Genomic DNA, 72,089 nt, shown 5'->3' on the forward strand with positions numbered 1-72,089 from the left:
ACTTTTCAATTAATTACTTCTAGGTCTTAATCTTATTTTTTAAAATCAAATTTACTTTTTGTTCTTAAGGTCTACTTTTCGAAAACTGTCGAGCCTCCTACCTCATTTTTCATGTTTTTTGATTTTCTATCCGGTGCTCGGTATCTGCATTTGAGCTCGATTAATCCAGATAATTCGCATTGTGTAGCGCCTATTCTGGGAAAGCGCTCCCTCTAAAGATTTTTTTCATACCCAAGCTCGAACTCATGACCCCTAATTAAGGGATGAGCAGCCCCATCCCTGCACAAATTTTGTATTTATCTTAAAAGTTCATTAACTATGTATAGATTATTAATGAACAAAATAAGTAAATAATTTTATCAAAATGAAAGTTAAAATATTAAAGGAGTGAAATGAAAGTTTTTCTTTTATATATTAGAAATATACTTATATGAGATTTAAATATTATTAATGTATTTCTTTAATTAAAATATCTATTTTTATATATTAGGTGGCTCGGTATCCACAGAACTAGTAAAGTGAAAAAAGAAAGATGTTTTTTTGTTAAAATTTATATGGGGGTTTATTCTGTTTTTGACTTTAGGTTTTGGATTAGATTTAGAGATTGGATATAAAGACTAACCATACATGATTTTTTTCAAGGAAAAATAGTCAAATTCGTCGTTTGTCTATGCGAAAAAGATCGTTTTATCATTCGTTATGCTATATGTACGAAACAACCTTTGTCTTACCTAAACAATTTAATAAAATTCCTCCTCCTTTATGGTTGTCCAACTTCTCGCTTTTTTCCTTTTTTTAATGGAAAATAGGTAATTTTTTTGACACGAGTTTTGATTAGATGTTCAACTTGGATATCATTATTCATTAGGATATGGTTTAAACATATATTCCTGATTTATACAGCTTTCATTAATTTATTCTAATTTTTAAATTCAAATTGTAAAAAATTAAAATTAAAAGCATACATTCTACTAATATAATACTCTCTTTAGTGTGTATTATATTAATTCTTGTTATTTATTAATGTCTCTAAATATTTGTTTGACTCAAAATACTCGAATACTTAATATAATTTAATATAGATATTATTCTAACACTTAAATAACTCCCTAAATATTTTTGTTTTATAATTATTGATGGCAACATTAATATTTGAATATAGAAAATAAAATGTATAGCGTATAGTAGACCTGAAAGCATGGTTTGAGTGTGTTTCATATATATAACTAGATGATGAAAGCCCGAGCTAGCACGGGCCCAACACAAAAAATAGTATCACATTTATTTTTTTAGTCTGTCTTAAAAAGAATGATATATTTTATTGTTTAGAAATCGTTTAATTTGAAACTTTTCCTTTTACCTTTAATAAAATGATTTAAATCTACACAAATATCTATGACTTGTTTTAGACCACAAGTTTCAAAGGTTTTTTCTTTTTTTTTAAACTTCGTGCCTAGTCAAATTATGTCACATAAATTAGGACAGAGAAAGTATCTTTTAGTAATATAATTATGGAATTTTTATTATAGAAAGTATTATAATTCAATTAATTGAAAATATCAATAAATTATTTTACGTAGTCCGCTTCTCCCATTTATGACTTTCCTGGTTTGGTTCTCCAATTGAAAAAATTGAAATACACCTTCTCCTATCGAGTTTCATGCCATCATCTCTTTCTACTCAACAACACTGAAAAACGCTTTCATGTGTTAGCATCTGTTGTATTCTTAAATTTTTAAATCATTTTAAGAAAATATATGTATACATTTCTTAACTGTTTATATTTCGTCTTCTTGATGTTATTCCTCATTATTTGTGTGAGACGTATGTGTCTAAACTTATACCCAAAGGTATAAGTTTTAAATCTTTTGGTTTTATAACTTCTTTAGCGGTTTTTTTATTTAATTTAAATCGTTGTTTCTTTTTTCCTAAATTTCTCTTCTTTAAATTTTCTCTAAGCGTACCTTTACCATTTTTCGAACTTATTATCATTATTTAAATGTCTTTTTTGTTTGTTTTTGTTTTGCAATTGCCTCTTAATTCTTCACGTAGACCCTACCTTTTTTTTTAATTACTATTATAGAATAGTGGGTTGATGACCAAACCCACTCTTCTATAATAGTAGAAATTTATCTAATAATCGTTGTTATTGTTATATCTAATTTAACACTTGACAAGTGTAAATTTAATTTTTGTTTTTTGGGTGTATGAAGGGAATCCAGATAAATGTTTTCCATTTCATAGGTTGATTACGCAAATGTCCCTTTTTCTAGACCACCATTTAGATTTTCATTCTATTTTAAAAGTTGTGCATAGATTACTTTCAAACAACATTAGACTCATGTGTTTATATTTGCTTATATATTGCTCAATCTTATAGATAAATTATTAGATTATTATTTAACTTTTATAAAATTTTGGACCACGGTATAACATTTTTAGCTAAATTTTAAAAAAAAAATTATATGATGATTTAAAAGGTCCATAAATTACCAGAGAAATAAAATAGACAACCAACGAAAATCTACATTCCATATGATTCATGTGGTATTTATTTTACCCCCATCTCATATTAGTTGTCACATTTATCTTTTGTAAGCCCCTCAAGAAATAGCAAATAAAAAGTAATACTTTTTTAGTTTTTACTAATTTACCTTTATATCTCTTCAAAAAGTGTGCACTCTACTAAATAACAAGGCTAAGTTAATTTTATTGGTATCAGATAATCATAATATTAACCAATAATCACCTGGTTTAACTCTTCAAATTTATAATTTCTATGTTGTGTAATTAATATTGATTACTGGAAGAACACTTAATATTAAGGAAATAGGATAAAATTAATCACAAAATTAATCTTCTTAAATTTGTAAGATGACAAGTATTTTTAGTAATTGACAACTAATATAAGACGAAGGAAGTATTATTAGAATACTAGGTAAACTCGTAGTCACTATCTTGTGGGTGCGTACAGTATAACTTGCTCACTGTGTAATAGCTCATAAATCACATAGAAAATATGCTCATTAGACAAATTTAATACAACGAGCTCTGATTGAGAAAACTGCTAGTGAGGAGAACCAATCTCAAATCTTCCGTGTGAAAACACCTCACCCAACTCTTGCGGGTGAAGGAAATAGAAGTATTATTTATACATGTAAACTATTGGGCAATTAATTTATAATGGTCTTTTCAATCAAACAGGATAAGATGACGGCGAGTTGACGTGCATAATTAATGTCTTAACACTCCCGCCAAACCACACACACCAATTTCCTAGGTCAGACGTAAATTATCAAATCAAATTTTGAGTAAAAAAGTAGGAAACAAGTCCCATGTGTTGTTGACGGATTTGTACGTAATTAATTAATTAATCACAATTTATAATGTGAATGTATTCCGAGTTTGCATAAAATACGGCGAACACATGCATACCTTACATAAAAATTCCTCGTTTGTCATAAGATTAAGTTTTTAAGAAGTTGGTACTCCCTCCCGATAAAAAAAAGAGTCCACAGCCATTTATACATACTTAAAAAACAACTTACTCCAAAAAAAAAATATGTAAATTGACTAAGCTACCTCTAATTAAATAGACATTAAGATTTGATCACATAACACTTAATAGGGACAAATCTGAAAAGATAAAGTTATTTATTTCTTAATTTAATAAGTGGATAAAAAAGACTAAATAGATACTTTTTTTATCCGGAGGGAATATCATTTAAAATTTTAAGTAAAGAAGTCATCTCAAGAAAAGTTCCCTTGAAAATATAAAATTTATATTAATGTTTTTTTTACTAAAGCAAAAGCAAATATTTGTTCTTTTAAGGCTTTCTGTCCTGATTATAAGTTCGTATTCATCACTTCATCGTGACATATAGAAATCATACTATTTATCGCTTTTAACAATGAAGATTATGTTGTCATTAATAATGCAGACATGCAGTGGCAAAATCAGAATTTTCACTAACGGATTTAAAATTTATAGAAGTGAACACACGAAGAAGTCGAAGGGGGTTCTTTATCTACTAAATATACATAAAAAATAATTTTAACTACATAAATTATACATGAATTAATTACTTATCTTTAAATAGTTTAATCTCGCATTGCTAGTTTATGTGTTCTTATATTCACATTTTATTTTACATAAAATAATTTATAATTTTTTGCATAATTAACAGAGGTACTATTTAATACTGTCAACTAAGATGATGCATTAATTATGCAGAAAATATTTTTTTTCGTATACAACCAATTAAACACTTATCTCATGACGGGTTTATGTTGAGATTATTTACTCAAATACCACAACCAAACAACCCATAAAAGACAAATTGAAACTGTTCACATCATCTCATTGAAGTTGAAAGTTACTTTGCGTGACCCCATTCCTGTAAGTTGTACTACTAAACAGATGATTACAAGTAGAAGTGTATATAGATTGGGTTGGTTTGAATTTTTTAAACGTTAAATCAAATTGATTGTGTCAGATTTTTAAATTTATACAATAAACTAAACTAATAAAATTTGAATTTTTTAATCTCGAGTTTTCTCGGGTTTTTTGAATATTTTTTTTCGCAATAGTCTTGATACAAAACACATAACTTTTACTTCAAATATTTCTTTAGTCCTAATAAGATACAACTATATAATTAAGTTGTTTCATAAGAAAATAACATAAAATGTGAGAAGAGTGATGACATTGTATTAAAATATTCAACAAAAGATAATAAAATCGCTTAAAATAAATATTGCTAATTAATAAGCCATAAAGAAAATGACCATAATCTAAAAATACTAAATCATGCTAAAATAAGTACGACTAATAAGTATTAATTACATGACAAGAAAAAAAACTTAAGTTATGTATTTTCACTCTCTAAATCAATTATGCAAAAAATAAAGAATAGATATCCAACATTATTGTCATTCCTAGTGGTAAATTGAATTTCTTTTGTTAGTATTAGTGTTGAGTTGGCTTTGGTTTGGACTTTATATGAGTTACTAATATCCATAGGATATAAAACTTATTGCATTCAAAATTCTAAGTTCGAAATTGAATAATATGATAATAGATAAAAAAAAACTACGCAAAAATTTAAGAAATATTTATAAATTACATTACAAATAAATATTTTTATGTATAAAATATTTTTAAAATTGAAACATGTAATGTCGGGTTGGTTTGGTTCGGTTTGACTTTTTTTAGCTAAACCAAACCAAACCAATTATGGTCGATTTTTTTTTTCAACACCAAACCAAGTCAAACCAAACCACTAGTCTAATTTTTTTCTCGCTTTGACTCGATATATCGGTTTGGTGCGGTTTGTCGGTTTACTTTGTACACCTCTAATTACAAGTAATGTTATTCCGTCCGTCTCAAATTATTTATCGTGATCGCTAAAAATAATTGTATCAATTTTTTTATTAGTTTAGAATTTAAGGTAAAATCTTAACTACTGTTATATAAATGAAAGTAGATCATTCCGTGGATATTTATTTATTTGACGAATAAGAACAAAGTTTAGGGTGATAAGTACAGAAGAATATGCTTTTATGCTAACTGGAATCTTGGAACGGTACTAGTCTAGTTCATCAAATTGATGATGATGTCTGTTTTTTTTTTTTTTTAATTATTTAACCTTAAAATTTCACTATGTTTTGAAGCTGAAAAACAATGTGTATTGTCAACCCAATAATTCAAATTTTCGTGTCAAAATTTGAAAACTAGTTATTTTCCTAAAGAATACTAAGCAAATCCAGAGCTTTTTTATGATACTGACCCTAAAGTATAACTCAATCTCAACTCAATCATTTATTTTCCAAATGTGGCGTCTTAATCTATTCTAGTGTATCAACTATCAAAGATTATAATTATAGACAAACATTATATTAGTACTTATCCCTAGAGAATACAGAACGAAGATAAATGATTTGACGCAGAGAGAAAGTAATGACCCCATTTTTGGCATATATTATAAGCAGTTGCTACATTTCAATGATGAAACTTCCACTGTTTGGCTATCCAACTTGACTCATTATTTAAATGTCACTTCTAATTTTGGAAATGAGCTTTTACAAAACAAAAAAAGTTTAATCTGTGCTCGCTCTTCACGAAAGCCAAAAGAATATTCTAGTTTTTGCTAAAAAAAAAATTGTCTCAAACTTTTTGCAAGAACTGTAAAACTCCTTTTCTTTGTTAGCATTTTATTGAAATACTATTTCTATATTTCTTTTTATGCAAAAACTCTTTTCCAAAACTCATACTACTATTAAACAAAAAGTATTTTTTTTTTTCAAAACAAAAAAAGTTTAATCCGATGTCTCGTCCCGAAAGCCAAAGCCCGATTAAAAAAAAATTTCTCAAATTTTTTGCTGAATTCACGCCTTTGTTAGCATTTTAGGGCTATTTCTATATCGAGAAAAGCTCTTTTCCAAAACTCAACTAATTTTTTTTTTTTTTTATCATCCTCATAACTCGAACCCGAGACCTCTAGTTAAAAGACGAACAACCCATCCACTGCACCACAACCCACTATGCCGAATCAAACTAATAGGACATGAGAGAGTAGTACATGTCAACAAAGAGTATATATTTATGAGTCGTTGTTTTGCGGAAAAGGGATAATAATTTTGAAATGAAATATAAAATCATTTTAGTTTGCGTTTGGTTAAATTATGAGATTAGCAATCTAGATTTTCTTTTTTGAATGATAACTGTTAGGTTTGCCCGGAATTTCCTATAACTTATTTAGATTCTATCATAATTGTGTTTTACTTCAAAAATAATTTTTTGGTGGAAAAAAGTTTTCTTTATGGAAAAGAACTCTATTATATCCATTCTATTTCTTGGAAGAGAAGTCTGAACTTCTACAAATAAAATGTTTATTCTTCTCATAAACAATACAATAGCATCCACGATGTAGTCGTTTAAAGAGTCTAGTTTAGGAGAGATTATTCTCCCAATAGTTTTTATGTTTTCTTATTAGGCTTCGCATATGTGAGTCAATCGGCCAAACCATATAAGAATATTATGCTTATTAAAATTTAGTATAATTCTTTTTGTTGTCTGATTTATCGTCGTTAAAGATTTGCAATTACTAGCTACAGCATGACGCCCTGTTTATTTCGATCCCAACAAGTGGTATTATAGTCAATGATTCAATTAATGGTTCAACGAGTTTGAAGACGGGTTCAAGACAGATACAAATCAAGCTGCAGACCAAGTTCACGATAATGAAGTTTTTGTCCAGCTACATGTGCAGAAAAAATTCCAACCATATTTTCAACATTCCTGATGCTGCATCTTTAAAAATAAAGCAAAATATTTTAAAACCTATTATTAACCCATAATATTTTTAACCTTATTTTTAGTCATGACAAGCAATAGTGATAAAGATTATATGAATATGTAGAATCAAGATTATTTTGCAAAAAATTCAGACCAAGAGGAGATTTGTTAGGGTTTGCCCCGAATTTCCTTCATTATTTGGATTCTATCATACTTGTGTTTTACCTTAAAAGGAATTTATTCGTGGAAAAGAACTCTACCATATCTATCTTATTTCTTGGAGGAGAAGTTTTGAACTTCTATAAACATAATGTTTGTTATTGTCATAAACAACACAATAACATCCACATGTAGTCTTTTAAAGAGTCTAATTTAGGGGGAGATTATTCTCCCAATAGTTTTTATGTTTTCTTATTAATCTTCTCATATGTAGGTCAACCGGCCAAATCATATAAGAATATTAGATGGCGTATGCCCGTGCTGCGCACGGACCCAACACGTTAGATTATAGTGTATCTATGTGTATGTAGTTGTGTTTGGGTAGTGATAATATATATATTTTATATTGCTAATAAACATACATAAGTTTGCACTGTTTTTATGCATATATATATATATATACACACACTATGTTCAAAACACGATTAATATAACATTGTAGTTTGTGCTCCTTATTCAAAACTTTATTATATTAGTGTTTGCTACGAATACAAAGTTTGCAAAAATTTATTGATACTTTTTAAAAGAAAAGACTTGTTTAAAAGGAAACTATTTTCCTCTCTTTGGGATAAAAAAATAGCAATATTTAAGCATCAGTTGATACTTTGAATTTTAATTCGATTAATTTAAAGGTGTAAAATATTCTATTGTTAATATATGTAGATTAGACCTAAACAATACTTATTATTTTTTATCAAATTTTGATTTGGATAATTCTAATTCAAATTGTAGAATTAATTTTACATGTTTAAAACGAAATAAAGTAGAAATTTAATTTTCTATCTAAACGAAAAACTACTATTTTTTTAATTTTTGGTGAATATTCTTGATTTAACTCATTTTACTTGTTATGTTATCTTTTGTACCTTTTTTTTAAGGAAATGTCAATTAGAATTAGAATTTAACTAATTTACCTTATTTATTATTTGATCTCCATTTAATATTATTTTTTCTTTTACGACATTAATCTCTTTTCACATTTATTAGAGTAAGAATAAAAATGAAAAAGTAATTAAATTCTATCTTATTTTGAAATATAAATATTTTAAGTATATTTATTTTAGTAAACATAACAAATAAATGACATGGTGGAATAGCAAATACAATAGTTAAATATCTAGATTAGATCTCAGGATAATATAAGAAAAGAAAGGAAATTGTATGATTTGGCTATCTAACCTTTTGAAGAAAAGCAATAATATGGAGTCCGCATTTTTGCTGTACAATAATTTCATTTGCTCTCACTAATGGGTTGATACGCATTTGGCAATGAATCCATCATTATTGACCTAATGGGGATACTCTGAGAATTACATGAATATTGTTTGATTTTTTAATATGGGGTGCACTTTTTTGTTATTTTATATATTACTTGTTTTTTTAATATGGGATCCATTTTTTTTATTTTTTATTATTGCTTGATTTTTTTAGTATGGGGTCCTTTTTTTTTTACATGAGTTTGGAGGTCGTGGGGTCCACTTTTTATTTTTTATTTTTATATTGCTTGATTTTTTTAGTATGAGGTCCACTTTTTTTTTTTTTTACATGAGTTGGAGGTGGACGATGAAACCACCCCCAACTCATGCTTCTAATATAGTAAAAATAATGCTTATTTTATTATAGTTCTTTTTATTGTCTGATTTATCGTCGTTAAAAGTTTGCAATTACTAGCTTCTGCATGATAACCTGTTTATTTCGATCCCAATAATAACTATAGTAATACTTTATAACTCTCAATTTGGGATAATAATTTCGAGATTACTAATCTTTGGCTATAACATCAGATGATAAAGACGTCCTTCTCCGAAGCTCTTCTTGGGAAAATCAAAGGTTAAAATTGAACATAAAAAATTTATCCCAACTTATATACTGTAATAATAAATATAAACACGTGTTGTATATCCTATATTTAGTCCAATTCTCCTTTTAGCAGCAGTACTCAATTATCACGTAATCTCCTATGCTTTAATGTGTATTACTATCTTTTGTTGCAGTTATTTTGTATCTTGCTATCTTAATGTCTCATTTCTTATAATCAGGGGCGGATCCACCCTTTAGGGTGGGGTGACATGGCACCCCCTCGATTAATAATTTTTTTATATATTATATTGTAATTTGCTTAAATTAGGTTAAATATTTGATCCTGCCACCCCCAGTCGTAAATTAGACAAAGATGCTACAGCTGGTAGACACAAGTTTGAAGCTATCTTGAACATTTTCCGACTCCCATTTTTCTTTGCGCTTTTTACTTCCTTTGTAACAGTAATTCACTTTTCGGCCCTCCCAATTTTCTATTTTTCTATTTATTATTTATATTGTCTTTCCTTTTTTCTATTATTTTATCTGGGATCTCTAGCGAAAACACACAAATAGAAACTCTAAAATCCCTTAAATTAAGCATTTCTCTTAATCAAATCTATGAGTATTTAAATCAAAAACTTGGGTCTCAAGGGGAATTTGGATTGAGATCAAAATTCATTTTTAAAAAAAATAATTTCTTTTGTTTATTACTCCCTCCGTCCATGTTTACTTGTCTATATTTGATTTGGGACACTCTTAATAAGGAATAAATAAAATGAGAAATGAATTAGAGTACTTAATAACAAGGGTATAATAGGTATAAAATGGTAAATTATGTCTTAGTTTTTCAAACTATATAGCTTACAAGTAAAAGTAGACATATATTTTAGTATAATGGATAAATAAAAATGGATGGAGGGAGCGTATTATAAAAATTTATGTTATTCTATAATTGGTAAATTCAATTTAAATCACTTTACTACTTAAATTGTGATGAAAATTTCGTAAGCATTGCTTAAAAAAAACATGAAATTTATGATTTATTTTTGAGAACTTGTAGTTTATCTAATTTTACATTTACTTATGGGGAGTATTTACCTATTAAAGAGTTTTTCTCTTATTTTTCTTATTTTGATTGGTGTAATTTCCTTATTGAAGATGTTATTTTACTTGTGCAAATTCATTTTTTAATATACATAAGAGATGCAAGTCCCTTGGTGAAAATGTTGATTTTACTTCTGTTGTTAATAGGTGTTAATGAGTGTGATTCCTTGTTTAAAATACTAATTATGTTCATTTCTGGATTTTTGAGATGTAATTTTCATATTTGCAAATAAAAAAAACCTATTAAGTTGATTCGAATAAACTAAAAAGAGATGGATCGGACCTAAATATAAGTTTCTAATAAGATGTACATTGAAAAAAATTATGGCACCCGCCACCTTCAAATCCTAGATTCACCTCTGCTTATAATGTCGCAACGCTCACTTTCTCTTCTAAATCGAGGGTCTTTCAAAAACAACCTCTCTACCCAAAAAGGTAGGGATAAGGTCTGGGCTATTCTACTCTCCCAAATTTCACTTATGAGATTACACTTATATGTTGTTGTAGTCCAATAAACCAATTAAAATATATTCATTAAATAATTTCAATTGAATCATTAATAATGTCGATTTAAATTGTTTACCGATTTATGTTAAACTCTTGTCCAACCAAAAAATGTGTTTGCCACTTAAATTTCTTGAAGACATCATGACTAGTAGACTTGCAAATCCAAAACAAAAGAAAAATGCAGAAAGAACAAATTCATCAATCATCTTTGTGTCTTTTCAGGTGATCAAACTTCAAAAACACACTCAAGGGTGTAACTTAGTGATGGATGGAGTAAGTTGAGAGCACATACTATTTTGCACACATACGCGAATTAATTTCTTTTTATCTGTTTCAGCCTTAGCAGATAGAGTTAATTGTATTTGTGGAATGCCTGGACACCATGTTTATTAAAAAAAAAAAAAAAAAAACCTTCAAAGTATCTTTTAGTGGAATGCCCAATGGACAATCATATATTTAGTTGATGGGATAACCATGTTTATTTAAAAAAAAAAAAGAACTTCAAAGGCTGATCTTTTAGTTGTTTAAAGTTCTCTCTGTTTCCCATGTTGTTGTTACTAAAAGTTTAATAAAGACATGTACTCTCTGCAGAAAGTGTTGTACAAAGATTCTATCTTGCAGATTTTTCCCTATAGTTCTTTCTCATTCAAATTTTAATACACTCTTCTTTCTCCACTTGTGTTATCAGTGAAGGCAAGAAAACATGCAAGGCTGCTCTGCTCTGTCCTGTTCCTCAAACACTGTCTCTTCTCCAGTTGGTATTTGCTGTACTCAAAGACTAACACTTCCTTTTCGAAATCAAAGCAATGGTTTCTTGGAAAACTTATCTTCTTTTCCTGCTCAATCAAGATTCAAGATTTTCCATTTTCACCAAAGCACTCTCCCTTTGCTTCACTGCACTGGTAATTCTTGTTTTCATTAAAGTTTCAGTCTTTCTTGATTTTTGAGCTTCCACTAATGGTTTCTTTGATTTTTTTCTCACCTTTTATTGGGTTTCTGTTTATTTAGTATTATCAGCTGTTACTCACTTCTTTTCGACAGAATTCTGGAATAGTATAGTATCTTTTTTCGTTTGCCTATTCTTGGAATCTCTAGTACAACCTGATTGTTTCTTTCACTTCATTTATCTTATTATCTTGTTGCTGTTACTGCCTATTATTACTGCTGCCTTTTCATCTCTTCTTGAGCCGAGGGTCTATCTGAAACAGCTTCCTTACCTTCACAAGGTAGGGGTAAGGACTGCGTACACTCTACCCTCCCCAGACCCCACCTGGTGGGATTATACTTGGTATGTTGTTGTTTTTGTTTCAAGATGTTAGACATTGTTTTTATGGAATTTATGTTCCATTGAATTATCATCAGTATTAGTTTCTGGTAACGTGGTGTCCGGTCAGCTTGGCAAGATCCTTTTGGTTTGTTTAGAGATTGTATGTCAATACAGCAATAAGCCTGAGGTTTAGAGAATCCCTAATTTTGAGAGAACCCCTAATTTGTTCCAAAGATAAATTATTGAATATTGGAATGAACGGGTCCGTGATGGAATGGATGTTGAGGGTTAATATGGCTGACCCCAATTAGTTTATATTAACATGTAGTAACAACAATAATGTATCCAGTGTAATCCTACAAAGTTGGGTTTGGGGAGGGTAAGATGTACGGAGACCTTACCCCTACCTTTGAGAGGTAGAGAGGTTATCTCGATAGACCTTGCCTTCATGGGGTATTAACAAGTAGTAGTAGTAGTAGTTGTTGTATTCTCTGCTGAATACATGCTGCTTAATCTGAAATTTTAGGTACATAGTATGGCATTTGAAACTTAAAACATCGGACATGTCCTGAGTTTAGCTTATGTTCTACATTTCTCGTCTTCTTTGCTTTTCTTTTCATAAGTTTGTTTTGTTGTTTGTCTATTTGTTGGTTCTGGTTTGAAGCAGTAGGATCTTCAGATAATTTAACCTAAGTTATATGTAGTTAAGTTAATCGTAATTTCATGATTTGGCGAATTAAGGTGCCGCCTTATTCTTTTGTATGTAAAGATCACAACTCAGCTCCTTTCATAGCTGTTTACTGTTAATAAAAGTTGTTACCACTTTCAAAAAAAGTTAATGTTATCAACAGATTATCAGATTCAAGTAACATACATTTGTCTTTTATCAATTGATTTTTTGGGTCAGATATTTTTCTTTTTTAAGTTAGCTATTTATGTCGGGAAGTAAAGTGTCTTGCCAACTCGTGTATTATGCGGCTTTGTCCCTTGGGGACACACTCCTGGCTTCATTTTGGTACTTAATCTTGTATTTGCAATTGAGTTAGAATCCACACCCAAGAGCAAAAGTGAGAGTATCATTATCTAAGGCGAGGAGATGCAGAAGTACAGTAGGAGATGAATATTTTTTCTTTTGGTAGGTTGAGTATAGATGAGTGGTAACTCAAGACACATTCATGCTTTTAGCCTATCCCAAACAAGGTACAATGACCACGACCCATCTCAAGACACTAGGCTTAATAAAAGTTCTGGAATTGAGCAAAACCTTGAATTTTGTGTTGTTATTTATTTATCTATGAAGTTTCGCTTGTCTAACTTTATTTGTCTAACTTTCTCTTGAGCCGAGGGTCTTTCGGAAACAGCCTCTCTACCTTCCGAGGTAGAGTTAAGGTCTGCGTACACTTTACCCTCCCCAGACCCCACATGGTGGGATTTCACTAGGTATGTTGTTGTTGTTGTTGTTGTTGGTCTATTTCCTTCATATGACATACTAGTTAATCATTAGTTGTATCGCCTTTAAGTATATTTTGTATATTTGTGCTTATCTTAAGTATGATATGTTGTGATTGTTGTAATTCTACACCCTTAACCTTAAGCAAGTGCGAGGCAATCTTTGAATTTGTAAACTGTTCAAAAGTCCAATTAAAAGTTCCCTGGCTCCAGTCTAACACATAATGTGGAAATATTTATATATGACGTTCAGTTTCCAAGAACGATATCAGCTCATTGTAATGTATGCTATCTACTTAAATTCTGTTGCTCATCATGATATACGTATTCATGTGAAATTAGTTATCATTTCCAGAGTTCAGTGCCTGCATTGTCACGCATCTAAATTAGGCTAGAGTATCACAATAGTCCTCATTCACAGAAAGTGTTTTGAATAGTTTCTACAAAATCACTTGGTTCTCAAGTTAAGCACCCTTTTATGTTTGTTATATTTCAGCTACTGAGGAGATCTTAGAGGCTAGTGAGACAGATGGATTATTTGTTGAAACTGGGTACATATATAGTGTTCATGGGCTTCAAGGAGAGGTTCGGGTAAAAGCTACGACTGATTTCCCTGAATTGCGATTTTCCAAGGTAGAAAGCATCAGAAACTTAATAGCGGGTCTGGATTCTCCTTTTTGGGATGCATGAAAATATCCTTTTCATTAATTCACTCTTAATTCAGCCAGGAAGGCGATGGTTGAGACAGCAAGTTTCAGGGAGAGATATGGTTCAAGAAATCGAACTAATGGAGGGAAGAGGTCATCCAGGACAGAAGAGTTGGATACTTAAATTCCATGAGATTGACTCAATAGAGGAGGTGATCTAAGTGTAATTATGCAGTACATTGGGTTCCCACGACCCACACTATTTTGTTTTACCTCATATTACCTCATATACTATGGAAGCAGTAAATATGTCTTTTGATTATAATGGCCTTATCTTTCCTTTATGATGAATCAATTTAATCATGCATGTTACAATCACATACTTCATTACTACAAAGTGGCGGTGTCATGTACAAAGGTTGAAGAATTCTATATGACATTGTTATCGAGTTGAAAATATTTGGCTCATCTGTTGTAAACAAAAGGCCATTTTCACTTAGCCTATATAATATGGAACCTTTACTACAACTCTCATGCCAGTTTTATGTATTTTCTGAGGGATATTTTGGAAATGGACTTAGTCTTGATCCTAGGGCATGAAAGTTTGATATATCTTGTTTTCTCGATTTTCCTCAGGCTCAAAAGCTTGTGGGGTCGGCCTTACTGGTGAAGGATGAAGATAGACCAGTCCTGGAGGAAGGTGAATTTTACACCCGTGACCTTGTTGGGATGAGAGTTTTTCTAAAGGTTTGTGTTCCATGGCTTCTGAGTTTCATAAAAAGTACAGGTTTATTTAGTTTAATTTCTTTTGGAGCTGAGTGGTGCTTAAAGGGAATCTTCTAATATTTGTGTGCTCCAGGAAACCAGAGAACTGGTAGGAACTGTTATTAATGTTTTCGACAGCGGAGCTAGTGATCTCCTACATGTTGAGCTTCTACCAGATCGAAATGCAAAACCACGGTTGGAAGGAGGTGCATCTGGTCCTCTTGTATGGGTCCCCTTCGTTGAAGCAATTGTTCCAAATGTCGATTTGAGTAAAAGGGAAATGCTGATTACACCTCCAAAGGGTCTTTTAGAGTTAAACATCCGTGCTGATGAGAGGTCCAAGAAAGAGAGGCGACAGCTCGTGAGTTACTTTTCTTATTTCTCCCATTTTGCCAGAATTTATCATATAGGTCACACGCTGTTGCAGAGTGCTGTCACTGTGATGTCATAAATCACCATTTGTTTTAAAATAAATTCTATTTATCTTTTCTAGAGAAGTAACATCTCACAGAGTGCTGTCCCAATCATTTTAGAAATCACATTGTCATTTTCAAAGAAATTATAGTCAGCTTTTCTAAAGTACTCTGATCAGGGGCATATCCAGTTAGTAAGCTATGGGTTCATTTAGGTTTTGCCTTAGGTTATGTATATATGGTAAAAAGTTCACTAAACATGTACAAATAACAAATTCTGAACCCAGTAAGTTTGATGGAGATGGTAGAATTACGAGTCTGAACCCATAAATTTCAAATCCTAGATCCGCTTCTGACTCTCATTGGGTTCTTCCATATTCATTGTTGGTTGCAAGTTACTCTTGCGTGGTTTACATTATGAATTTGACCAATTACAGATGTGTGTGAAGCAGTCAAAAGTTTAACCTCAATCAACTTCATTTCTTTGTCTTCTTCTTGGCGCCTTGACCTTCTCTAGTATCCCTTTTGCCCGTTTGCCATCCTTGTCTTGCGACACACCTCTTCCAGGGGTAGACCACATACAATACCTTCAGTTTTGGAAGTAATTAACCAAAAGAATGACAATATGCCTTAGATTTCTGCAAGGAATTATAGCTGCCCTCAAAACACATTACGTTCCTCTCTTTCCATATTGTCCACCATGTGCAAACTGGTACTGCTACTACAGCTTCTCAAAGGATCAACAGTATTACCAGGCATGATGGATGATCCATGTGACACCCAAAAAAATATACAGTTGTCAAATTTGATCAATGACTGGACAGTGAAGAAACAGATGACTACAGTTGTTTCTGCCTTTGTTCCACAAAGATAACATCTACTGCAAAGTATGGATCCTCTTTTCTGTAAGTTGTCCTGAGCCAAGACTGCACTTTTAGCTACTATGTGAAGCTTACTACTTTATATGGAGCCTTTGACCTCCATATCTGATTCCATGGCCATGGCCAGATCTGTTGCTCCTCTCTTGTGAGCTCTGTAATGTTACCTGACACTCAGATAGTATAGAAGCCTCCACTTTGTTCATCCCGTTTTAATCTATCCACTTCATAGGGAAGTCCGTGGAAACTCACAGTTGTACTGTCAACTAAATGCAACTGTCACCAATTCCCAGTCATTGAAATGTCTTCTGAATCTGATGCTTCATACCTCACCGTCCCTGGATTCTGCCGCTTCAGGATACTGAACCAAGTTGAAAAACCGAGGGTATTGTATTTTTAGATGAGTGTGGCCTATGCGTATGTCTTGCCAGAAGAAAACTTTTCTTCCATTACACAGGATGATGCTTGTTTTTCACAAGAACTCAGACCAATCTTGCCAATAAGTGACCTCTTATTTTATGCGATTTGTGTTGCTTGCATCCTCTGTCAGATGTAATCATTTCAAATCTTGCCCAACATTTTTTGAAGGCACATTCACCTCAACATTTTCATTTCTACGGCACTCATCCTATGAATATTTAGACCTTGGCAGCCCAACATCTTTTGATCAAGACCATAGAGACCCAAGATTTATTCCAATATAACATTGCTGGCCTTACTGCCGTTTAATAAAACTTTGTTAGGTACTTTGTAGTTGCACGGAATTCCATATCTCTCCTTCATTTCAGTCATCCTATTTTAATTCATGTGTTACATTCTATCATGTCCTTTTCTTTTGAGGCGAAGCTTAAATATCTCAAATTTTCTGCATTTAGGCACCAATAATTACATTTAATTTCACTTCATCGTCATTCTTATTATGGAGGTTAAACTTGTGGTGCATATATCTAGTATTAGTTCTACTTATCCTAAAACTCTTACTTAATGGAGTATTTTTCCATTTTTTCAACTTTTTGTTGACTCACTTGCTCATTAATCAATTAACAATCGTCTGCAAATAACGCTATCCGTATAAAGGAAAGTTCGTAGCCACGTGTTAGAAGATGGTGGTTGCTTATTCACATCATGAATAGTCGTTGATGCCACAATGGTGAGATAACAACGAGGTGAATTTGATTTATGCACAATGATAAATTCTTTAACATCTTAAATAAATGGTTACCCACTTCTCCTCATAAGCAATGTAGTGCAGTTATTATAATTAATAGATTTCATAAGTTTTCTTATCGGAGCTCAATCATTAAGTAATTCTTGATGGAGAGTTCATACTTAACTGCTCCAGATGATTGCTGGTCATTATGTAATGCCTCTAAAATTGTTTTTCTCTCCGATGTTCCTCTGTGATTATCATAGGTGCTTCTTCTATAGTATTGAAGATCTAGCGTGTTTGGCCTACTCATCTTCTGCTTTTTCAGGAATGGAAAGAGAGAAAGAAATTTCAGAAACGCCTTATAGCAGCCAAGAAAATATTGCATGAAATGGAACAAGATCATATTTTTCACGGTTTCAGATTTGGAGAGAAAAACCAAAAGAGCTTCCTCGCAAACCAGATAGTTGATGTAAATTCCACGTTGCTTCAGCATGCATTGCAGAATAAAAAGATTCCATATAAGAGGTGCAGCTATTAGTTCATTTACTGTCTTTTGGCATTAATAGCTTTTTTGACCTGCCAAAGTGTATGTCATACACGCTACGCTTTAAGTAGGCTAACCGTTCTTTTACACTGATATCCCATATTCTAAATGTTAAGTACAAAGGCATTGGAAAAAGTTAGGATTCTTTTTGAGACCCTATCTTTTCCACAGTTTGTGGTAGCCGACCTAAAACTAGAAATAAATGAAACTGACATCCCATATTCCAAATGTTAAGTACAAAGGCATTGGGAAAAGTTAGGATTCTTTTTTAGCCCTTATCTTATTTACGGTTTGTGGTAGCCAGCATAAAACTAGAGATAAATGAATCCTGGATTATTTAATTTGATAGATCTTTTCAGAAATGTAATTAGCACTGTTTTGTAGTATTACGACTCGTGTTACGGATTATATCCAGTAAGGAAGAATAGGCAATAAAAAAGAAGAATAGGCAATAAATGATGGCGGATACAACTTGACCTCTTAGAAGGGGTTGTCAATGAGAAGGTTACGGCATGTTTGTGTTGACGTCACAGTACTGGTCCACATATTACTTGACTTTTATGATTTTCTAGTCAATTTGTGGATATTTTAATAATTTAACCCTGCCTGCCATGTAATGTGTAAACTAGGATATGCTATTATGTAGTTCTAGAAGTGAGCTCTCTCCCTTTTTTCCCCTAATGCTCACACCCTTTCCTCAATCAATCAATGTGTACTGACGATATTAAATGACTAAGTATGCCAGTAAAGATTTGTCCATTTGTTTACTGCAGTAATATTTTTCAGCCTTTTGGGTATAGTTTGTTCTTCCCCACTTGTGGGATTACACTGGTTGTTGTTGTTGTTGTTGGGCATAGTTTGTCCAATGCTCAGTGTAGTTGTAGCTACTGCCACTGGCATAAAACTCAAGATTGCTAAATTTTTAGTTCAAAATCAACACCAGTGGCTAATGGTTTTCAAGAAATTGGCTTTATCAACATGTCCTATTGTCTGGCTGGTTAAGTTTTGTTAATCAAGCAATTTTTCTTACAAATTTTGTCATGATCAAACTCATTCTTGTTCCTTTATTTTTGGGGATTGAGGGTGTTGGGGGTCGCGGGGGGGGGGGGGGGTGTCGGGTTGGTGAATTACTATTTGCCTTTTGACATTTTGAAACTTTTTTCCTTGCTGCAGATGGAGCTTTCCAGATTTTGTTAATGCTTTACAAGTAAACAATACATTAAAACTATCAAAAGAATTCTTTTCTAAAGACAATGCCGAACACTCTAGCATTGGTTCTAAAGTTCAAGAGCAGGGTCACTGCCTCATATCTTCTGGCAAGGTTGCCATTGTTTTAGCTTTGGGAGAAAGAAATTTGCTTCGAACGTCTTCTATTCCTGAACCTGCTGGCTCTCATAATAATGAGGATATTGCTTATCTGCATGTCAAGGCATTGTTAGATAACAGCCACAGACTACTCAAGGTAGTCCTTTCTTCAGTAGTAGAACTAGAGACGGCATTGTGTTTTGTAAATTGAACTGCTATTTCCTATATGCCCATCAGGATTGAAGTATATCTACCGTGTAGTTGTCACTTCATTCCCTGCAGCCAATTGCTTGAAAGAAGATTACTATTGTTATTAGATGACTCTGATAAAGTTTGGGGAATGTAATATTATGTATTTTTTCCTAGACTTACTTGTATACATGCCAATTTAATTCACATATTAGCTGATTGATTACAGGTCCATTTACTTTAGTTTTAGATATTCTCATGAAAAGGGAGATTACTTGTTTTGCTGGAGAGAGTTACTTTGCGTCATGTTTTGATAAATTTCTTGGCAATTGCAGATGGAGGACCGGCCCTCTCTACCTCTTATATTGGTGTGTTCTGCTGAATCTATTGAATATCTCAAACAGTTGTTCATGGATCATGACTACTTCTCTTTCGACTCTAAGAAGGTTAGATGCATGTAATTTGGCTATGTAATTAGTTACATGACAGATAGAAAGCTTGGTCATAATTATCTGTAAGGAGCTTAAATCATTCTACCATTGTATTAGGATAAATTTCTACTAATACACAATTTTAGCGGAGACAATTAGCACTTTGATTGCCTCAATCAATTTCTGAATGTTGAGATGAGCCACTTAATTGTTGTTTACTGAAACTTTTTCATTTATTGATGCGGCTATACTTCTTTAAAGGCATATGGATGAACCTCAGTTATTTCAAAAAAGTTTTGTTAATGGCCTAATGATGTTCTATATTCTGATTCTGGAAATTCCTACCCGGGGCCAAATAAAGCAAAGGTCAAAGCCTTCTCATTTATTCCGTTAAGGGAAGTTGAATTACATGCTTATAGCCAGACTTGAAACTATTATCTCTATGAAAAAGTGGACGGGCTTCTCCTATCGGGTATTTGTTCAACTTCTAGATATCGTTAATTATGGTTGGTCGGAACGATTTCTGAGATAAGAGTATTTAAAAACTGTTCTGCTACGATTTTTATTCGCATTACTTTTTTGTTGTTTGCTGTAAACTATGTCCATTTTCTCTTTCACAGGAAGAAAATTTTATAATCATTATTGACATGATAATAGGCCTAGCTGCGTGCAGTTTCTTAGTTTTCACATCATTTGAAACATTCATAGGTTTGGTTCTTGGAAGAAGAGAAGCTCCCTGTTGTCAGCGCTCCACAAGAGGAAGAAAACAAACATAAAATTTTGATGAAATCACCGTGGGAGATACTCCAAAGACCAGCTGGATCTGCAGGAATTGTTACTTTGCTCTCATCACAGAACCTAGTAGAGCATTTACATGTGATGGGCGTGGAGTATATTCAGGTGAGTGTTGACTTCTGCCTAACTGCAATTGGCGTGTTAAATAGCATGACTCCTTTTTCTTGTCCTTATAGATCTGTCTAAGTTTCTATTGTTTATTCGGCATGCATGAAAAAAGCATAGAGAATTGGTTGTACTCTTGTATTGCTCAGAAAAATCTATCTTGTGATTCTGGAAAAGGGCTGCAAATATACACTCCTTATATTCCTGTGTACTCCAGCTTTAAGTCAATTGATGAAACTGATAGCACTTTGTCCTGAAATATTTTTCATCTGCAGCAATTGAATTGATGTGTAGAAGCAATTCAAGCATCAGCCTTTATTTTTTAATTCCCTATCCCTTTGTTTTCTTGGGTCGTTGTGGGGAGTTATTGCAGTGACCTGGATTTTATTTAGCAGAAAATTTTCTGAAGGCGGCAATTATAACTTAGAATCTGTATTTCTTTACTCCACTGAATGTCTTTTTTGTTGAATCCAACATCATTTAAATAAAAATGTGAACCGGTAGGATATGTCTTTGAGCTATTATAAGGAAACCCTCTGTTAAGATCCACTTCCTCATCGTTAAGCACTTAGATTCACGTGCAACCAAAAGGCCTTTAGTTTGAAAAGGCAACACTTCATTTCTTTGAAAAATATCAAGTCCTCAGAGCAGTTACCTCATCCACTCACAGATATATTGTTGAATGTCATATAACAAAGCTAGCTCTTTGTGTCGGTGTTATAGATGACAAATGGTTATGGAGATTTAGTAGTATTTAGTTGTTAGGAGGGTGAGGAGAGTGGGTGGTGTAGTTGTGTGGATAGGATGCTATTATTGCCTAGGACAGAGGATGCCATACCTAACTAACTTAGTGATGGGACTAGTTAGTACTGTTGTACACATTTATTCGCGAAGAGGTTGGAAGTGATAAGATTAGGGTGGAACTAGCAATGACTTTGAATACGGAGGTTATTGTACTAGACAGTAGAGAGGAAGTGTGTCAAGGGAGAGGTGGGCCAGCAACTAGAGTTGTTGACTTGCTGTGGCTGGACAACTGAGTTATGGACATGAAAAGGGAAAAATTGGAGAAAAACCTGCATATGGTGTCATGATATTCGCCATTTGCTGCCATTTCCCCCGTATTTCGGCATTCTCTTTTTGGAACTTTGGCACTTTTCTTTGGAACTTTGGCACTTTTCTTTAAAATTTTCTTTCGTATAAAGATAAGAATTTTTGAAATAATGAAATCATATTCTGGTTCTAACGATAAGCTTCCTTCCTAAGTGCCATGTCTTGGGAGTTGGAACAGTGCTTCAAACAGGTCCAAGGCAGCACTATGATCGATCTGAAGATGCTCACCCCCCCCCCCCCCCCCCCCTCCCCCAACACACACATCCAAAAGTTTTTTTTTTTTTTAAAAAAAAAGAAATAGATGGAGATAGTACAAGGATTCTGATAAATCCATTGTCAGCGTCTTGTTTTAATTGGTGTTATCAGTGGCTTTTCGCTGCTATGAATCTGTGTTACTAGTTGACTTGCAATGCAATACAGGTCTGTTCTAGCAATCAAGAATTCATAAATGGGGAGATGCTACTTGGTTTTACTAATTCACGTGAAGCCAATGCGGGGATCCAAGTCTTCGGGAATGCTGGCTACTTGGAAGAACACTTCAACATCGTATTTTCCATTGAGTTTGCAAAGAAGTTGACTAAGAAGACAGACAAACTTCAGTTTGAAGCCATTTTAAAGCCAAATCAGTATGTGGAGATGGTAGAAAAAGAATGGGTTGATGTCATCCCCTCCTCACCCAACTCATATGAATTCCATTCTTCAATTTATAGTTGCTTGAATGCTTGTCCTCCTAGTAAGGTTTGTCTGGTAGATATTACTGCATGATATCGATATTTCTAAACATGTATATGACTCCAACTTAGCCCCAGAAACATAGATCTTTTAATAACACAAGTATCTTTGTTCTTAAAATAGCACACATGCTAAGGTAGCTGAGATTATTGCAAAGGAAGGTTGAAAGGGTCATGTTACTTGTTTCCAGATAATGAGGCTTTGTACTATGGGACTTGTCAGCACCATTAGTCATATGTTATTTAGCATCACTTTTTACCCAATTCTCCATCAACAAGCATTCAGTAGGCTTATCATCAATGGTGATGATGGCTAGTTTTTCTCATTTGCTGTTTATTGATTCTTTGTAATTGCATTAGTTTGTATGGTTGGACTTGAAGAACTGGTTGACAGGTTTGACAATTACTAGCAGAAGCGAAGGCGAAATCATAAAAGATATAATTAACACAAACAAATAGGGGAATGTATGGTAGCACAGCAAAATGGTGAAATCAATTAAGCGAGCTTTTTGTGGAAGACTCTCATTACTATGGGGGTTCATGGTTGGTTTGGTCGATTTTTCGTCGATTTGGTTTTGTTGGTTTTTGGCCGGTCGTTTTATAAAGGGAAAAGGACATAAAGGGCCATCCGGCCCAAACTATTCCCACCCGATGGCCCATGTTTTTCCAAACCCAAAGTGTAGCCAGCGTGACCTTTTGTGGCGACTTTAGTCGCCACTAAAAGTCCACTGCGAAAAAAAAAAAAAAAAAAAAAAAAAAAGGAGGACTATTATAAAGATCATTTTTTTTTTGGGTAAAAGCAACTGAAGATCAACTATGTATAGAAAATGTATCATACGTATAAAAGAAATATATCATTGTTATATAGAATATGTATCCTTATCGTATATGTATAGAAAATACATCATAGGTTTTTATAATTGTTGTGTAATTTGTGTATAATAAATGTATCATCAATGTATACTCACTAATCATACATATGTTATGCATTAGTATGTATATTATACATTGATTATACACTAATGATTCACATATTATACATATTCCATACATAATATGTATCATCAACGTATACTCACTAATCATACATATATTATACACTAGTATGTACATTATACATTGATTATACACTAACGATTCACATATGTATCGAAAATGATAGAAAATGTATCATAAGTATAAAAAACGTATCATACGTATACAAAATATTTCATTGTTGTATAGAATATGTATCCCTACTGTATATGTATAGAAAATGTATCATAAGTATATAAAATGTATCATTGTTGTATAGATTATGTATCCCTACTGTATATGTATAGAAAATGTATCATAAGTATTATTATACATGTTTTGAGATATTTCTTGAAGGCTCGATCAACGTATAAATATACACATATTATACATGTTTTGGAATATTTTTTGAAAGTTCAATTACTATATAAGTATACACATATTATACATGTTTTGGAATTTTTTTTAAAGTTCAATCACTATATAAGTATACACATATTATACATGTTTTGAAACATTTGTTGAAGGCTCAATATGAATTTTAACCTTTAGTGGAGGCTTTTTCAATTGCCATTTAAAAAAAAAAAATGAAGTTGATCTTTAGGTTGCCACAATAGTCCTTTTTTTTTTTTTTTTTTTTTTTGTGCAACGGACTTTTAGTTGCTACTAAAGTCGCCATAGAAATTCTGTTTTTTTTTTTTAAAAAGGCGTTTGGGCTGCTGGGCCGGTCAGCGCTTGGGAATAGTTTGGGCCGGTCGGCCGGCCAGGTCACTGTATTAGGCCAAAATGTGGGATTACTTTGGCCTGTTGGCCATTGTATGTCTTTTTCCCTTTTATAAATATGTGCATACATTGTTAAACAAATATTCTAACTACTATAGTCCGACATAACACTATCGAGATATCTTGATGATAATTGAATTGATTAACAACAACAACATACCCAGTGTAATCCCACAAGTGGGTCTCGGGAGGGTAGAGTGTGCGCAAAACTTACCCTACTTTGGGAGGTAAAGAGGCTATTTGCGATGGACCCTGAACTTACAAAAAGCAAACCAAAGCAGTCCAGAAAAGAAATAACGGAAGTAAAGAAGCCATGACAAAGTAGTTTGGAAAAAAAAAAAAAAAGGACTGCCACAAAATCATATGGAAATCGAATTTCAAGAAACAACAAATAATAATAGAAAATCAAAGGATTATGGATACAATTATTATCTTAACATGAAAAGAAAATTGGAGTTGTCAAAATAAAGTTATAAATCAAACTAAAGTACTTTAAAGGTCAAAAAACTAATTATTGTAAAGGCAAAGAACTAGACAACAAGAGTGCAAAAGATTAAAGATGTACCATAAAATTTTAAAAGTAGTATTATATAAAAATTGCATACATATGTGTAATTATAAGTGTTAAATAGTTATTTATATAGTTGGTTTGGTTTGACTTACCGGTTATTGTTTGTTCAAAACCAAAACAAAATCGATATTTGCTAGTTTTTAAAATTAAAAAAGAAAATCCAATCTAATTGAAAATATCTCGATTTTTCTTTGATTCAGTATAATTTTCGGTGTGATTCGATTTTCCGATTTCTCGTGGACACCCCTTAGTCATTAGAACTAAGATTGTTATGGCGAGAGGGATACTTCCAGCATGAATCACTTATCGACACCCTTGGACAATAATTTTACTACATATAAATGATTAGCGAAAAGTTGTAGAAATGAAACCTAAACAATAAAATGACCTCGAATAAAATTAATGATTTATAGAGGATTTATATTGCAAAACCTAATTATGTTTGGAATTCCGAAATAATTGTTTGTCTGGTTGAGTGCATGCCGATACGCTACATTAGTATTTACTATTTATAATGCCGCTCGGAAAAATATTCTACAAGTGTGCAAGAGAAATATATATAAAAAAAACTAGCTAATCTATGAGCTACTATATTCCAAGATTTAGGAATAAGTATTATATTTAATTTTGCAAGCAACAAATTTGGTTAAACTTTAAGATCATCGTCACTAAATGAGAATGTACTACTATATTCCCACGTAAGTAAGTCTAGTCATTGAAATTGGGTGGCATGTACACCACATGACATTTTACTTATTCAATGTGATGTCTATGTGGTAATTTTTTAAAAAACAATCTAGAAAATTAATTTTTTTAATACAAATCTGAAAAAAGTGGCTTTTATTAAAAATCTGAAACCTTTTTTGTTTTAATAATACCCATTTTGTTTAAATATATTCTTGAAAATTGGAATTTTAGTTAGTTAAAAAAATCTGAAAAATGTTTTTTTTTTTAAATCTGAAAAATTGTAAAGCCTTTTTTTTTTTATAAAAAAAGTGTCCTATTTTTTTTAAAATCTGGATTAATTTTAAAAAATCATTTTCCAGATTTTTTAATAATTTTTTTTTTAATAAAAGGCATTTTTAACAGATTTGTTTTTAAAAAAATCATTTTTCCAGATTGTTTTTTAAAAATTGACACATAGGCACCATATAGAATAAATTAATTGCCACGTAAGCAGATCCACGCCACCCAATTTAAAATGACTTTTTGTATGTGGAAATATGTTATAAATGAGGGGTATTTTTGAAACTTTACTAACGGTAAGGGCATATTTGGTCCAACTTGTAACGAGAAGGGTATATTTCATTATTTTAACAAATGGAGAATAAAATTAACTAATAAACTAAAGTAGAAGGGTATATTTGACCCTATTCCCTTATTTAGAAGTGATATTTAAGTATTCTAATAGGACTGAACTGTAAGTATGATAATGACCATAATATCCTTAGATCAATCAGGACCGGACAGTTCCATCAAGAAACTTTACAGCCGTAGATTGCTTTTTATGCTTGACTGCTGTAAACCCTAGCAAATGCCCAACTGTTTCCTATATAAACCCTACTATAATACTGCTCCATAAGGCTCAGCTTATCTGAAGAAACCCTAGTTCATAGTGAGCCCCTTTTCCATGTCTATATTTTTTTAATGTTTGTTGTTAACTGTGTATTATAAAATCTAAGGTAAAATGGCAGTTCCTCTACTTAAAAAGAAAGTAATCAAGAAAAGGGTGAAGCAATTCAAGAGACATCAGAGTGATAGGAGAATTACTGTCAAGGTATTGTTTTGGAATTTTTTTAGAACCCCATTTTTGTATTTAGTTCTATTTGAGTTTTATTTGTTCAGTAATCTTGTTTTAGCTTTGATCTGAATCTTTTTGTTCAAAAAATAGTGAAAAGATCTCATTTTTATGGGTTGCATTAAGATAGCATTTTGTTCACTTTGTTTATTGTGGCTGTTTTTTTTTTTGTGTTGGAAAAGGGGAAATGATGATTAGTTATTGTCGCCCCAGTCTTAATTTGCATCCAAATTATTGGATTTGCAAGGTGGTGATTGACACATAATATCTGATTCTTCCTAAACAACAATGTTATTTTTTTTTTATATTTGTTTTGTTTTATCCCTTTTTTTTCTATTGGTGTTTAGCTTTTTTGTGGAAGATATGCTTATAAGATGTGATGATGTTTATCCACCTAACTGTAGAGTTCAATGATGAATTCATAAACATGCACTACCATCTGATCTTATAGCATTTGTCATCCTTTTAAGATTTTTGGGTTTTTGTTCCTCTTTGTTGTGTTTGTGATTGGGTTAATCTAATCTTGAAATCACCTAATAAAAGATTGGTTTTTGAGGTGTCACAAAATCTCTCCAGACATCATTTTCTTATTGTAAACAACCCTGTTTAATTTTAGCTTGATTTGACTCTTATTGTTCAACAATATGAGTATACTCTTTGAACAGTAGGATGAAAGTTTATTTGCCTTGCTTGCTCTTTTTTTTTGTTTGTTTGTTTTTGTGTGTGTGTTGGAAATGGAAAATGATGATAGTTATTGTCGCCCCAGTCTTAATTTGCATCCAAAATATTGGATTTGCAAGGTGGTGATTGACTCATAATATCTGATTCCTTCTAAACAATAATGTTAAAAATTTGATTTTTTTTGGTTTTAGCTTTTATTAATGCTGCTAAGCTTGTTTGTGGAGATATGTCTATAAGGTGTGATGATATGTATCCACCTATTCTGTAGAGTTCAGTGATGATTTCAAATACATGCACTACCATCTGATCTTATAGCATAGCTCATTCTTCTTTAAGGTTTTGAGGTTTCCTTATTTTCATTTGTATGTTGTTTTTTATTTGGTATAAGTTCTACAAGTGTTTAGACACTGATGCAGTCAATGATGATTTTTTCCCAAATTGCTGATTGAGTAGTGATTAATTTAAAAAGATCACCATCTTTCGGCTGAGATTGCATCTAGAACAAATTCGTGCAGTATTTTCCCTTTTGTTTTTAATTATTTGCTTCTATTTACCTTTGAATTGTTTTTTTGCCTATGGTATCTAATGTCCAGACTTTACCCTGTTGCTGGATGTTTCGTTTTTACGGGCAGAAACTAAACTACAGAGCAGACCTTGCGACACAGTTGGCTTCTTTATCAATAAGCTTTCTGTTACTTTAACCCTGCTCACATCTCTTTTATTAAAAAGACGTGATGGCTTTATTACTGTAAAGGTGTTATTTTGTTATTGTAAACAACCCATTTTAGTTTTAGCTTGATCTTACTCTTATTGTTAAGTAATACTAGCTAGAAAGACTAGTTGAATGTTAGAACAAAAATTTGTTTATGTTGTTTATTTTTTTGTGTTGGAAAGGGAAAATGATGACAGTTATTGTCGCCCCAGTCTTAAGTTGCATCCAAAGTATTGGATCTGCAAGATGGTGATTGACACATTATATCTGATTCTTTCTAAACAATAATGTTAAAATTTTGTATTAATTTGGTTTTATCTTTTGTTTTTGAGGCTAAGCCGGTTTTTTGAGATATGCATATAAGGTGTGATGATGCTTATCCACCTATTCTGTAGAGTTCAATGATGAATTCAAATACATGCACTACCATCTGATCTTATATAACATCTCATGCTTCTTTATGGTTTTGGGTTTTCTCCATTTTCATCTTTATGGTGTTTTCTGATCTGGTTTAGAATTTTTTAAAATTGGTTATGCACTGATGCAATCAATGATGATTTTTTCCCAAAATTGCTGATTGACTAGTGATGAATATAAAAATATCACCATCTTTCGGCTGAGATTGCACCCAAAACAATTTTTTCCCAGTATTTCTCCTTTGTTTTCAAGTTTTACAATAAATTATTTCTTGCCTATGGTATCTAATGTCCAGACTTTACTTTGTTGCTGGGTGTTTCGTTTTACGGGCAAAAACTAAACTAAAGAGCAGGTCTTGCGACACAGATGCTTCTTTATCAATAAGCTTTCCGTTACTATAACCTTGCTTTCATGTCTTCTCTTAAAAAGACCTCATAACTCGTTGTGATTGGTGAACCTTTTTTCATTGGATTGTTGATTGATCAGTGATTAGTATAAAATACCACCATCTTTTGGCTGAGAAAGGATCTAGAACAAACTCTTGCAGTAATTTTTCTTCAATTTTACTTCAAATTATTTGTTGCCTATGGTATCTAATGTCCAGACTCTACTTCGTAGCTGGGTGTTTCGTTTTACGGGCAGAAACTAATCTGTAGAGCAGATTTTGCGACACAGTTTGCTTCTTTATGAATAAGCTTTCTGTTACTTCTAACCCTGCTTACATTTCGTTTATGAAAAAGATCTCTCACCTTAATAGTTTAGATGCTCTGTTTGATGAATCTTTCTCATTATAGTTAAGGTTGATCTTTATAACTGATACAGCTTTTGGACAATTTGTATTGACGCTTTGCTAAACACTAGCAGAATGCACTTTGATTCACATGCGCAATGGTTACTAATTGAAAATGGTTTTTCAATTTATTATAATAGACAAACTGGCGCAGACCAAAGGGTATTGACTCCAGAGTTAGAAGGAAGTTCAAGGGATGTGTCTTGATGCCCAATATCGGCTATGGTTCTGACAAGAAGACTCGTCACTATCTTCCAAACGGCTTTAAGAAGTTTGTTGTGCACAATGCACGTGAGCTTGATATTTTATTGATGCACAATAGGTAATGCACTCACACTCCTTTTCTATTGTTTGCCCTATTTCATCTTGTTTATGTTTTCATCATCTCACCTTCAACTTCTCTTATTCACAGGACTTACTGTGCAGAAATTGCACATAACGTATCAACAAGGAAGAGAAAGGAAATTGTTGAGAGAGCAGCCCAACTTGATGTTGCAGTGACTAACAAGCTTGCTAGGTTGCGTAGCCAGGAGGATGAATGAGCTTTTTGGTTTTATTTAGCGTTGTCAGCAGAATGTTTTTGGAAATATTACTCAGTTTTGATGTACTGTATAATTTTATTAGGTGTTTGCCATACTCATTATACCTTATATATCTAGGAAAACAAATATGTTTATCCCATATCTTTTTACAGAAGGATAAACGTATGGGATATGTTTTTATTGTGCCCTATATATTCTGTAAAAAGTTGCACTCATGTTTACAGTGAATCAGTTGATTTAAACCTAGATTTCGTTTGAGGGGCAAATGTATAGGAAAGAAATGTTTGATGTAAACAGTGTTAGTGATTATCTACATATACTTGCATTTTTTTTCATACAGCATGTGACCTCCTTGTACTCTTCAGACATTTTATTCAAGTTAAATTGAGAGAAGTAAAAGAGTATACTCTACTCCGCTTGGCTGTAAGAACTTCTAAATGATCAGGTGCACCTCTCCAAATTTCCTATAACATTATTCTATCTTTTGTAATTAAACTCCTAATGAACAGCCTAAATCCCTCAAACAAATCAGTTCCCCCTAAAAAGCATTTCTTGGTTTCGTCTGTGTTGAGCACAATTGGTCAAGGCTTTATAACAACAGGAAATACAGTCATACCATGTATTTAGTTTACAAAGTATATACACAGTGTTGTGTAGTGTATAAAGAATACTAAATATACATGTACTATACATATCTAAACATATAATATACAGCCGATACTACCTATACAGCCGAAGTGTATAGGCAGTGCATGCCTCCGCCATGCCAAAGTGGTACATTTAGGTAAGTTTGCCTAATAAGAATTCTCTTGAGGTAATGAAGAGACCAAGAGAGAGCTATTATGACAAAATCAGAAAATCTTTTACACTAATGGATAAATACCTGAGGTTGATGGGGAAATTGGAAGCATTTCAAGCTTCAGCAGTAGCAGCATGAAAGAACATGAAGACAACATCAGCTATGCAATGCTGATGGCCCAAGCCCCTTGATTCAATGCTAAGTAAATAACAGCTCCAATACTTTAAGGGAGAGTATCCTTGTGTCAGCAGCCATGCATGTATAATTCAAGTATCTTTAAGGCTGAGGCAGGAAACAATCAGCTATCTTTTCCAAAACTTGTAATAAAATTTCTCACGAGTGTAGATTAAAGTACTTCCTGTTTGCAACGAAGGTAGGAACATTATTGACATGTTCTATATTTGACAACTGTCTAGTTATTCCCAAAAAAGAAAAACAGGATTTCTATGATTAAAGCTCCATTGATAACATATACCTCTCTACCTGATTGTTGTTGGAAGGTCTGTTGATGGAATCCTCCTATGTTGATTAATGCAGAATAGACCAGGGGTCTCGATTTGCTGATCCTAGCTAAATATCTCAGGAAATTTCATCAAGTACTGTGCAATTAAGTACCGACTGCTGACAAATAATTCTCAACTCCAAGAATAGTAAAGCTACAAGATTGGCATGATAGGCCACCAGGTACCTTGAGCTTTATTTATGTGCAGTGGTTGCCTTGACTTCAGATATATTTGTCAATCATAGGACAGTATCAGAAACATCTAGACATGGATTCCAGATCAGCTGCTAAACATTTGAAGCAGTGGATACTAATGCCTGATCTCTACATGGGTAATCAAGAGAAAGTTACCTATCCTTGCTACAAGGAAGGACCCTACTATATTGGGGCATCACAGAATGTTGGTCAGACAATCCTAACTCTAGAAGCTCCCTATAATAATGTGGTCCTGCTTCTGGTGAACCAATTACAAGGCTTCACTAACCATTCCCAGAATGATAATCAAAAGGATAATGCTACCAATAATCTGAACAAGAACAAAAGCCGTCCCTGAAATGATGAAATCGGCTAGAATCTCTTACAATGATTTCACGTTCAACAATTTTTGCTATGAGCTTGATGGCAGAATGGCAGTCCCCACAGACACGCAGGTTCTTCATTACTGTTATAGTACTACCATGTGTTGTAATTAATGCGAAGCAAATAGCAAGCCTCTCACTATGATATGACAGCAGAACTTCCTTCTGTTCATCCTCTACATCATGCAATGCATACCTTTGATCAGGGACATAACCATACTCCTTCAACTTTTCTGTCAACCATTCCAGCTTTTCATATATCCTATCACTTAGAGGATGTGAAGTGTCGCCAGAAAGAAATGTATGCCGGATTCCCTTCTGATTAACCCAACTGCATCCAGGTTGTTTTATGTTTCCTCTTCTTTTCATATTTCCTCTAATTCTTGCAACATCACTCCATCTACCAGAAAAGGCATAAATGTTAGATAATAAAACATAAGCAGCACTACAATTTGGGTCAAGATGAAAAATGTTCTCTGCAGCTCTTTCGGCCAGTTCTAAGTTTAAATGCTTCTTACAACCACTAAGCAAAGCTAACCATATTGACAAATTTGGTCTCATGGGCATGCTTTTCACCAAATCCTCTGCCTCAATTAACTTCCCACTTCTGCAAAGGATATCTATCATACAACTATAATGCTCAACTGTCACTTCAATGGATGAGTATTTGGGGATATACTGAAATAAGCGTCTTCCTTTCTCCAGCATGCCAGAATGGCTACAAGCAGCAAGTAATCCAGTAAATGTAATATCATCCATATCAACCCTTGAACGTACCAGCTGGGCAAACAATGTGAGTGCCCAATTTCCACATCCATGTTGTGCACATCCAACGATGACTGAGTTCCACGAAACAATGTTTTTTCCAGGAATCTCCTTGAATACAATGAGTCCATCGTTTATATTTCCACATTTTGAATACAATACTACTAACGAATTGCCAACAAAGGCATCAGTGTTCAATCCGAGTTTGACTGCTACACCATGAATCTCTCTGCCAAGATCAATAGACTCCATTTCACAAGACGAATTTAGGGCACTAGTAAAGGAAGACTGATTGGGAAGTAGACCAATCCTAATCATATCCCCAAACACTTTCAATGCTTCTTCGTGCTTATAATTCAAGCCATACCCTGTCAAAAGAGACGTCCACACAACAACGTTTTTGTGCAACCTCTCGCTGAGTACATTAGAAGAATCATCCACATGCATGCAATTAGCATATAATGTGATTAATGAAGCAGTAACATAAGTATCATACAAATAACCAATCTTCACAACACAGGCATGAATTTCACTACCTAGACATAAATCCCTTGCATTAGCACAAGCTGTAATAACAGAAGCAAAAGTACTAGAATTCGGCTCAACGAAGAAATCCAACATCTTCTTAAAAACCAATAGAGCCTCATCACTCCTCCCATGCTGATCAAGCCCACTAATAACTGACGTCCATGAGATCACATTCCTATAAGGCATCACCTCAAACAACTTAACAGCCTCTTCCACTCTCCCATTCTCAAAATACCCATAAACCATAGCATTCCAAGCAGCCACATCCTTTTGTGGCATTTCCCAGAACAAACTCTTAGCCTCTTCAACTTTCCCAAACTTCAAAAACCCGTTTATCATCGTCGTGTAAGAAATCACATTTCTTTGGTTCATTTCCTCAAAAAGATTCAACCCCATCTCTATATCACCACATTCTACACACCCTTTGATCATCAAGTTCCACATAACTGTATCTTTAACAGGCATTTTGTCAAACAGGTTCAGTGCCTCATTCAACCTTAGATTTTCAGCATATCCAGCTATCATTTTGGTGCATAAATAGATATTTGGTGATGGGATTCTTTCGAAAAGCTCTTTAGCTTCATTAATTCGTTGGTTCTTTAAGTGTTCAGATAGAATCGAATAGCAAGTGGGGTTAGCTACTCTGAAGAATCTTGATAAACCAATCAAAAGTCTTGAATGAATTTTAAATGGTTGAGATATAGCAATGAGGAACAACATGTTTAGGCATGAGAAGAAGTGAAGAGGCCAGAGGGAAAAGTTCACTACATGGGTTTAACGGTATTTTAAACATTAAGGGGTCGTTTGTTTAGGGAACAAGTTATCTAGGAGTAGTTATCCCGGAATCGTTATCCCGCCCTCCCATCAGTGGCGGAGCCAGAATTTCCGCTGATGGGGTTCAAAATATAAAAACGTAAACATACGAAGAAGCCTGAGGGGGTTCAACATCTACTATATATACATAAAAAATAATTTTAACCTTATAAAAATAATATTTTTTTCCGCTGAGGGGGTTCGGATGAACACCCTCGGCTCTATTTGGCTCCGCCACTACCTCCCACAGGGATAAAAATAACGCTACAATCCCGGAATAATTAATCTCGGTATTAGTTATATTGCGGTTTTATCCCAACCAAATATGGAATAAATTCATTTCAAATTTAATGCCATATTAGTTATCCTTGTTCTTCTTACCAAACGAGCCCTAAAGGCTTCAATGGTCGCCTCAAGGAAGAGAGGGAAAAAAAACCTGGGCTGATAAATTACACTAAACACTTCTATACTAAATATAAATTACACTAAACTTGGATTAATTACCCTAAACCTTAAATCACACTGAACACCTCTACGGAAAATGATAATAATGGTCCCTCAAGTATAGGTTCAAAGTAGTTACTTAAATATACTCTTGAACAGTTCGGGTCTTTTAAATTTGTCAAAAATGAACACTTTTTATCACCGCAAATATTTATCAAACTCTATCCTTTTCTTTTTCTTTCCGCAGCACGAACGAGATGTTTGAAGATGGAAACTAGGTTCGACACGAAATCATAAAGTTTTTGAGGACCCGATAGTCAAAGGAAAGGGAAGGTCTGGCTTCTATGACGGAGTCATATGGCGCTAGAGTGTCACATATGGTTGTGATACAATCATCTATCAGGCCTGACGAGTCTACGAAACTCCATCCCTACTCACATGGTCTATGCACATCGCTCTCTAGGAGATTGGCCACCTATCCTAGATCTTCCCATTTCCAAGAAAAGCTCCCCCACTCACTTGTTAAATATAATAGACTTAGGTTGTTAAATTTTTAACGAAAATTGAAGTGCTCACTTTTGACAAACTTAAAAGACTAAAATTGTTTCAGAGTATATTTCAGAGATTATTTTGGACCAACCCAAACATAAGGGGCCAATTTTTGTTATCTTACACAACCCATTTTGTGTTTCAAAGATAGTTATGTAAAAATTCTTTGTTCGTGGCTCTTGAAATTGTATAAACCAATTGTTCTAAACTAAAACAAAAAATTATCCAGGACAAAAAGGGTACTGTCAATCTATACTTATGAAAGAAGCTCTATTGGCAAGGAATATCACTTTAACTTCCTCCTAGAAAGAACTAGAGAATCAAATATAAAATCCTAAATCAAAGAATTTCCTTTTGATCAATCAAAGAGTGCACCACCTCAAAAGGGATACTAAAAAAATATATTTAGCTGAGAAAGAATCTTGGTTTTTGCTTCCTTGCCTTGATTGTGAAGTAATGGCCTTTACAACCCCACAAAGCCCTTTAGAACAAACAGCCTTAGAAGAAAAGAACCAAAACCTTCTTAGATTAAAGCATTTATAAAGACCCCAAAGAACTTGCAGAGATCACATGCATTTGTACAACATAATCTTCTTATCCTAAATCCCTTTCACAAAACCCTTGTTCAATTTTCATCAAAAAGAGGGTTTAACATATCCATTTCAAGATGAAACCTGTTGCATCTTTGCTTTTGGTCCTTAATTTCTGCATGTATGCTGTTATTTTAGGCATTGCTGGCTGGGCTATGAACTTTGCCATTGATAATGGTTTCATCATTGGTAAGTATCTCGTTCGACATTCGTAGTTTCGCTAGATTTTTAAACTATCAAATTTATTTTTTAAACTATCATATTACATAAAAGATAATTATAGGTAACTGTTCATGATAAGTGGAACTAGTTACTTAGAAAATAAAATAGGTAGCATGTTAAATTACGTGCGTTAATAGAATAAAAACACTTTTACATTGTCAGTGTATGTAACTTTAATCTTCTTTACTAAGTAATGTCTCTCTGTTGAAACTGATCATGGTGTGTGTGATTTTTTACAGGTCAAGGATTTGAACTTCCAGCACATTTCTCTCCAATTTACTTCCCAATGGGAAATGCTGCCACTGGATTCTTTGTTGTATTTTCTTTGATAGCAGGTGTGGTGGGAGTTGCATCTGTTCTCTCTGGAATTGACCATATTCGCCGATGGAACTTCGATAGCTTACCAGCTGCTGCTTCTGCTGCTACTATTGCCTGGAGTCTTACACTCCTTGCCATGGGGTAAGGCCTCAGTTCTATGTTCACTTAACGAAGATCTGAATCTGAATTAGTTTCTTAACGTTTCGTATTGGTTCTTTGTATTTACTGTTCTACATATCAGTAAAGTAATGAACTTGTCATCCATGCAGCTTTGCTTGGAAAGAAATTGAACTCAACTACCGGAATGCCAAATTGGTGAGTTACTCTAATTAAATGACACCTTCAACTGTATACAAAGTTAATTAATCTATACAAATTTAAGAAAACTGTTGACATTAACTCCTTTGTAATTTTTGGATTATCTTGCAGATAACAATGGAGGCATTCTTGATAATTCTATCATTTACTCAACTGGTATACATAGTTGCCATTCATGGTGCTTCTTGAAGGAGATAAATCAACTCGCAAAATGAATTGTATCGTCTGAAGTGTGTGGATTGAGTTTGTTGTTTCCTTTTTTATTTCAGGGTTCTTTTTTGTTTTGCCAATTTCGTTGTTTTAATTCATTATTGTGTAGACAAAGTTGGCCAGAGCATGGCTGTTTGTATCTTTAACTGTCTTTAGTATTAAAATTGTAACAAGCAAATAAATGATAACACAAATATTACCCTTCATTGGCTTTTACCAGAAGAAAAATGGAGATTATCAAGAAAAAAAACATATATGTAAATTAATTATTACATATCTCCATAATTATGAAAATTTCCTTCGAAAAAGAAGGCCACTTTCATGGCATTTACTATTGGTCATATTCATCTTTCATCTAAATCTACCCCACTTAATGGACCCCAATATGAATGGTTGTAATTAGAAAGAAAAAAAAAAGTGATTAGCAAATCAATAAGAATAGTACGTACATAATGGAAAAGTCAAAGTATGTCCATTTCCAAAACCTGTTGACTGTGAAGCCTTCACAATGACACTTCAGTGGGGTGGATGGTTCAATTAAATGTATTTTTGTATTTTCTCCGATATAAGAAAGTTGAATTTGTTAATAAAAGTCAAATGAAATTACATAATAAAAATTAAAATAAGATTCAAGAAACAAGTTGGTTGAGTTTGACCATGCAGGCCGACAAGTGCTTTTCAAGGCAACACACACATATATATACTAGTTTTTTGGCACGTGCTTTGCACGTGTATGTCAAGTTATCCGAAATATGGTTTAGTCAACTAATATTAATATCAATATTGCAAGTAAAAAGTGTGCAATTTAGTAAGCAAACAATAAGAACATTTCCCGGGGAACAAATATGCTACAAAAGAAATCATTAGAAAAGTGCGTTAACTCTAGATCTGAAAGCAACATATTTAAAAGTCTTGTAAACTTTACAAGTCATGACTTGTAATGCAATTGTAATATCATAACTGAAATTTTGCTACATGGAAAAAAAATATACATTATTTATCACGAAGCACTGTTACTTTTTGAATTGCAACTATTATATCTCTTTTCTACTCTGTCCTTCTTCAATAGATGGTTTCTATATTACTAACATGCTAACTACATACATATGAAAAGTATGAAATCAAAATTAATAATAAGAATCAGGTAATACGTACGGAAATAATTCATAAATGCCTGCAAAGAGTTGCCAAAGATTAGTGTTGTCACTAAAATTTTCTGTCTCTTAAGATACAAAACAATATGAAAATTATTGGGCGAGAATATACATATTTGTATTACATTGGGAGAATGGAGGAAACTGCTTCAAATTAACAACGAAGACTCCAAATAAGTTATTTGCACTCAATTTAGATAAGGGTAATTTCATTAACTTAAATCAGAACCGAGTTCAAGATGACAATCAAATTCTGAAGTGAATCATCTTTGTATATCACTATTTTAATTAGAAAAAATAAAATTCGGCTCGCAGTTACGCAAACAAGATCAAGTTTTAATCGATGGACCTAATTTTGCACTCTCATAGCGTACAATCATAAGTATGTATTGATAAGTTCAAGAATTAATTCTTATTAGTAAAAAGCAGAAGTATTACAATTGTGTGACTAAGTAATCCAAGTAACCTATTAGAAGTTAGGTACAAAATACACTTACATTGGATGTAATATTAGTTTTGTAAGGAAAAAGTACGAATTTTCAAATAAAAGTCTATTTCAAACAAACAAAATTTTGAGACTTCGTTCTAAACAAACACTAAACTTTGCAAATAAATACTTAAGTCGGATAGTAACTCCTTTACCGCATCAAACTTTTAGTGGCAGGTTTTGGATTCTAGCTAGCCCTTTTGAGTTATTGGGTTCTAAATTTATAGTTAATACAAATTAAATGAACGTTTAGGCAAATATAAAGTTTAAACCAAAGTTATTGAGTTTTGATGAACGCCTACCATCTACACTACGTACCACTAGCTCTGGAAACCTCCCTATAAGCAGGATGTTGACTAAAGGACATATGTTTCTTCTAAAGAAACAATGCCAAATAACATACGTCAAAAGATCTATCACCCATATACTTACACTGAACATAAATATTCTACCGAAGTTTAACCTTTTAAGTTGTTGTTTGGCTCTACTATAACACGAGACACATAAGGTTAATCAGTAATCATTTTTTGACACAAAGCTTTATGGTTCTAAATAATTTGCAGAAAATATAGTCGACCCCCACATTTTATGTAGAAGCATATATATAAATTTCAATATATATTATTTATACAGAAGAGTATATATAGGAGCACAATTTAACATAGTTTGTAATTCAGAAGGTGACATGCATACGCTAGCCTTAATGAGAACATCTAAAATAGGAACAGTTAACATATTATATTGCAATAAGCATCAATGTGGAACCCAAAGAATTCAAAATTAAATATAGTATTTTCCTCATCACAAGAGATATCAAATTTATGTCTTCAATTTTTAATGAAATCATAATAATGTTTTAAGTAAAAGTCTCACATTTTATTTCATCTGGTCTCTAAAAGCCAATACACGATTCTTTCAAATGGTATATTTATATCATGCCACTGCTGGAAACTAACTTCTCACTGATTTCATACGTGTAACATCTATGTACGTCAAGTAATTTGCATTTTAGCGGAAGAATAACCACTGTAACTTTCAAACTTATGTTATATGTATTATAACATTCACATAAAACACAATATATATTAGGAGGTCATCCCAAACAAATCTATGATAACCATTTTAGAAATCAAAGTCACCAAAATCACAAAAGGTGGATAATTAACAAATAAAAAGACGGGATAAGAAGTCGAACGTATTTTTGTTGTTGGTTTCTTCTTAATTCATTGTTTTGATGATATGGCTCCCGCCATCCAAGTCAAAACTTGTTGGCTGATGTTGAAGAGCGATAACGTATCTCCTGAATTACCAAGACATATGAAACATGACACACCAAAGATCTCCTGAAATTAATAACATAGCAAACATGAAAGGCCAAACATTGTGCCTTGCTATATGTATGCAAATGTTCTACTGGAAATGACTTCCACGATGTATCACGAGAGGGGCTTTTTGTGATCTATAAGAAAACTGTTACACCTCTCATTTTTATGGTAGGAAAAACTTATGGCTTTCTAGTCAGGTATGCCTCGAAATGGAGATTTGTACCCGAGTATTGAGATGCTAAGCAGGTTATATCCTCATCTCATGTTTTATGATCTCTTTATTATGTTAGTGTTATTCATGCCTTACATACTCAGTACATTTATCGTACTGACGTCCTTTCTTTTGTGGACGCTGTGTTCATGCCCACAGGTAGACAGGGAGGTGACCCAGGTTCATAGGAGCACTCCATTATTCCGGAGGTGCTATTTGTGGTACATTCTTTTGTGTATATATATTTGGGCACGACGGGGTCCTGTCCCGTCCTTAATGTTAGTACTCTAGCTAGTAGAGGCTCGTAGATCATAGGTGTCGGTAGTAGATGTCCCAGATGATCACATTGTGTATTTGTATATTATTTTGATAGCCCGAGGGCCTTATGCATATGATTGTAGATATGTTTTTGGAGGTGATAAAGGTTTCCTTATGGCCAGTTGTGTTGAGAATAGTAAATGCATTTAAGATGAGTATGATGATCAGCATGAGTGGTGCTCGGTAGTCAGTTCCGGGTACCCGTTCTGGCCCGTAGGCGGGTCGTGACAAAAGTGATATCAGAGCAGTTCCGTGATAGGGTATGTCTACGAGCCGTGTCCAGTAGAGTCTTGTTTACAGGTGTGAAGCGTGCCACACTATAAGCAAGAGGCTGCGGGGCATCTAGGAAAAATAACCATTCTTCTTCTTACTAGATCGTGCTATGGAGCCACGTTATAAGATTTTCTCCTCCCTCATTGTGCCTTATGATTTCAGCGATGCCGCCAAAGAGAAAAGCTACAGCCGCCCCGAAGGGTAGGGCTACGACAGAAAGACGGATAGAAAGGGAGCCGCCAACGAATATAGAAGAAGGTGAATCTCAAAATGAGGCTCCATCTAATACCTCACACACTCCGTCTAATTTAGAAGAGCAAGAGGGGGCTTCAGTTCCAACTCCTATACCTCCGGTTCCTTCACCGGGTGCTTCGGGTCAACAAATGACCGAAGCTATTTAGTTGTTGACGCAGTTAGTTGCCTCTCAGGCACAGCGGCAGAGTACAGGTTCAAGTGACAGGGCGACTAGTGCTAGAGCCCGTGATTTTATGAGTTTAAACCCTCCAGAGTTTTTCGGGTCAAAACCGGATGAAGACCCACAAGGTTTTATTGATGAGACGTTGAGAACATTGAAAATTATCCATGCCTCCGATACTGAATCTGTGGAGTTAGCATCTTATAGATTCCGGGATGTAGCAGTCCTTTGGTATAATAATTGGATATCTTCGAGAAAGGAAAATGCACCTTCCCCTATTTGGCAGGAATTTGTGGATGCTTTTCTTCGTCATTATTTGCCACCCGAGGTTCGAAGGGCCCGAGCGGATAGGTTTCTGAATCTAAAGCAAGGGAATATGAGTGCTTGGGAGTATAGCTGTTATACCCCGCGTTTTCAGAGCATGAGTTTGACATGTACCTCATCGTAGTAATGGGATGTTTTGAAAGGCACAAGCCATGGAAAGTACGTAACAACGAAGAAAAAGGTGAATTACGATCTCGTAAGTCGTAATCGGGAAAAGAATATTTTGAAACACGGGAACATGGCCATTATTAGTGTAATAAGTGATAAATATCATGTATGGAGAATTTCGGAATATTTCGGGATTGAGCAAATTGAAGAAAATAAGTTCGACGAAAATTTGAGAAACGCGGGACGGATTTTAGTTAACTTTGGAGGCACATATCTCATAGTATATGTGGAGTTTTAAGGTGGTTCAAAGTCCTAAAATGAAGTTCGTCGAGTCTAGTTTGTAATGCAACAAACCGTTCATTGATAGGACATCGGAGTAGAGAATTATAGACGTTACAAACTGAACTGTCGACGCGAAACAACATTCCCGCGGCACCGCTACGGTACTATAGCTACGGAAACCGACTTCGCATTCCGTTTTAAGGGACAAAAATCTCATTTTTTCAGCCAAAGTTCAAAAATTTCCAAAAATTCAGCACAAAAAAGGGAGCAAATATACCTCTCAAAATGAGAATTTTGAGTGAAATTTCAAGTAACGAAGTACCAATCGAAGTCCGGCAACGCATAGTCACGAATATAATTTCATTTGGAATTAGAGGAGCATGGGAACAAGAAAATGTTGAAGAACTAAGTGAAGAAGGTAAGTTTTAATCCTCTTTTCATATGTTATGGATGGTTTAAATGTGTTGTAGTGTGAGGAAATGGATGAAAAATCATGGAATTTGTGTGTTGAAGGGGAGTGGCCGAAAATGGACTGTTTTGTTTGGCAAAGAATGAACAAATTTTATTTAGTATGTTTTGGTTGTTGTTGTATGGATTTTATGATGAAAATGATGGTTTAATGATTTAAATGGAAGTTGGAATCGTTTGTAGGTTGTGGGAGAAGCTAATGTAATTTTAATATTGTTTCTTGAATTTATGGGATTAATGTTGTTAAAGTATGGATTGTTAGTATGGTTTATGAATTTGGAAGAAAAGAAATGTGTTGTTGATGTTTTCTTGAACTTGGAGTGCTTCGGTGGCATTTTGTATGTTGAGTGGGTGATTTGAATAATTTGTGAATTGTCCGAAGTGTTCTTGAAATCTTGTTTGAATTATTTGGATTAGTACTTGGACATGTGATCGTCGATGTTTGTTCGAACATATGTAGTTGAATTGAATATAAAAGAATGTCGTCGAATTATGTAGAAAGGAGTTATAAATGTTAGAATGCGTTTGAGATTGATTATTAATGTCGTTTATATGGTTATTGGCATGGTTGTTGAATTTGGCCGAGTTGAATCTCGGGGTTGTTGCATTATAGGGGAAGTCTTTCCCAAATTACGTAAATAAAAGTAATGGCTTGGAATTGAATTCTTTGACGCTCATGGTTGATGTTCGATGCCTATTGATGTTGTTGTAGATTTTGAGAAGACAAGACTTACGTTTGGACTAGCTTAGGAAGCAAACCGTATGTGAAGCTTACCCTTCTTTTCTTTTGGCATGTCTTAGACGGATTAAGGTATGACATGATTTGTGCCTCGGGGTAACTCGATTCTTAGGTTTCGAGTATGTTTGTGATTCGCATTTGCTTTTGATGTTGGCATCCTTAGTATGGTTAGGTTGTGGTTCGTATGTCTTTGATATGATTGAGTTTGAAAAGTTGTGTAAACGGTTTTACTTTGAAAGGATCTTACGTCTAAAAATGTTCGTAACTTTCATGAACGGTATTGGATTGCTTTGAGCTCGTAAACGATTCTCATTCGTCTCTTGATATTCGTATCCTTAATGCGGTTGAGTTATGATTCTTATATCTTTTGTATGATTAAATTTTTAAGGTTTTCAAAAGAGTTTTGTTTTCAAAAGAATTTTGTTTTTCAAAAAGAGATTTGTTCCTGAACGAGTTTGAAACTACGAACGACCGTAACTTTCAAGAAAGAGCTCGGATCGCCTTGATTCCTTCGTAAATGATTTTATGACGAGTAAGGACTTTGATTCTTATAGTCGGGCCCGGATTAGGTTGACGCTCGTCCGTGGGTCCCGCGACTTTTCTATGTTGGTTATAATGACCTATTTTTGAAAAAGAACCAATATGACTATCTTTCCGACCCCCGAGTATGATTACTTATTTATCGGTTGAGTTTGAAATAAGGATTTTTAAGCACATGATTTTGGTACGTAACTATGGTTTTTGAAGTTCGGTTTGATATACTCCCAAGGGGGATTCGGAAGAAAACTTTGATTTGACTATCAAGTTTCGGTTTCGAACCAATAGTTCGCTTTGGTTATTCGGTTGAGTTTGAAATGATGATTTGTATGATTATGGCTACTTACGATCTGATCGTGCGTTTTGTGTTACCTCTTTCACCGGATCCCGGGCCGGTATTGTCACGACCCAACCCCGTAGGCCGTGACTAGTGCCCGAACTGGGCACCCGTACGAACCTAGCAACCAAATCATCCTACTAATAGCATGAGCATAGTCGAAGGCATAGCCATATACATATACATACACATATACATATCGGACATAGGCGGTAAGGTATACGCAAAACATAAGAACACAAATCGTACCAGCACATCCGTACAGAACTCGCCCACAACCCACACATATATGTCTACGGACCTCTAAGAGTCATAACAAAAGCATATGACGGGACAGGGCCCCGCCGTACCCATGACCAACATATATACAAATAACAGGAATGTCTGTACTTCCAACCGGGGCAAACTCGGATCGAAAGGAGCCTCCGACGTTGGTTTATGGACGCCCTAGGGTCGGCGAATCAACGGACCGTCTATCCGTACCTGCGCGGCATGAAACGCGGCCCCCCGAAGAATGCGGGGTCGCACGGAAAATGTGACACATGTAAAGTGCGAAATCAAACCATAGGAACAAAATACGAAAAGTAGACGCAATATGCAACGTATCAAAATATGTAGTTAAAATACAAATCTTGCATAGGCTCTTAGAATTCGCAAGTGGTCGCCAGCACACGTTGGCGCCACGCCACGACATCACACCGCGAGAAGGATTTCATATCTCCGTAACCCGACATATCCCCGTAACACATCATAGCCAACCATCACACCATACACAAATCACGCCAAACGGAACCCGCCAAACAAAGAGGAGCTTTTAACCGTAACACAACATCACACGGGAATATATATCATAGAAACACGAAGCATATCCGGCCCGGGATCCGGTGAACGAGGTAATGACCATAAGCACGAGCAGAGTTGTGAGTAACCAAATGCATAAAATCATAATCATAAATCATCAAATAAGTAAGAAGTCCATATGCGGAAGTCAAGACGAAAATAGTAATAAGTTTTTCCCAAAAAGTCATTAAGGGTAGCATAGAAAAGCCGCGGGCCCCACGGACGGGTTCCGACCCCCATCCGAGCCCGACTACGATAGTTAGGGGAAAGTTATGCCTTATGAAGTTACCTATTATGTTTCGGGGCGATCCGAGCTCGTATGCAAAAGTTACGGACGTTTGAAGTTCGGACCTTTTTGTAACAAAATGCTTTACAAAACTCTTAAAAACATAAGAAACTTAGTTTGGTTACATTAAAGAGTAAGTCTTGAAAAAAGAATAAGGTACATGTCTAGGCTCGGATCTTAAGAATGGAATTAGAAGCTCGGTCATAGCCTAGTTGATACTAAGACATGCCAAAAAGAGAAAGTTACGCCTTACATTGAGGTTATTAAGGTTCCTTTTCTTGCTCCAAACTCGAGCCTCGGCTCTCCAAAGTCTACACGATGCCAACGAATATCAACCATTAGATATAAATATTTTAAAGTTCCATTCCAAAGCATTACCCAATTCTCAGATTTGAAGGCAGAATTTTGAGAAAATGCAACATCCAACCGAGAATTCAACTCGGCTAATTCTTCAACAACAACACCAACAACCATTTCAACAACATTAACAATTCATTCAAAATACATTATAATGCTAATAACTCTTCTCCAAATATCCAACAACACTCCATTTATGTTCAATTCAACTTCGTACATTCAAACTAACATCAATGCTTACATGTTCAAATAATAATCCGAAGCCATTCAAATCCATTTTAAGAACACCCTAGGGATCCATACAATATTCAAAACAACTCAAACACTAAGTCACCTTACCCGAAATCCATCAACTACATTAGACTTCAACAACACATTTCCTCTTTCCAAATTCATAAACTACATCAACAAACCATACCTTAACATTATTATTCTTACAAATTCAAGAACTACATTAAACCATATTAATTCTTAAATCGACCACACGGTTTTAGCTTCACTTGGGATCATTAAACTTCATTTTTACATCATATAAAGCATGACGACAACAACCAAAACACCAAATAACATTAATTCATTTCATGCACACCAAGTGTACCCTATTCTACCACTCCACAACATACAACATTCCATGAGTTTCATTCATTTTCTACACATCACAACAACACATAAACATGTTGAATTCAATTGCTCTCCACTCCTACACCACACACACATGTGCACGGCCACACCTACATATACGGCCATAACTTCAACTTCCATATTCCATGATTTTCATTCATTCCCATACTCCACAACATATACAAATCATCTATAACATATGAAAAATAAGATTAAACCATACCTCTCTCACTTGATTCTTCAAGTTGGCTGAAGGCTATTTTGAACTAATTCTTGTTCTTACTACTTCAACAACCCCTCCATGTTGTTAAGCAATCTTCTAAGGAGTAGATTTGCTAGAGAAAACTATTCTTTTTGATCACTCTCTCTTGGTCTCTCTCGGCTAGGTTGGGGGCGAATGGCTCTTCTCGAGCTCTCTCAAACTTTCTTGAAATTTCCAAGGGATGAGAATGATGAAAATGTGGTGAATTATCATCATATTACATATATTAAGTGTCCATGTGGCCATGGCCCACACCTCATGTGGCCGTACGCACATGGTCTAATTTTTCATGAAATTTCAAGTTTCAAAATTAACTTTTATATGTGTGTTAAATTTCTTATAAGATGTCCAACTCTCCATAATCCAATTTTAATACCAAACTCCATAATATCTCATGCCAATGAAATCATAACACTTCACGCTTTGAAATAAGTCATGGTTAAAATCTTTACTTCATATTCCCGAAATCCTCTTGTCCTTAACTTTCCGCAACTAGTCCGGAATGTCCCGACGTACGAAAGTGCGGGGTATAACAGGTATGTTATCGTGCGCACTATGATATATTCCGATGTTATGCTGTGTTACGGTTCACCGAGCTCCTCGCTAGAGGGCCGGGTTCCGTTATATTTGGTGTTATGCTGTGTTTGGCGTTATGATGTGTGATGGGGATACGGAGATTTAAAACGTACGGTGTTATCTTGTGTTGTGGCGCAGATATGTTGGCGACCACGTTAAGTCCTATATTGTTTTACGGTCCCACTTTGGACCGCATATGATATGTGATGATGTATGATGATACGATGAGTTTGTTCACCGGTGGGGCAGATTATAAGATGATGAGGCAAAATTCCCCACGTTGGTTTAGGCAAATCCAGCATCACGTTTAGGCAAATCCCATCGGTTAATGTTATCTCATATGACGGGTTATGATGTGTTTCGGTATGAGTATGATGATTATTTGCGTATGTCACTCGGTCAGGCGGGCTTGACACGATTTGTGTTTGAGATACAAAGCCTTTGGTATACCGTTATTGTGCTCACTTTCCGTACTTCTACTACGGTTATGATCTTGGTTTTTGTATGTGCCTTTGCATACTCGGTACATATGTCGTCTTGACCCCCTTTCTTGGGGTTGCGTTTCGTGCCACGCGGTGTATTCGGATGAGAGTGAGGATATTAGCGAGAGATGTTCCGGTGGATTGGGCGAGCTCCACTTTCTCCGGAGTCTTTAAAGTCGATATTTATGTTGTGAGAGTCTGTTTCATGTTAGAGACTTTGCGAACGTGTCGTGTGTATGAGATGTTCGTTTGTAAGCGGCTATGTAAGCGCCGTATCATTATGCATTGTGTTATGAATTTCGTGTGTTCCGATTTGTTATGGTTACGGGTTTTATTTGATTTGAAAAAGATGAAAAGCGTGTTTGATTTGTCGAAAAAAAAAGGGGTTTTCCTTATGTGCTTATGTTATGCTTTGCGGGCCCGGTATGGTATGAGTATTATGAGAGTTTGCGGGTTCGCTCGGCCCTAAGTAAGGGTCGGGTGCCCGTCGGCCTGTCGGAGGTGGGGTGTGACGGTAACGCCACTTTAATTCATTGGCTAGGTATGCTCCGACTATGATGGGCGATATGAGAGATAAAGTACATAGGTTTGTGAGTGGCTTGGGGCCCATTTGTTTAAAGAGCTTCGACTTCATTGCAGGGGATGTATATTTCCCGTATTCGGCCCCGCGCCCGAACTTAGAGAGCGACACATCCGCCAAAGGGTGAGCGCGATATTGATAGAGAAGGGCGAGTAAGGGGCGGTCTGCTTCCGTGGTGCTTTGGCGAGAACTATGGGGGGATTGAGGCAGCCATATTCTAGACATTTGAGCCAGTCGGCGACTAGTGCACCTCCCCGATTTGCAGGAAAGAGATTTGACCGCTCCATTCATTCAGGACAGGGCCAGAGCTCGAGAGCTTCGGGTTCTCAGTTGGGAGGTAATTATAGTCAGAGGAGACCACCGGTTCCGCGATGTAGTCAGTGCGAAAAGTTACATTCGGGTTCGTGTCGCCATGGTTTAGATGCTTGTTATGTTTGTGGACAGACTGGGCACTTGATGTGTGATTGTCCCTCGAGGTACGATAGAGGTGGGGTTCAGCCCACAGGATCAACAACTGGTTCTTCCTCATCTGTGCGCCCGATAGGGCTGATTCCCCAAATTCCGGTATCAGTGGTAGGGGCGGGGGGAGCGTCCGATTCGAGGTGGCACTCGGCCCGTGTTTATGCTCTGGCGGACGTCGGATCTTGAGTCTTCCCCGAGATATGGTTACGAGGGTATATTGACTATATTCTCTCATGATGTTTATGCGTTGATTGATTCGGGTTCCACGTTGTCTTATATCACTCGCTTATATTGCCGATCGTATTGGGGTGAAACTTAGGAGCCAATAAAACCTTTTGAGGTATCACTCGGTTGGTGATCTGGTAATAGCTAGACAAGTATACAAGAATTGTGTGATTGTGATATGTGATCGTCGGACTAAAGTTGATTTAGTTGAGCTAGAAATGTTAGATTTTGACGTGATTATAGGCATGGGATTGGTTGGCCTGCGTTATGCCAATGTCGATTGCGAACGAAAGTAGTTGATTCCGATTCCGGAGAACCCGTGCTTGAATGGAAAGGTAACACAAAGTCTCTGGGGTAGGTTTTATTTCCTATCTCGAGCGGAGGAAGATGATCGCCAAGGCTATATTTATCATCTAGTCAGAGTTCATGACACCGAAGCAAAGCCACCGACTTTTCAATCATTCTGGTAGTAAATGAATTTTCGAATGTATTTCCGAACGAACTTAGGACATATCCGGAAAGAGAGATTAATTTTGCTATTGATGTGTTGCCGGACACCAAGCCTACATCTATTCCTCCTTACCGAATGGATCTTGCAGAATTGAAAGAGTTGAAGGCACAATTGAAATATTTACTTGAGAAAGGATTTATTAGGCACCTGTCCTATTTGTGAGAAAGAAAGATGGTTCTCTACGGATGTGCATCGATTATAGGCAGCTGAACAAGGTAATAATAAAGAATAAATATCCGCTTCCAAGGATCGATGATTTGTTTGACCAACTACAGGGTGCCAAATGGTTTTCCAAAATAGATCTGAGGTCAGGTTATCATCAGGTGAGAGTTAGAGAAGAAGATATTCCTAAACAAATTTCGAACGAGATATGACCACTATGAATTTCGGGTGATGTCATTTGGATTGACTAATGCCCTGGCAGTGTTTATGAATTTGATGAATAATGTATTCAGGCCTCTTTTAGATCTGTTCGTAATCGTGTTCATGATGATATTTTAGTGTACTCTCGAACAGAGGCCGAACATGCAGACCATTTACGTATTGTCCTTGGAATTCTTCGGACTCGAGAATTGTATGCAAAATTTTCAAAATGCGAGTTTTCTCTAAATTCTGTGACCTTTCTGGGCCATATCGTCTCAGCAGACGGCATTCGAGTTGATACTCAAAAATTAAAGGCCGTGAAGACTTGGCTGCAGCCCACAACACCGAAAAGTCCGTAGTTTTACGATTAGCGAGGTTATTATAGAAGATTTGTGGAAGGGTTTTCCTCTACTTCAGTACCATTGACGAAGCTAACTCAGAAATCAGCGAAATTTCAATGGACTGATGCTTGTGAACGCAGTTTCCAAAAATTGAACGATAGATTGACTTCGGCCCCAGTTCTGACACTCCCAGAAGGACCAGACGGTTATGTTGTATATTGTGATGCCTCTGGTGTGGGGTTAGGTTGTGTGTTGATGCAGCACGGTAAAGTCATCGCCTATGCTTCAAGGCAGTTGCGAAAACATGAAAAGAATTATCCGACCCATGATCTTGAATTGAGCGCCGCTTATTCATGCACTAAAGATGTGGAGACACTATTTGTATGGCGTTCATGTTGACATTTATACAAATCACAAGAGTCTCCAATATATCTTCAAGCAGAAGGAGTTAAACCTACGGCAGAGACAGTGGTTGGAATTACTGAAAGATTATAATGTAAGTATCTTATACCACCCCGAAAAAGCGAATGTAGTAGCTGATGCACTTAGCCGTAAATCAATGGGAAGTTTATGTGAGGTACCTTCGGAGAAGAAAGAATTAATTCGTGAGCTCCACCAACTTGACCTTTGGGTTCGCTAATTGATTCGAGTAATACGGTATTGGTATTCATAACCCAACTGTTTCATCCTTAGATATGAAGGTGAGAGAGCGCCAATATGACGACCCTCAGTTGAGTCACTACAGAGATACCTTTTATGAGGGAGAGAAGTCGCCATTTGAAGTTTCTACAGATGGAGTTCTTAGATCTTGCAGACAAAGCATGTGTTCCAAATGTTGCGGGACTACGTCGTCGGATTCTAGAAGAAGCTCATTACTCTAGGTATTCTATTCACCCAGGGGCGACAAAGATGTATCATGATCTTAAGCTAATGTATTGGTGGGACGGAATGAAGAAGGACATAGCAGAATTTGTAGCTCAATGTCCAAACTGCCAATAAGTGAAAATCGAACATCAAAAGCCAGGAGGATTATTGCAAGCTATGGAGATTCCAACTTGGAAATGGGAAGTGATTAACATGGATTTCATTATAGGGCTACCTTCTTCCCGAAGCAAGTATGATTCCATATGGGTGATCGTGGACAGACTCACGAAATCAGCCCATTTTCTTCCAGTCAGAACCACATATTCGGCAGAAGATTATGCAAGGTATCTTAAAGAGATTGTGCGACTCCACGGCGTCCCGGTGTCCATTATTACTGACAGAGGAGCATAATTTACAGCTAAATTTTGAAAGTCTTTCCAAGAAGGTTTGGGTACTCAGGTAAGGCTTAGCACAGCGTTTCATCCACAAATTGATGGGCAAGCCGAACGCACTATTCTGACCTTGGAGGACATGTTGCGGGCATATGTGCTAGATTTTGGGGGTAGTTGGGATGACCACTTACCTCTCGTTGAGTTCGCATACAACAACAACTATCATTCCAGTATTCAAATGGCCCCGTATGAAGCTCTATATGGAAGGAAGTGTAGATCCCCAATTGGGTGGTTTGAAATAGGAGAGGTACAACTAATAGGCCCTGAGTTGATTCAACAAGCAGTGAAGAAGGTCAAGGTTATCCGAGATCGACTAGTGATAGCGCAAAGTCGCCAGAAATCTTATGCGGACAACCGTCGGCGAGACTTAGAATTCCAAGTTAATGATTGGGTATTCTTAAAGGTATCACCGATGAAAGGTGTGATGATATTGGCAAGACGGGAAAAATTGAGTCCTCGATACATTGGACCTTATAAGATTGTCCACAGGATAGGCCGAGTAGCATATGAACTAGACTTACCCTCAAAACTTGAATCAGTCCATCCAGTCTTTCACGTATCAATGCTCCGTAAGTGTGTCGGAGATCCTACTAGAATTGTGCCGGTAGGGAATGTTCAAATTACAGAAAAGTGGGCTTATGAAGAGGCACCTATTGCTATACTATATAGGCAAGTACGGAGGCTTAGAAATAAAGAAGTAGCCTTAGTTAAGGTCATGTGGCGGAATAATAATCGAGAAGAAATAACTTGGGAAGCGGAAGAAAACATGAAGTCTAAGTACCCGTACTTATTTTAACCCCCGGGAGAGATCCAAAAGGAAACATCAACATTATGAGGTATGTATACTTTCTTTTTATGCTTTTGGTCGTGTGTGGCCATAGTTCCTTACTATTGTATTGTAGCCCTGTGAGGCAATGTTGTTATGGGCTGTTGTGACAGGATGGTAGCGCCATATTACAGGAAAAACTCTGGCAAAATTTCTGTAGGATTCCCGAGAACTTAACATTCGAGGATGAATGTTTTAAAGGGGGGAAGAATGTTACACCTCTCATTTTTATGGTAGGAAAAACTTATGGCTTTCTAGTCAGGTATGCCTCGAAATGGAGATTTGTACCCAAGTATTGAGATGCTAAGTATTTTACCCCGTGTATGGAGGTACTAGCAGGTATTCCAGGTATATTACAGGATTAGAAGTTGAACGGATTGAACCGACGCAGGCTGAGCAGATTCAGGGAAATCTGCAGACACCAGACATTATCGACGGACCGTCGACCATGTCGACGGGCCGTCAATATGAACGGTGTTATGTTCTGAGAATTTTAGTCTGCAGAAACTGATCGACGAGACACGTCGAGGGCCGTCGATCGCCATGTCAATATGGCTCTGTAACTTCTGATCTGCAGAAGCTGGTCGATGAACCGTCGACACGTCGACGTGACCGTCGACCCGCTCGTCGAACCGCTTATCTGGAACATTCCAGTTCCAGCTATAAATAGACGAGTCACACCCCAAAATTTCAGATTTTATTTTCTCTCCAAGTCTTGAAGGTTCTAGAAAAATTCTCTCATTATATTATCATATATCCAAGGGAAATTAAGGAGTAATCACCAAGAATTAGTAGAATCTAGTGCAAGAATGCTCACTAGGGTTTGTGGAGATCAAGACACCCTTTTGTGTTGAAGTAGGGTTTTCTCCAAGTGGAGTATTCTCATCAAAAATCCATTCCTACATCATCAAAGGTGAGTTTTATGTTTATTTCATGTTATTAAAAGTATTGAGAGGTTAAAAGACTTGGATTATGGAAGGAAGGAGAATATTGAGTGCAAATATGAAAATAGTAATATTCTTGAATCATGACTTGACTTGAATCATAGTTCTTGATATGCAACGAGTATAATCTTGCTATGAATAGTATTAAAGATGTTGTAAAGGCATTGTATGAGGATGGATACGTTATGGTGCCATAGTTAGTGTTATGAAGGAGTTTGATAGGGAATGTTGAGAATTTAATAATGTCTAGCCTGATGAAGCTATTGATTAAAATATTGTGGGTGTTGTTATTGATGTTGGGAGTTGCTTATTACGTGGAAGAAGTCCTCGAAATAACGGAGATGTTACCTAATTTTCGTTAGCCTTAGCTTAAGCTTAAGTATGTTTTCGATTATCTAATTTTAGTACGAACTCTCTTGAATGTAGAAACGTGAATATTGGAGGAAAGCGTTCAAGCGATAAAGTTAGGGAAACGTAAAGGTATGTAAGTCTAGTCCCTTCTTTTTCTAAGGCATGATTCCTATGACATGACTCCCTTTATCTTTCCATGACCTTCTTACATTCCGGAAAATATGAGTCAATGTTTATAAAGAACTTCTTATGAGACAAGATAAGAGATATGTCGAGAGTATGATAACGATATGATATTTTCATGAAGCTAATGATCCTTGTACGATTCTTTGATGTTATTCATTATTGCTAGACCCACCTTATGATGCTAGTTCCTTCAAGGTGATGTATGATGATTATGATGACTCCATAATGGAATCGGGGGTTCTGGACCTTACGTTACCCCGACATAGTTATAGGTTATCTTTGAGTTCTAACGCATGCTTTATGATAAGTATATGAGCATACGATTACACCGTGCCTAGATGGCCGGACATGTCACCGCGAAGGCGGGCTGCATACGATTACACCGTGCCTAGATGGCGGGCCATATCACCGCGAAGGCGGGCTGCATATGATTACACTGTGCCTAGAGGGCCGGACATGACACCACTAGTGGGCGGCGTGCGATGATTACCCGGTAGCCGGTTAACGATGATGGTACATGTGATATGTATGACATGTGTTTTCTTTTAAAGGTTAAGCAGATTATATCCTCATCTCATGTTTTATGATCTCTTTATTATGTTAGTGTTATTCATGCCTTACATACTCAGTACATTTATCGTACTGATGTCCTTTCTTTTATGACGTTGTGTTCATGCCCAAGGTAGACAGGGATGTGACCCAGGTTCATAGGAGCTGATCAGCGGACTTACAGGAGCACTCCATTATTTCGGATGTGCTATTTGTGGTACATTCTTTTGTGTATATATATTTGGGCACGACGGGGTCCTGTCCCGTCCTTATGTTTAGTACTCGAGTAGAGGCTCGTAGATACGTAGGTGTGCGTAGTAGATGTCCCAAATGATCACATTGTGTATTTGTATATTATTTTGATAGCCGGAAGGCCTTATGCATATGATTGTAGATATGTTTTTGGAGGTGATAAAGGTTTCCTTATGGCCAGTTGTGTTGAGAATAGCAAATGCATTTAAGATGAGTATGATGATCAGCATGAGTGGTGCTCGGTAGTCAGTTCCGGGTACCCGTCATGGCTCGTAGGCGGGTCGTGACAAAACTTTCCTCACACATTGCCATACTGAAATTTATGCACTCCCTGTTATTAAAAATACCACACACTGTTTTGTTTCAACGGATATGCTTCCATGTCATGGAAAATCCCTTGATGGATATAATTGTTTGGATTAAAATTTACCTGTAACAGTAATTCATTTGCACTTTTCTTGCTTTGGTGACTGGTCAACTGAAACTAAACTAAAGTCATCATAATTTATACTTCTCACCATCTCTTGTAGAAAGTAAAGATTGAAGAACAAACATATGCAAAATTAAAGTGTCAAAGTACGTATATGATTGGGTGGAAACTTGAATACATGAAAAAAAACATAGACGAAATTTGGCATGCAATAGACGAAATTTGGCATGCAACTTTTACCCAAAAGGAAATGTAAACCCATTAATCTTGAAGCGGGAGCAATTAATCGAACTTGGGAAAAAGAAGACAGGTTTTTTTCTCTGAAGGGGCAATGAAATAAGGTATTTAGGTTTTTTAAGAAGGGTATTTTAGTAATATAACTTTTAAGTTTTGGAGTTCCTGCTTTTAATGTAACATAGATATTTTAGATATTTATCCTAGTTATTTTTATTTCTAAAAGGCAACATAGATACTCGAAATTAAAGGTGGCAACCGGTTCCAACCGGAACCGGTTAAGGAACCGGCCGGTTCCGGTTAAAAAACCGGAACCGCTTAACCGGTTCCGGTTTAACCGGTTCCGGTTAAACGGTTTTAAACTCCAAACCGGAACCGGTCCGGTTTGGAGTGGTTAAAATCTATTTTTTTTTTGTTTTTTGTATTATATATATATATTATAGTATTTATTATTATATTTTAGCTATATTTACATATGTTATACAAGTTTATAATTAATAGTTTAAATATTTACCGACTAACGTACTAACAATGCAAGTCGGAATACGAATAGTGCTTTTCGTATACATATATATGTATAACTTATATATACTTATATATATATATATGTATAACTTAATATATATACTATATATACTTATATATATGTACTATATATATATATATATATATATATATATATATATATATATATATATATATATATATATATATATATATATATATATGTATGTATGTATAACTTAATATATATACTTTTATATATGTACTATATACTATATATACTTATCTATATGTATAACTTAATATATATACTATATATACACTATATATTATATATACTATATATATATATATATACATATATACTATATATACTATATATATATATACTATATATACTTATATATATATATATATATATATATATATATATATATATGTACTATATACTATATATACTTACTTATATACTTATATGTATATATATGTACTATATACTATATATACTTATATATATACTATATATACATATCTACTATATATATATATATACTTATATATATACTATATATACATATCTACATATCTACTATATATACTATATAAACTTAATATATATATATATATATATTTATATATATATATATACTTATATATGTGTATAACTTAATATATATACTATATATACTTATATATATATATATGTACTATATACTATATATACTTACTTATATACTAATATGTATATATATGTACTATATACTATATATACTTATATATATACTATATATATATATATACTATATATACTATATATATATATATATATACTATCTATATATACTATATATACTTAATATATATACTATATATATTTATATACTATATATACTTATATATGTGTATAACTTAATATATATACTATATATACTTATATATATGTACTATATACTATATATACTTACTTATATACTTATATGTATATATATGTACTATATACTATATATACTTATATATATATTATATATACATGTCTACTATATATACTATATATACTTATATATATACTATATATACATATCTACTATATATACTTAATATATATACTATATATACTATATATACTTTCATTTTTTTTTTTTTTTTTAATTTTTACCGGTTTAACCGGTTCCGGTTTCCAAAAAATCGGAACCGGACCGTCAACAAAAACAGATTAACCGGAACCGGTTAACCGGTTCCGGTTCCGGTTTAACCGGTCCGGTTACCGGTTAAAACCGGTTACGCCGAACCGGTTGCCACCTTTACTCGAAATTATGGTCATCTTCATCTCGTCTCGACAATAGAATAGAGAAAGAAAATTCATATACGAGAGCAATTGGGACATAACCTTTGGACATATTTTTCAATAATTACTCATGAAGCATTTGCTCACTGCTCCTAAACACTCGTTATCCTGACTTAGATTAAAATTTTGAACAAAAGGACATACTTTAAAATACTTCTTTTTCATGGATAATGAATCAAATATTCTTTCTTGAGTTCACTGTCGCAGCAATATCTGGATTTTCAACTTTGACTAGAAACTCGTGGCGCCTTAATTTGTTTTCATTATTTAGAAAATTTGTGTTTACACTTAGAGAACTATTGGGTTGGGGGATGGGAGGAAGATTCAATGCAATTAATTATTATACACAAAGAAAACTTTAGGATTGCCGAACAAGGATTTGGAAGATTGGCAAATAAAGTTGAAACTGATTATGACATACCAACATAATTACATCCGTTCATGAATTTCATATTCATGTTATATTCGTACATTCTACGAAAAACATAGTAGAGTAGTATTTTGGTTAGATTTAAATTGCCACTTTATTATTAATCTCTAATTGTAAAGACTAAATAGATTAAATGCACACACACACTCACTATCTTTATTCATTTTCTATTCTAATTTCTCAATTAAATTTGTAACATAAGATTTATTATTCTCATATAATAATTTTCCACGGAATATTCTATTTTTTCTTTTCCGTTAAACTTAACGATCTTATATTCAAAATTAAATTAACTGTTAATTTACGTTGTATATCAATTAGTGTAACAATGCTATCAAAATTGACCCATATTTTTAAATCTTACAAAAAATGACTCAACCTTCTCTCTCTCTTGTTCCCTCTCTCTGAGCCTTCTCTCTCTCGCTCCCTCTCTCCCTGCCTCCTCTCTCTCGCTCTCTCTATGCCGCGCCGCTCCCCCACATCTGCACATCCATCGCTGTTGCTGGAGAAATCAAACACACAAACAACCAAAATACCATCGCCAGAAACTTGTTGCTCTGAGTGTAGCCATTGATGTCGGAACCTCGCGGTGTTTTAGATCTAGAGAAAGAGAAAAAAATTGAAACCTAATTTGCTAGACCTAGATCTATCCATGAAGGTCTAGCCGGTGGTGGAGTGCAGGTGGCGGAGATGAAATTACCGGCGGTGGGGTCGCTGGAGGTGGTTAAGGTCGGCAATGGAGAAACCGGTAGGCATAGGCTAGTGGGCGTATAATATTTCTTCCGTATAATATTGATTATATGGGTGTATGTGACCCACCTTTTTTTTGGGGGGGGTGGGGGGGAGGGGCCTCTTATACACTATTATACTTATTTGTTTACACCTATATACAAAATGTATTTGTCTTGTATACTTATGTATATATATATAATGTTGTTTTCCGCATATGTATAAGTCTTATTCAAACCTAGTCCAGATCTATGTTTATTTTGACGTAGCCACTTGATACAATCTATATATAATATAAAGCGTAAGTTGTTAAGGGTAAATAAATACAACTTAAATTTAGTTGCTGATGTGGCACCTCTCTATAGCTTTCATTCATATTTATCTTTTTTCTCCTTTTTTTGCCATTTTCCTTTAACTTATTAACAAAAAATCTTCTAATTAATTGGATTAACACAAACCTCATAAAGTAATTAGTCAAGTAAATATTATGCTGCAATAATAAGCCCACGTACAACTTTGCAATAAAGCTCAATTAACTCTCTCATTCAATCCACCTAGAACGGTAGAAGCACTATTAGGTTACTCACGTAGTCACTCATTAATATTTCAGAGAGAATGACATTTTCCCTTCCCCTATTTAAGTCCTATTTAATGTCTTTAATTTGTCAATACACCATTAAATTTATTGAAAAATTTTAAGGGTCACATACAAAATACTCTCTTTCTAATAGTTATAGAAAGAGAGCTATCCTTTGTAACCATATCTGTAGAAACATGTCAAATGTATACTTAAGTGAGCAGTACCACAACGAAGGGAAGCACAATTTTTTCTGGACTTTTTTTTTTTTTTCTCTGTCCCTCTTTCTTCAAATTGGGGGAGGCTGAAAGCTTGATAAATAGGATGTTCTCCAACTCCCTTTCGACCAATGGTCGAATTTGGCCTGAAACGCTTAGATATTTCACTGAAATTCCCTACTACATTTTCAATTGCTATAAAGGATAATTGGGAGCAGGGGTGAAAGCTTTTACTTTTTTTTTTTTTTTTTTTTTTTTTTTGATTAATAGTTTTTACTAGATTCTTTTTTTCTTGACAACTTTTGAGCTACTTGCTTAGGCAAAAGATTGTTATTACTACATCTGTAAGTTGTCGGGAATGGATATTCAAATACACTTTTACAAATTGGAGTACAGGGCAGTTTCATACCAGCCAAAGTTGTTAGGATCTTTTGTTTTATAAGTAGTTCGTTATTTCAAGTTTACCACATATTTGATGTAAAAGTCTCTTCTACCTGATCATTTTTCTTCTATTGAGCTGTTTGTAAAAAAAAAAAAAAATTTAACTTTAAATGAGTTATGAAAACTTTTGGTTTCAGTTTTTTACTTATTGTGTTATCGCGATTACTTCTCATATTCACTTTATTAAAAATTTAATTGTCGGTTTCGTTTAATTTTCAGAATTAAGTTTTGCAGTACATGTATGAGTTGAAATTATAAACTTGTACCTTTGGAGTAATCTTTTCAAACAAAAAATAAAGTTAATTTCACTTTTCGCAAAATATACTTTTAGATAATTTTTAATATTGAGGTATTAGATAAAAATTGAATGAAAAGTTTATAGAGATGTTTTTATGACCGCGCGAAGCGTGGGCAACTTTACTAGTATTGTATAACTGTGTATAAATATGTATAAGTCTTATTCAAACCTAGTCCAGATCTATGTTTATACCCACTTATACAATATTGTATAATTGTGTATAAATATGTATAAGTGCATATATTTCTTGTATAATACTGTATAATTAAATTTTTTTCTGTATATACCTACACATTATACACCTTCAAACAACTATATATATAATATACTTGTCTTTTGTATATAAGTGTATAACACTGTATAAAGGTGTTTTTGGGCCAAAGCCTTGCAATATAGTCTTGGGCTATTTTTTTGCAATGTAAGTGAGCAAATTGCATAGGGGAAAGGACATATATGGCAGGTCGGCCATAAATAATCCCACCCTCTAGCCCAATTTTTCTCAAACCCAAATTATACCTACTAAACTAATCCCATTCATTAGCCAAAACTTAAATAAGATAATTTTCAAATAAAAGCCCAAACATAAAAATATTTGAGGCGATTTTTATATATAATATGTGTCATTTGTGTATAAAATATGTATCAGTACCTATCTGTAATGTATAAAAACTGTATAAAATATGAATCACTCAGGCATGTATCATTTTTATATATAATATGTATCATTTGTGTATATAATGTGTATCGACACGGTCTGTAACCGCCCGTATAGAATAGAAAATTGTATCATTTTTGTATATAATATGTATCATTTTTTGTATAGAAAGTGTATATATAATTCCGGCATGTGTATATAAATCAGTATCGGTCTTGTATAAAAAGTGTACCATACGTATAAAAAATGTATTATAGAAACCGTATCATTGTGGTATATAATATGTATTACTATTGTATATGTTAAAAATAAATATCATATCATTATTGTATAATATGTGTTTAATAAATGTATAATTAACGTATAATTTATGTATAATAAATGTATGATTAATTCCAGCATATGTATATAAACTGTATAATTCTTGTATGTAAAGTGTATATATAATTCCAACATATGTATATATGCTGCAGCAACCCTTTAGTGGCGACGTTTTTGTGGCGGCTTAGTCGCCACAAAAAGTCTTTTTTTTTTTTTTTAAGCGCACAGGGTACACATTTGTTGGGCGTAGGCCTTGGCATTATTTTGGACCGACCGGCCATTTTTGGCATTAATTTGGGCCGACCGGACTCCTGGGGGTATTAGGTCCAAATGTTGGCCAAATGTGACATTACTTTGGGCCATTGGACACATAGTGTCCTTTTACCAATTATATATTTATGAAATTTCCCCTCAATTTAAAGGGACGATAATACTTTTCCTCAACCTCAATAATTATCTTTCTTATATTTCTTTAATATCAAAATTGATGGCCAGTGGAACAATATAATGTTTTTTTTAGTATCCCTTCTTTCAATAGCCCGTTTGGGACCTTTGGATTAATTGATGATAAATAGCTGAAAATTTTTAGTGCTGAAAATAAGCAGTTATATATTTGAGGTATTAAAATTAATAATAAATTGTCGATGTATTTAGTAAAAAAGTTATGATAAATTATTCTTTTGAAAAGGCAAGTACATAAATCTCTAATGCATGTAGCCATAAATTAATATGTAAAACCACTTGTACTGAATAAAATGAGTGCATTTCACTTTACCCGCCTAACATTTAAGGGTTGAGAAATAACACCCCCTTCACCTATTGAATGGAAACGATAACCTCCTTACGTAATACTTTCTGGTAAGAATTTTTTTTTTCTTGAATAAATATCTTTTTTTTTCTTTTCTAGAATTAAAATATAAAACAGAAAAGGGTCAAATATACCTCTTGTTATACTTTCGGTCCAAATATACCCCTCCCATTATACTTTGGCACAAATGTGACCTCAATTTTAATGGAAAGACATGTGTCAAGCTCAGAATTAGATAACCAACTCCCAATTTTAAATACCCGATTCTTTTAGAAAACCACCCGTTTAACCAACCCGATTGATTTATCTTTTCTTTGAGAAGTTTTTCCTCATTTTAAAATTAATGTGCTATATACAAAAAATAAAAAAACTCACTCTGTTAACTTAACTCTCTTAATTACACCTCTTAATTCTCTTAATTACACTTTTCCCCTCCTCTACAACTGTTGGTTGTTTTCATTGGGATTTAACAAGACATTGTTCAAAGGCTGGAGCAGGTGACTGTGCATTTTTTTTTCGTTTTGAGTTGGCTAGAGTAAAGAAGGAAATGGGGTCGGTGTATACATCACACAATCGCCTCAGATCAGCTCCACCAGATCCATCCTCCTCAGCCACAGACAGCCAAAACAAACCTTAAATCTAAACTAACGGTACCATTCAAAGCATAGTTATTGCGGCACCTAAACTCCATGGAGTAATTCAAATCTAAGCAAAAGATTGTGTAGCATATAAGGACTGTCTGCATCAACTAGCACAGATTTTCACAATCCGAAGGACCACACCAAAATATATTACTAGTGTTTAAAAGGCGAGGGCGTAAGACAAGGCGTTTTACATTTGCCTCAGCGAGGCGTAAGCCCCATGGATATTTAATTTTTAGTATTTCATAAAATAATGTAATTACAATAAATATTTTTAAATAAGTACAATTACACAAAAAAAAGAAAAAAAACTGTAAATGAATGATATATATGCTCTTGATCCTCACAATAAAGCTAAATTTAAATATGAGGCTTTAAGTATAAGCACATATACAAAAAATTTAGTGTTGCCTTTTTTTTTTTTTTTTTTTTTCATAATTGTTGTCTTTAGTAACATTAGTATTTATACTAGTGAGGATCAATTCAAGTCAATAAGATATTAGCCATGTGCTTTAAAGACATTACTTAGGATGTTATTGTAAATTTTTTATGTAATAATATGAAGATTTGAGTAGTTTAGTTCAAAGTTTTAAAATATTGCTCTTAAAACATAGTTTTTTTTTTTTAACCAATAAACGGCTTTTGAAAATCAAAGAAAAATATGTTTTGTTATATATATTTTGTAATTCTTTTTACAATCTTCAATATTATCTAAGAGAAACTTAAATCATAAAATTCATCCATAAAAGTTTTTAGGGCCTCAAAAGTTTGGGGGCCTAAAGCAAAAGCTTTACTAGGCTCACCCTCTAGCCACCTCTGCTTACAATTTATAATTATATATAACATAATTTTACAAGTATAAACAATACAATGAAATAAAAGTTATTATGGAATACAAATTAACTCTAACATCTTAACTTTCAAACAATGAAAAAATCACAATTTTTAAAAACAATATTACTATCATACTGTTCATTTTATATCAATAAAATATATCAGTCTTATAATTAAAACGCAACTCCTTCATGAGTAAAATTAAAATTACTTTCAAATAGCGAAATAATAAAGGGAAAACTACGTATATATACATGTTAAGGAGAAATATTTACGAAACGTAACGATAGTTTTCCTTATTTACAAAACATAACGATATATTACAAAACATGACGGATTTTCATATATTTTTCGTTTTTTTATTTTTTTTTTCCAGAAAATATATATATTTTTTATAAAAAAAAATAATTTTTATATATATTTTTTAAATATTAATTTTTTTTTTGCTCAATGGCTTAAAAAATTACCTCATATTTCTATGTATGAAAGTTGTATGAAATGTGTATGTGTGAGCAAAATTTTTAATATAATTTTCATATACAAAATTTTGAGCGAAAACTTTAAGCCTTGAATATTGTATGAAAATTGTTACAATGTTGTTGTAGTTGTATTAATTTTTTAAAAACCTAATATGAAATTTATATACAAACAATGTGAATGAAATTCTAAGTCTTGAGGAAGATATATACACATTTCATACCATTCTCATGCATAAAATTTTAAGCATAATGTTTAAGCCTTGATCAAGATATACACACATTTCATACGTTCTTCATACATAAAATTTGAGCGAACTTTTTAAGCCTTGAGCAAGATATACACATTTCATACACAAAAATTTGAGCGATTATTTTAAGTCTTGAATGTTGTATCAAAGTTATATACAATGTTGTTGTAGTTGTATTAATTTTACAATCTAACATGAACTTTATACATGAAAATGTGAGCGAAATTTTAAGACATGAGCAAGATACAAATTTCATATTGTTTTCATACACACAATTTTGAGCGGATTTTTAAGCCTTGAACGAGATATACACATTTCATACATTTTTCATACAATAAATTTTGAGCAAACTTTTTAAGTCTTGAGCGAGATATACACATTTAAATACAACTTTCATATATAAGTTTTTGAGCAAAAAAAAAAAATATTAATTTTTTTAAAAATAAAAATAAATTTAAAAAAAAATATTTTTTAAAAAAAATAAAAAAATATTTTTTAAAAAAATGATTTTAAAAAAATAAAAAATAATTTAATTTTTTTTTTTTTTTTTTTTAAATATAAAGCATGTTTTGTATAGGATTTGTAATGTTATGTTTTGTAAATATAAAACTATCGTCACGTTTCGTAAATATTTCTCCTTAAGATGTATATATATGTCAAAGACCCAATAATAAAATATGATAATTTTGATACATAGGACAAAAGGCCAATGACAAGCGAAAATGTACAAATTGGCTATGTATTTTTAAAAGTTCTCAAACAGTAAATATGCGACTTATTATTTGAGTTACACACAATCTTTTTATTTATATAGATGAAAAACTATTAAGTATCATTGATTTGTTAAAAAAATCAAGGAATTTAACATATAATTTATGTAAGAACTGTTAAGCGAGGCCCGAACGTTGGGCGTTACGCGTGTTTAGGGCGTACAGTCGGGCGCTTAAGACGTAAACCTCACAGGAACTAAGCCCCGCACGTGAGCCCCGGAGCGTTTTGCCAGTGCCTCACCCAAGGGCGAATCCTCAAACTGCCTTTTAAAATGCTGTATATTACACTACTATTTGGCAGCAAGGTTAGGATCACTAGATTACGAAACAGAAAAATAACCATCACCGATGTCAAACTTAGTGAAAAAAAGTAAAAGGAGTATATTAATAACAAAACTTCGAAGCCGATGAGCAAACCCTAAGGATATAAGTATATGCTGGTGAAGTTTTGATGAATAACAATTCCAAGTATCCTGTGCAATGGAAAAACATAAAAGAGGCTCTTCAAACTCCCTGAGGAGCAGGTACATCACACCAATAGAACATACAAGAAAAGAAACTAAGCACTGCAAAATACCAGGAAAGCAGCTAAGAGACGAGAAGTTCTGAGCTGCTTTTTCGAACTAAACTAGGATTACTGAACATACAAGTTTCTATAACAAGGCACTGAACATACAAGTTTCTATAACAAGGCCCCTTGCATAGACGCTGTTCAAGAACATGACGGCAGTCATTAACTTTTATAACTCCAACTGTTGCTACTCCATTCAACCAGCTTCATGCTCTTATTCTGCATCATAAAAAGGCATTTAATCAGAATTATAATAAGACCACGAATATCGATGCTATATTAAGAGATACAGATCTGTAATTGCCAGATATAGTTGAGAGAGTAAACTCAATCCGACATTTATCAGGTGTTACAGTATGAGTGGAAAAATACATTCACAAAAATAGAAAACATCAGAACAGTAACTCCCAATATCCTTATGCAAGGAGTCTAGAACAAAGAACTTCACGAAGGATGTCACAAGTACATGTATATTCTTTTTTTATTCTCGTGATGCTCAGCCTCACCAGTTGCCATTATCAAGTTAGCTACCCATACCCTTTTCCTCAGAGTAACTGGTAGCTGAAAGATCGTTTGCTATATTTCTTGATGACTTTCTTAAAATTCGAGTAATTTTTCACGCAACTCTCCAGATTATTAGTTTTTGGTCTCGTCATGCAAAAAAGAGAAACAGGATATCCTACTTGACATTACTTCATTGTCTCAGACGTAGCAGTTCATAACCTTTTGTGACAAAGTGGGTTGTTGCTTCATAAAGGCCTCAATATGCTGATTGCTGGAATATTAACCAGCCAACACCTGAAACTGCTACCGGACATGACTATATGTGAATTATACAAAGGTCGTTGGTGCATTCTGCCTGATATCTTAAATTACTCTAACCTGGTGATCCTTATAGCTATTTGATCAAATAAATTGAACGTTTCCGCACATTTAATCCAAAAATCTACCCTTGCTCGTGACCTTTATAACCGTAAACTATTTTTATACCAGCTTCTAGAAGGTATCCCATTTCGCAAACTTTATGACTACATAATTCACCATTGTACTCCTTCAAGCCATCTCTTAGATTTCACTTCATACCGACAGTGAATTTCACCCCATTTGTACCCAAGGTTCAAACACTAACTAAGCAAGATGTGCGTCGTCTAAGATTTCACTGAGAGAGACTTTAGTGAACTGTTCTGCTGAACCGTATGGGTTTTTGCCTACACTTTCTTGCCAATCCGGCTAAGCCCACAAGTTCTACTCCCTCCGTCCTATTATATGTCATGTTGTTTGACTGGCCACGGAATTTAACAGAGAGAAAAAGACTATTGAACCTTTAGTCTAAACAAGCTATAGACATTTGTCTGGCAATAAACTATCTCATTAAGAAAAAATGGAAAGTTTACAGTTAAATTGTTGATAAATATAAAAAGGGGTCATTCTCTTTTGGACAGACCGGAAAGGAAAGAGCGTCATATAAAATGGGATAGAGAGTAATAAAAATCAAAGCCTACAATGATATGCAACAACAACAATCCCTCAATCCCAAACTGGGTGGGATGGCTTAGATGATTCCTCACTATCCATTTGCTCCATATAATCATTCAATTCCAATATTAAAAAAACTTGGGGTTTTCAACAGTAGAAGTTCTCTACAATTTCTACCCACATACACATGTCGAAACAAACAAAAAGACTTTAGCAGACCCTACAAAAATATATCTAAAATGATCCCCCAGCCTCTAGAAAAAGAAAAGAGAATGATCAACACGTGAAGAGAACATGATGATCTCTCATGTCATGGCCATTCCAGAACTTTGACACACTTAAAAGAATACATCAAAAAAGTTTGTAGGATATCTTGAGAACCTTATTAGTTGACTAGTTATTCTGTAGGAACATGAAGTGAAACCATTTGCATTCTAATATATATTATGAAAAAACAAATCAAACCCATTAGTTCAGCATTTACTTCAAGTCTTACATATGTGATAGGTGACATAAATAAGAAAAAATTTAAAAACATTGATGAAAACTGCAATATAAGGACAACAACCAACACTCTTGAAGAAAGAGATTTGTTTGGTACACCAGAACTTGAAGAAAACAATCCTAAATGACAACATAGCAGATCAACCTTGATTTCTGTTTAGCAACACAACGATCATTCAGACACTTGCTCATAGAAAATAGCTGTATACATTTTTGTTCTTCTTGCAAACGAAAGTCAGGTAAAAAGTATATGGTTGAAAAAAAAAAAAAAGAAGAAGAAGGCTGATATCTAACCTCAATTTATCTATTTGATCCAGCAAACAACTCAAACAAGCCGCAGCAACTCTTCCAGGAAGTTGTCTGCACTGGTCGTGGAGACAACGCCGTTAACTGTAAAAATGAAAATAGAATAAATTTACAAGATTTACCGCGTAAACAGGAGCTGCCAGATGTTATTGGGAGCATTCTCTACTAAATGAATCATGCAACTTAAGAGGAAAATAAATAACCTAAGGAGAAAAATAAATAACCTGATGCTCGTGGAGAGCTGGAGAGTCTTTCACATTATCTGCACAAACACCGGCATCAATTTTAGGAGCATTGTGGGGTGCCTCTATTTTGGCTTCATTTTCTGGGGTGGCAGAAGCCTTTGCATCTGTATTTGCTAAAGCATTACCATTCGATACTGCACTAGCTGCTTCATCTCTTTTCTCTGATGCTGTTTCCACCAGAACTTCTGAAACTGTGGCTTTGTCAACTATAGCACCCAAATTTTCCTCGCAATTTTCCACAACAGTATCTGAAGCTGTACCTTTCTCATCCACAACACACAGATTTTCTTCCTCTTTTCCCTTCACCACAGGTTCAACAGTAGATGCCGTCAAATTATCAGCATTTGAAGCACTTGTTGTCACTTGAACTACGTCTTCTGATATTGCAGCCTTATCCAAATTGGATGTAGATGCTGTTCCCACAAGGCTATCCGCAACTTGTGTATCAGGCAAAGATTCATTTTCTTTCACTAATTCAACAACTGGAGCACTCTCTACCACAATATCAACCTTATCAGGCAAAGATTCATTATCTTTAACTAATTCAACAGCTGGAGCACCATCAACCACACTATCATTCTTATCAGCAACAGCATGTTTTTCTACTGAGCTGTTGCTACTACTGCTGCTGCTACTGGAACTCCTTCGCAACCCTCCTGTTTCAGACTCAACAACGGGTTCAACATATTCGACATTTATCTTCTGGCTCTCAGATTCACCTTTAACTTTCAATTCCCTTTCAACCTGAACAGAACCTCCATCTTCATTTCCGACGATCTCCACTTCCGCGCCTTCATTTTTCACCCCATTGAATTCATTCTCATGAATCGACCGATCGTGTGAACCATCCAATTGCTTATACCCCTTTTCTACCTCCCCTTCAGTGAACTGGTTTTGATGATTTTGGTTATCTTGTGATGAAGGGGAACCACCACCCTCACTATCACTCTCTTTATCATCATGTTTCAAATCTTCCTCACCTGCCATAGATCCATCCATAAACATTCAATTCAATACCAAAATGAAGAAACATGTCACAAGTTAGCAAACCCCATCAGCTTTTATGACTCATAAATCAAGATTAACAACTAAAAAGTAAGCAATAATGAAAGTAACATGGGGTTGGTGGGTCATGAATGCTCCCACAAAAAACAATTATGAAACAAACACACCATACAATCATCTATATACACACACAAAAGAAAAAACCAATAACTAACTAAAGTTCAATCAAGAAACATACGGATATGGATAAAAAAATAAAACACAACAGGATAAAGTAAAGCAGACCCACAAAACCCAATTGGATGACAGATCACAATCTTTAAAGTTCTTGAAGATTGAAAAAGAAAAACCCACATGGGTATGTCCAAGATTAATTAACAAAGCATAAAAAATATAAAACAAGAACAGCAAAAACCAGCACAAGTCATTAAAAAGGGTTGAAGTAAGTACCATGAGAGTGAGAAAGAAGAGAGGGTTCTTTTGCTTGTAACTGTTTCTTTTTCTTAGCAGCTTTTCGTTTCTTGGCACCTGATGGCATGTTGGTTTATGATATGCAAAAAAAGAAAATGGGATTTTAGTTTGTCTTTGAAAAAAATGAATTGAGGAATCTTTTTGTGTGTGTGTGTTTCTCTGTAGTAGTAGTGGTAGGTTAGCTTCGTTTTATGGTGGTATTAGGGAAAGTGAGGATTTTGAAATAGGTACCAACAGTAGAGAAGACTAGCAGATTGTGGATGGGGATTGGGTCCCCTGTGTTTATTTGGAAATCAAATGAAGCGTCACTTTGTGTGAGCCTGTAGTGTACTGTATTATATTTCTATTTTTTTTTGGTTATAGACAGATCAGCTTCTTTTTAAATTTTATGACACAAATATTCTAGTTTTTCCTTTCTTTTTTATTCGTCTTTCTGAATTTGTTTTGTCTTTTCTCGTCTGGTGGGTTTATAAGACTATTTTTAATTTGATTCAATGTAATATGGGTTATTATCTTTTCTTTTTCAGTTTTCAAATCTTGTTGACAATTTATCCATTCTTATGTCATGATTTTTGACTAAGAGATTACATAAACAACCTCTTTACCGCATATGGTAGGAGTAAGGTTTGCATAGTATTAACTATTCTTCCCAAACTTTACTTATAGAATTACATTAAATACGTTATTGTTATGTCATAATTTTCTCTTGTGGTGTGTTACTAAATATTTTAAGAGTTTCATTCTATCATTGTCTTATTTTTGCAAATTATTTTAAATTGGTATACTCTTAGTATAATTTCCAAAACCCGATGGTAAATTACTAAAGTTTAGTTTATACTAAGATAAAACACATAAAAAGAAACTTAAATGTCACTACTTATTTTCGTTTCTCAAAATTTGGTGAGATTTGTCACGAGAATATAGACTTGACGCGGTGTAATAATTTGTTTTTAGTAGCACGAGGTAACTGTGTCTTGTTAAATTTTTATTCTTTATGAAGATTATCAATAATTTTGTTTTCAGTATCACGTGGTAATTATGTCTTGTTAAATCTTTATTCTTTATGAAGATCAATTGAGTTTGTCCGCGATGCGAATTCCGTCAATTTGTATTAGATTGTTTGCATTAGATCCTTCCTTTCTTTCTTATTCTCAATTTGTTCTAACAACTTATTTTCAATCACAACCTTATTCACATATAATTACATGCAAAGCAAGTTTAAAATCATCAATATAACTTGCTCTAAGTTTGAGACTTAATTACACATTGTCATTGAGTTACACTAAAGAAGAAAAAGTTTACTTATTCTATGACACATGAAAAAAATTCAAAGTTCTTTTTTTTTTCCTATTTATTATTTATTAACGTGGTAGTACTTTTTAAATGAAAGATGACAAAATTTGGATCCAGAAGTACTTGATAAAGCTATAGTTTGCAATCAACAATCATACGCTTTTCAAATCGAACATGCTCGTTCATGTGATCTTTACCTAAAGTTGTTGCCTTTTGTTTCCTTTTTTTAGGGGAATAAATCAGTTTTCTAATTTTCAAAAATTTCTCATCCTTTTACCATAATGTGACACCACGTGAACTATGACTGCAATTAAGGGTGGGCACGGTACGGTATATATCGATTACCATATTGAAATTGAAATTTTTGATACCGCAGTTTCAATATTATAGTATTTGATATGGTATTTGGTATGCATTTTTGAAAAGCTTGGTATTTAGTACGGTATTCGGTATTGATAGCGAAAATACCGAAATACCGAATACTATACCGAAGTATTCCATATAACTATATATATATATATAAAATACTAACAAATATATAATTAGTATTAGTACAAACTAATTGTTTAGACGTTGGAATTGCTTATACTTTCCTTCGAATATTTTTACATGTGTAAGATGTTAGTATGATATAATTGATCGAAATGCCCTTTTTGTGTACCGAAGTATATATATCTTGACTGAAATGCCCTTTTTGTGTAATTGATTAAGGAAGGACATTGCTTGTTCTTTCTTTTGAATATTTTTACGTGTGTAAGGTGTTAGTATAATATAATTGAGACGTTTCTTGAATAGCCGAAGTCATAATTCTTTATTATATGTATATATGAAAGTCGTAGTGAACAAACTATGGTTACCGAATTGCCGTACCCAAAATACCGAAACCGAACTTAAAACTACTGAACCATACCGAATTAATTTGGTATGATAATGATGTAGTATTTTTAAATACCGAAAATCGAAATTATCAAACCGAAGTTTCAAATACCGTGCCATGCCCACCTCTAACTACAATGGTAAGAAAGAAAAAACTATGGGTGCAAAATAGATGGTATAAGTGTCGAAAAAACTCAATGTATTTAATGCTTCTTTCATAGACGATTTTGATATTCTTTTTAATGAATCTGAATTTGATTTAACTCATCAATGCATGAAATAATATTATTACAATACAATATCAAAGCTTAGGCAAAATACATCAAAACCCCCCTGAACTATACACGAAAAGTCGATATCACACCTAAACTATACGGGCGACCTATTACACACCTGAACATCTAAAAGTGATATTAATACCACCGACAGTGATGTGGCACAAATTATAAAAATAATTGAAAAATAAGCGCGTTTTAATTAAAATTTATTTATTATTTTCTTTTTTTAATTACAAAATATATATTTTTATAATCCCCACCCACCCTATCCCCACCCTTCCACCCGACCCAACCCTCTTCTTCTTCATCCAACCTATGCCACCCTCATCTTCTTCATCCCCCAACCCAACCCGCCACCACCCCACTCCATCTTCATGCCCCTCCCCCTTCTCTTCATTCCCTTTTTTTTTTTTTTATTATTATTCTCTCTCTCTCCGTTCATGCCACCACGCCGCCCCATTGTGGTTTTTTTTTTTTTTTTTTTGAAATTCTTTGAAGGGCGGTTCGTGCAACCCTTCTTGATCCATTTGAAGGCGATTCGTGCAATTTCTTCATTGTTGTTAAACAATGAAGAAAAATTTCCATTTGAAGAGCGGTGCGTGCAATGAAAATTTCCCATTTGAAGGGCGGTTCGTGCAATATCTTCATTGTTGTTAAAAGTTCATTTGAAGGGCAATTCGTGCAATTTCTTCATTGTAGTTACGCATTGTTTCTTAATCTTGGATAAATTTGAGTGTAAGTGGGACGAAAATACTTCGATTTGTTCAATTCTGGTGAAATGGAGAAAAAGAAGACGAAGGATTTTGGGAGTGGCGTTAGAGGAGAAGAAGTCGTGGTGGTGGTGGAATGGGAGTGGAGGAAATGAAGATGAAAAAGGCGGGGGGGGGGCTGTGCTAATGGAGATGAAGTGAAAAAAAACTTTTAAAACTTCATCTCCATGGGAGATGAAGTGAAGAAACAAACAGGGGAAGGCACAGTGAAGAAGACACAATGAAAAGGGAAAAAGTTTTTTAAAACGTGGGGCCCACAAATAAATAAGTAAGAGAAAAAAGCAAATAACGTGTTGCTGACGTGTCGCGCGCGTGTGGAACACCTCCACACGAGACTTATTAAATGTCGGGGGGGGGTAAATAATATCACTTTT

At 34.1% G+C, this 72,089-nt stretch overlaps 5 protein-coding genes and 8 non-coding genes across 16 annotated transcripts; 11 read left to right on the plus strand and 2 right to left on the minus strand.

The window, feature by feature from the left end:
- Positions 1-11,460: 11,460 nt before the first annotated feature.
- On the plus strand, positions 11,461-22,921 carry LOC132043085 (uncharacterized). Of its 4 annotated transcripts, XM_059433584.1 has the most exons (11): positions 11,461-11,480; positions 11,616-11,829; positions 14,140-14,276; positions 14,368-14,502; positions 14,927-15,037; positions 15,150-15,416; positions 17,822-18,021; positions 19,214-19,502; positions 19,870-19,980; positions 20,674-20,865; positions 22,396-22,921. In XM_059433584.1, exons 2-11 carry the CDS (start codon positions 11,631-11,633, stop codon positions 22,738-22,740), a joined length of 1,986 nt encoding a protein of 661 aa, XP_059289567.1. In that variant the 5' UTR covers positions 11,461-11,480; positions 11,616-11,630; the 3' UTR covers positions 22,741-22,921. The 4 variants fall into 4 exon arrangements, with proteins under 4 accessions (XP_059289567.1, XP_059289562.1, XP_059289574.1 ...); XM_059433579.1 differs by lacking the exon at positions 11,461-11,480 and having other exon boundaries at positions 11,493-11,829; XM_059433595.1 differs by lacking the exons at positions 11,461-11,480; positions 11,616-11,829 and having other exon boundaries at positions 14,139-14,276; positions 14,372-14,502.
- Positions 22,922-26,576: 3,655 nt separating this feature from the next.
- On the plus strand, positions 26,577-30,349 carry LOC132043112 (large ribosomal subunit protein eL32z-like). The gene is made up of 4 exons (XM_059433598.1): positions 26,577-26,689; positions 26,757-26,851; positions 29,613-29,794; positions 29,885-30,349. The coding sequence occupies exons 2-4, from the start codon at positions 26,762-26,764 to the stop codon at positions 30,012-30,014; spliced, it is 402 nt and encodes a 133-aa protein (XP_059289581.1). The 5' UTR covers positions 26,577-26,689; positions 26,757-26,761; the 3' UTR covers positions 30,015-30,349.
- LOC132048494 (small nucleolar RNA U31b) lies at positions 27,056-27,147 on the plus strand. Its single transcript, XR_009413021.1, has one exon. It is a non-coding gene; the product is annotated as a small nucleolar RNA U31b (small nucleolar RNA).
- On the plus strand, positions 27,242-27,321 carry LOC132048470 (small nucleolar RNA Z195/SNORD33/SNORD32 family). Its single transcript, XR_009413002.1, has one exon. It is a non-coding gene; the product is annotated as a small nucleolar RNA Z195/SNORD33/SNORD32 family (small nucleolar RNA).
- Positions 27,610-27,700, plus strand: LOC132048495 (small nucleolar RNA U31b). Its single transcript, XR_009413022.1, has one exon. It is a non-coding gene; the product is annotated as a small nucleolar RNA U31b (small nucleolar RNA).
- Positions 27,786-27,866, plus strand: LOC132048472 (small nucleolar RNA Z195/SNORD33/SNORD32 family). The gene has a single exon (XR_009413004.1). It is a non-coding gene; the product is annotated as a small nucleolar RNA Z195/SNORD33/SNORD32 family (small nucleolar RNA).
- LOC132048474 (small nucleolar RNA Z196/R39/R59 family) lies at positions 27,965-28,048 on the plus strand. The gene has a single exon (XR_009413006.1). It is a non-coding gene; the product is annotated as a small nucleolar RNA Z196/R39/R59 family (small nucleolar RNA).
- Positions 28,449-28,539, plus strand: LOC132048496 (small nucleolar RNA U31b). The gene has a single exon (XR_009413023.1). It is a non-coding gene; the product is annotated as a small nucleolar RNA U31b (small nucleolar RNA).
- Positions 28,625-28,705, plus strand: LOC132048471 (small nucleolar RNA Z195/SNORD33/SNORD32 family). Its single transcript, XR_009413003.1, has one exon. It is a non-coding gene; the product is annotated as a small nucleolar RNA Z195/SNORD33/SNORD32 family (small nucleolar RNA).
- Positions 28,808-28,892, plus strand: LOC132048473 (small nucleolar RNA Z196/R39/R59 family). Its single transcript, XR_009413005.1, has one exon. It is a non-coding gene; the product is annotated as a small nucleolar RNA Z196/R39/R59 family (small nucleolar RNA).
- A 548-nt stretch (positions 30,350-30,897) lies between the features above and the next one.
- On the minus strand, positions 30,898-34,392 carry LOC132043120 (pentatricopeptide repeat-containing protein At5g46460, mitochondrial). Its single transcript, XM_059433606.1, has one exon. It carries the CDS (start codon positions 33,904-33,906, stop codon positions 31,831-31,833), a length of 2,076 nt encoding a protein of 691 aa, XP_059289589.1. The 5' UTR covers positions 33,907-34,392; the 3' UTR covers positions 30,898-31,830.
- Positions 34,393-35,555: 1,163 nt separating this feature from the next.
- On the plus strand, positions 35,556-36,856 carry LOC132043128 (membrane protein PM19L-like). Its single transcript, XM_059433612.1, has 4 exons — positions 35,556-35,771; positions 36,044-36,263; positions 36,392-36,437; positions 36,552-36,856. Exons 1-4 carry the CDS (start codon positions 35,660-35,662, stop codon positions 36,627-36,629), a joined length of 456 nt encoding a protein of 151 aa, XP_059289595.1. The 5' UTR covers positions 35,556-35,659; the 3' UTR covers positions 36,630-36,856.
- Positions 36,857-66,765: 29,909 nt separating this feature from the next.
- On the minus strand, positions 66,766-68,804 carry LOC132043133 (uncharacterized). The gene is made up of 3 exons (XM_059433615.1): positions 68,478-68,804; positions 67,002-68,002; positions 66,766-66,861 (listed from the first exon to the last, which is right to left on the minus strand). Exons 1-3 carry the CDS (start codon positions 68,563-68,565, stop codon positions 66,772-66,774), a joined length of 1,179 nt encoding a protein of 392 aa, XP_059289598.1. The 5' UTR covers positions 68,566-68,804; the 3' UTR covers positions 66,766-66,771.
- Between the last annotated feature and the right edge of the window lie 3,285 nt (positions 68,805-72,089).

The sequence above is a fragment of the Lycium ferocissimum genome, chromosome 2, assembly GCF_029784015.1.
Source record: "Lycium ferocissimum isolate CSIRO_LF1 chromosome 2, AGI_CSIRO_Lferr_CH_V1, whole genome shotgun sequence".
NCBI lineage: Eukaryota > Viridiplantae > Streptophyta > Magnoliopsida > Solanales > Solanaceae > Lycium > Lycium ferocissimum.

Coding starts and splice junctions, on each gene's coding strand:
- LOC132043085 (XM_059433584.1), top strand. CDS start 11,631: ATGCAAGGCTGCTCTGCTCTGTCCTGTTCCTCAAACACTGTCTCTTCT. Junction 14,503..14,926: donor AGATTGACTCAATAGAGGAG/GTGATCTAAGTG, acceptor GATTTTCCTCAG/GCTCAAAAGCTTGTGGGGTC. Junction 19,981..20,673: donor TCTCTTTCGACTCTAAGAAG/GTTAGATGCATG, acceptor AAACATTCATAG/GTTTGGTTCTTGGAAGAAGA.
- LOC132043112 (XM_059433598.1), top strand. CDS start 26,762: ATGGCAGTTCCTCTACTTAAAAAGAAAGTAATCAAGAAAAGGGTGAAG. Junction 26,852..29,612: donor ATAGGAGAATTACTGTCAAG/GTATTGTTTTGG, acceptor TTATTATAATAG/ACAAACTGGCGCAGACCAAA. Junction 29,795..29,884: donor ATTTTATTGATGCACAATAG/GTAATGCACTCA, acceptor TCTTATTCACAG/GACTTACTGTGCAGAAATTG.
- LOC132043120 (XM_059433606.1), bottom strand. CDS start 33,906: ATGTTGTTCCTCATTGCTATATCTCAACCATTTAAAATTCATTCAAGA.
- LOC132043128 (XM_059433612.1), top strand. CDS start 35,660: ATGAAACCTGTTGCATCTTTGCTTTTGGTCCTTAATTTCTGCATGTAT. Junction 35,772..36,043: donor TGATAATGGTTTCATCATTG/GTAAGTATCTCG, acceptor GATTTTTTACAG/GTCAAGGATTTGAACTTCCA. Junction 36,438..36,551: donor ACTACCGGAATGCCAAATTG/GTGAGTTACTCT, acceptor ATTATCTTGCAG/ATAACAATGGAGGCATTCTT.
- LOC132043133 (XM_059433615.1), bottom strand. CDS start 68,565: ATGCCATCAGGTGCCAAGAAACGAAAAGCTGCTAAGAAAAAGAAACAG. Junction 68,003..68,477: donor TCTTCTTTCTCACTCTCATG/GTACTTACTTCA, acceptor GATCTATGGCAG/GTGAGGAAGATTTGAAACAT. Junction 66,862..67,001: donor CAGCTCTCCACGAGCATCAG/GTTATTTATTTT, acceptor TCATTTTTACAG/TTAACGGCGTTGTCTCCACG.